At 37.7% G+C, this 72,089-nt stretch overlaps 3 protein-coding genes across 4 annotated transcripts; 1 reads left to right on the plus strand and 2 right to left on the minus strand.

The window, feature by feature from the left end:
- Positions 1-22,376: 22,376 nt before the first annotated feature.
- On the plus strand, positions 22,377-26,264 carry LOC141672706 (uncharacterized). The gene is made up of 3 exons (XM_074479353.1): positions 22,377-22,540; positions 23,820-24,110; positions 24,435-26,264. Exons 2-3 carry the CDS (start codon positions 23,864-23,866, stop codon positions 25,973-25,975), a joined length of 1,788 nt encoding a protein of 595 aa, XP_074335454.1. The 5' UTR covers positions 22,377-22,540; positions 23,820-23,863; the 3' UTR covers positions 25,976-26,264.
- Positions 26,265-28,094: 1,830 nt separating this feature from the next.
- LOC141672563 (protein BASIC PENTACYSTEINE1-like) lies at positions 28,095-29,860 on the minus strand. The gene is made up of 2 exons (XM_074479183.1): positions 29,705-29,860; positions 28,095-29,171 (listed from the first exon to the last, which is right to left on the minus strand). The coding sequence occupies exon 2, from the start codon at positions 29,163-29,165 to the stop codon at positions 28,302-28,304; it is 864 nt and encodes a 287-aa protein (XP_074335284.1). The 5' UTR covers positions 29,166-29,171; positions 29,705-29,860; the 3' UTR covers positions 28,095-28,301.
- Positions 29,861-31,035: 1,175 nt separating this feature from the next.
- Positions 31,036-36,034, minus strand: LOC141670511 (nuclear transport factor 2-like). Of its 2 annotated transcripts, none has more exons than XM_074476403.1 (10): positions 35,886-36,034; positions 35,579-35,624; positions 34,224-34,411; positions 33,675-33,987; positions 33,366-33,541; positions 33,130-33,280; positions 32,909-33,030; positions 32,739-32,801; positions 32,155-32,218; positions 31,036-31,600 (listed from the first exon to the last, which is right to left on the minus strand). In XM_074476403.1, exons 2-10 carry the CDS (start codon positions 35,583-35,585, stop codon positions 31,401-31,403), a joined length of 1,284 nt encoding a protein of 427 aa, XP_074332504.1. In that variant the 5' UTR covers positions 35,586-35,624; positions 35,886-36,034; the 3' UTR covers positions 31,036-31,400. The 2 variants fall into 2 exon arrangements, with proteins under 2 accessions (XP_074332504.1, XP_074332505.1); XM_074476404.1 differs by having other exon boundaries at positions 35,872-36,019.
- Positions 36,035-72,089: the final 36,055 nt, after the last annotated feature.

Consider the following 72,089-nt stretch of genomic DNA (forward strand, 5'->3'; position numbering starts at 1 on the left):
ACTCAGAATGCTACACTTATCAACAAGTATGGAAAAACACCATATGAGAAGGTGAAGAAAAAAAGCCAAATCTGAAGTATTTTCATGTATTTGGATGCAAGTGTTTTGTTCTTAAGAATCATCCTGAACAGCTATCCAAATTTGATCTAAAAGCTGATGAAGGAATTTTTGTTGGATATCCACTTTCCACAAAAGCCTTCAGAGTCTATATTTTAAGAACAAGGGTAGTCATGGAATCTATCAATGTCTCTTTTGATGATAAGAAGATTACCGGACTTGAAGATTTCAATGATCATGATCAGCTGAGATTCGAAAATGAAGTTTTAAATTCTGATTCTGTAAATCCTGACAGTCTAAATCCTGATACTGCAAACTCTGATGGATTAAACTCTGATGTTATTGAAACTGTGGTGAGTACGCCAAAGGAAAATGCACCTGTACAGGGGGAGCATACTGAAGATACAACCAAATCTCAAGAAGCATCAGAACCTACAACAAGCTCTTCAAGTTTTGATTCATCAAGTTCTGATGAGCCAAGTTCTGATAATTCTGGAAACTCATGTACTGATATTTCTGGAAACTCAAATTCTGAAGGATCCAACTCAGAGATCATAATTTCAGGGGAGCATCAGAAAATGTTGATGGAGACAGCATGGATCATGGGGGAGCATCCAGTTTTAGAGATAACCTTCCATCTGCAAGGAAGTGGACTAAAGCACATACACCTGATTTAATTATTGGAAATCCTGATGCAGGTGTCAGAACTAGAACAGCTACATCAAATGAATGTCTCTATCATTCTTTTCTTTCTCAGACTGAACCAAAGAAAGTGAAAGAACCTCTTCAAGATGCTGATTGGGTGTAAGCAATGCAGGAAGATTTAAATGAATTTGAAAGAAATAAAGTCTGGACCCTAGTGCCAAGACCAAAGAACGGATCTTTTATTGGTACAAAGTGGGTGTTCAGAAACAAAACTGATAGTGATGGCATAATTACAAGGAATAAAGCAAGGCTGGTTGCAAAAGGATACTCTCAACAGGAGGGAATTGATTATGATGAAATATTTGCACCAGTTGCTAGATTGGAAGCCATAAGGATATTTTTGGCTTATGCTGCTCACAAAAAGTTTACAGTCTTTCAAATGGATGTGAAAAGTGTTTTTCTTAATGGAGAATTGGAAGAGGAAGTATATGTTGAACAACCTCTAGGCTTTGTAGATCCCAAATTTCCTAATCATGTCTACAGGCTTGATAAAGCACTTTATGGCCTTAAGCAAGCTCCAAGAGCATGGTATGAGACATTAGCTTAGTTTCTTCTAGAAAGTGGATTTAACAGAGGGACTATTGACAAAACTTTATTCTACCTCAACCATGGAAAGGACTTAGTGCAAATATATGTTGATGATATCATTTTTTGTTCTACAAATGGCAGACTTTGTAAGAAGTTTTCCAAGCTGATGCAGTCAAGATATCAAATGAGTATGATGGGAGAACTTAGCTATTTTCTGGGCCTTCAAGTCAAGCAGAATGAAAATGGAACTTTTATTTGTCAATCTAAGTACACCAGAAATTTGTTGAAGAAATTTGGAATGCAAGATTGTTTAAGTGCATCCACTCCTATGGTCACTACAACAAAATTGGATAAGGATACTGGTAAATCAGTAGATATTACTGATTACAGAGGTATGATTGGCTCTCTACTCTATCTAACTGCAAGTAGACCTGATATCATGTATGCTACCTGTCTTTGTGCAAGATTTCAAGCAGATCCAAGAGAACCTCACTTAACAGTTGTGAAAAGAATTTTCAAGTACCTTAAAGGTACAACTGATCTGGGATTGTGATATCCTAGAGAATCAGACTTTAAGCTAATAGGTTACTCAGATGCAGATTTTGCAGGATATAAAATTGACAGGAAAAGCACAAGTGGAAGCTGCCAATTTCTTGGAGGCAGATTGGTTTCTTGGTTTAGCAAGAAACAGAAGTCAATTTCCACATCAACTGCAGAAGCATAATACATTGCTGCAGGAAGCTGTTGTGCACGGATTCTTTGGATGAAGAATCAGTTACTAGATTATGGGTTAGAATTTTCTAAAATCCCTATTTACTTTGATAATCAAAGTGCTATTGCTATGACAGGTACTCCAGTTCAACACTCAATGACAAAGCACATCAGCATTAGGTACCACTTCATAAGGGAACATGTGGATGAAGGTACAGTGGAATTGCATTTTGTTCCAACAGATCAACAACTAGCAGATATCTTCACAAAACCACTATGTGAAGCTACTTTTACAAGATTGGTAAATGAACTTGGAATGGTTTCAAGTTCTTTCTCTAAATCTGCCTAGTTTATGTTCTGATACATCAGACTTTATGATCAGTATTTACAGATATTACTATCTTTGTGATCTCTGTACTTGAATTGAAATTTGCTTAAGTGTTGATTGTTGTCTGATGTGAATTTCTAAACTCTGATAGTGATATGAATGTTTCTGTGACTATTCAATCTAATGAGGATAACTGTGCTAGATGCTGACCTAGTAGTCTTTAAATACTAAAGATCCCATGTTTGAAGTAATTGTTTATGTGGAAATCTTTTAACACAAGCAAATTCTGATATTGAGCTTAGTTAAGTTTACTTTGTGTATTTTATTACTAAGTCAAAAACTAGAATAATGCTTCTTATCTTTTAAGTTCTGTTGTTTGTAAATCTTATGGATGTACTAAGTGCTGATAAACCTCACTTATCAAAAGAAAAAGAAAAGAAAAGAAATAAAAATCAGGTACTCCTTTGAGATTTAGAGTTAAAATGTGGAAGGGAAGACCCAAGTGCATTGCTGGTATTAAGTAATATGCATTAAAAAAGCAAAAAAATTTCTTGATGACTTTTCATACTCTATGATTACTGGAGAAATACTCTGATAACAGCATATGTTAGGTCACACTTTCACTGTAGAGGGGGTGAATACAGTGTTTATCACAATCAAATCAAACTTCAAGAACTTATGTAACAGAAAACAAACTTTATTTAAACAATAAACTCTGTTACAATCTGGAACTGTTATCTCTCAGTGATGAACAAAATATCACGAGAGCTGCTAGAGTTATACTAAATAATATTCTCGATAATGATAACACTTTTAGTGTAAACCCTATGTCTGTGTTTATGTACTACACAGTTACAAGATATTCGCTAATTGATATGGAATATAATTCTGCTTCCTAAAATATATCAATCAGATATCTTCTATTCCAAGTATTCCATTCTTCACGGAATTCCTTCTTCATGCATATCTCTTCTTATGTTTATCTTGATCTTCTTAACTTTAATCAGCTACTGTCCTTATCTGATCGTCCTTCAGCACTTAAGTTCTGATATCTATCTCCTGATAACATAAGTACTGATATCCCTTAAGTTCTGACTTCCAGTATAAGTACTGATCAGTTAAGTACTGATTTGTTCTGTTCAAATAAGATCTGAAATCTAAACATAAAACATATTAGCCATGACATTATCAAATATATCTAACAATCTCCCCCAACTTGTAAATTAACAAAATATACAAGTTTAACAGATATTTGATGATGTCAAAAACATTAAGTACAAATGCATGAGAAATAGACAAGATAACTACAACTTACAGTCCTTAAAGTTTTTACCAATTCAACTTCTGATAACAACTTCAATCTGTATAAATATCAGAATTTAAGCAGTTGTAGATCTTCGACTTGGCTTCATCATTTTCTGATCTCTCTGATGTCAGGAGTTGTTCTGAGATAATTCTTCAACAAACATTTCTCAGCATATCTGAGTTCATCAATCATTCTCCGTTTGACATCTTTAAGCTCTGCAGTATCTTCACCAGTTTGAAATATTGCAGCTCTGAGATCATTAATCTTTGCTTTTCTCAACTCCCGATCTAGTCTTATGACATAAGCTTTATTAGACTCTAGATTGAATTCAAGCCCCTTAATACCAAGATATGTTCTGATCTGTGCAGTATTAGGCTTCATATCAACAATATCACCATTGTGATTTCTGTACTTTGGAACATATCTGCTGTCAGACTTAACAGAATAAAGTCTTTTCTGTCTCTGAATCTGTTCCTTTAAGTAGTTTGCAGCAGTCTCTGTTATTCTGTCATCCACTTGAAGTAAGAACAATACATGCTCCAATTCTTCAAAATACTTCAACGGAATGGCATTTTGTCTTATATGATAAACCCTACCATCTGTCATGAAATACAACATGATGTATTCTTTCAAGTAGGTATGGTAAACCATCTGTACAGATTCTAGTTGATTCAATCTTTCAGGAGTTGCTCCAATACCTGGTTCACACAAGGAAGTTGGATCATCAGTAGTGTTGTGTACTCTTCTTTCATCAGCACTTCCCAATCCAGTTTTATCTCTAGCTTCCTTTCCAGTAACTACTCTTGCTTCAAAACCACTTGAAGTAGTCTTCAAAGATTGAGTCTGTTTTGCTTTAGTGAATCCTGGTAGGAGTGTTTTAGATTTATTTTCTGATATCAAGTTAACTTGAGCACTGTCAGAGGTTACTTGCTTCTTCTGAATATCAGAACTTACAATTTCTTGACTCTGAACAACTTGAGCCATGTTAGAGGTTGTTTTAAGAACTTTTCTTGAAGTCAGAGCAAGATTATCTTTTCCATCAGTAATTTCTTCTTCCTCAGGAGGTACATAAGGCTTGATAGGTTCACCAACCTTTTCTTTACCCTTGGATCTTGGATCTATCTGTGGTTGTGATCTAGCCAAAGTTTCTTCAGTATGTATCCTTTCTTTGATCACAATGCCTTTAGGTTTTGGAAGTAACTTTTTACCAGAAGCTTCAGATTTAGATGTGACTTTCTCTGATTTAAGTCTGGCTTCTTCTTCCTTTAAACTTTCCAAGTCCATCCCTGGATTTTCTTGAAGAAATAACTGTCTTGACATTTCCTCATCAAGATCTAGAAGTTCATCAGAACTTATCCTTTTACCAGCAGCAGAACTTATTCTTTTCCCAGTATCAGAACTTGTTCTGTGACTAGCTTGTCTTGATGTAAACCTTCTACCTTGACTATGACCACTACCCATTCCAGAGTTTCCTTGGTCATCTTTTCCATCATCCTTTCCTTGCAGTGACTTGTTGGTTTTGCATTTGGACTTAATTACCTTCTCCCCCTTTTTGGCATCAGCAGGTAATAAAAGAGAGATAAGTAGTTCCACTGAGGTCTGGATTTCAGTAAGTTGCGATTGCTGAGAAGCTTGATTTGTCAGAATTTGATCAATCTGAGCTTGTTGCTTCTCTTGAGTTTTCTCAATATAAGCAACCCTGTCAATGGTAGGTTGGAAGAACTTTTTCTTATCAAGTTTCCAAACTTGTTCCTGTTTAATAAAGTTCTCCTGAATCTTGTGTAGCTCTGCATGAGTATTGGAATGAAGACCTTGTAGATGTTTAGTACTCAATGCAGTGACTCTAAGCTGGGTTTTAAAATCATCAGAATTTAACATTTCATCAGCTTTAGTCAAGTGCTCAGCAAGATGTAAAGCATTTGGAACACATGAAACTGAGTTCCATTCCTTAGTCCACTCCTGACCTGCAGGAGTTTCACTCCAAGGTACTGGTGCATCCCTGATAACAAACTCCTTTAGCAGTTCAGACTTAGGAAGAGTCAATGGAGGAGTATGTCCTGAAGGACCTGCTGCATCAGCATCTACAGTTGTAGCAGCTTCACCAGTATCTCCAATATTTGCAGCATCAGAACTTAAAGAATCAGTATCTTCTGATAAGACAACTGTGTGAGTAGCAATGGAGGCTTCAACATCCTCTAATTGCTGATCGGATACTAAGTTCTGATCAACAGCCATATCCTGATGCTCACCTAAAAACTGATCATCATCTTGATGCAGAGAAGGTGATAGTGATAACTCAGGAGTTTGAACAGCATCAGTAACAGGTGTTGTGGAAGGATTATTTGTTGTTGGAGCTTCTAACAAAAGTATTTCAGGCACAACCAAGTTCTGAATATCAATTTCAGCACTTGTGCCTGGATCAACAAGAGATATAGAAGGTGAATTAGCCTTGTCAGATACAGGTTCCTGAGATTGAGTTGACGGAGAAGAAGTGACTGGAGCAAATTCCTTGTCTTGCGAGATCAGAGATTCCTGATCCCCTTCCTTAGCTGCTTCCTCCTCATCATCTGAAACTGGCCTCTGTGCCCTCTGTTTCTTGTACTTCCTTGTTGATGTGGATTCCTTGGGAGTTGCAGGAACCGTCATACGTCTAAGCCTCTTGAGAAGCCTAGAACCCCCAATTGCAGAATCCTTCTGAGAAGTTGCCTTCTCAGCTTCATTTATCATAGGTTCTGAAGATGGAATCTGATCCTCAGAATCTGATTCATCTCTCAAAGTAATCCTCCGCTTCTTCTGAGATGTTTGAGGAACAGTCTTTGTTCTCTTTGGCTTAGAGGATGTAGGCTTCACAGTAGGTGCTGAAGAAGAAGGTTGAGCATTCTGTGAAGTGGAGAGATAGGATTTGAGATAAGTTCTGAGGGTAGGTTGAGTAGAATGAGAGGTAGGGACTGAGGTTGATGGATTTTGGTTATGGTGAGTCGGTTGAACATTTGAGTAAACAGATTTGTAAGTAGCTGGATCAGCATTTACCAGAATCTGTTTCACAGACTGAGGAATCTGTAATTGTCTCACCATTGATTTCTTTGTGTCAGCATTTATCAGGTCGTTAAAGTACCTTTTTACAACCTTAAAAGGTGGGGTTTGAGTGCTGACTAACTGGGGTTCAGCAGTACAATACGTATAAATAAGTTGACAGAATCTAGCAAAATAAACAACATCTCGATCCTCTGTCATCCTATCCCCAATAAAACCAATTATTCCAGTTGCAAAATCAAAATGAGTTTGATGGATAATAGCATACCCGATGTGCTGACTTAGAATTGGGATGGCATCAAAATTTGAACACTTGTTGCCAAAGGCCTTGGTGATGCAATCGAAGAAGAAACTCCATTCTCTTCTGATATTAGCCCGTTTCAATTGTCCAAGTTTCGTCAGACTCTTTTCATATCCCAATTCAGCCATTAACTCCCGAAGGGCTGAGTCCTCTGGAACTGAGAAAGTACAATCCTCTGGAAGATGTAAAGCCCTGCGTACTGTACCAGGAGTGACTACAAAAGATGAATCACCCACTTGGAAAATAATACTGGGAGTTCCACGGTTACCACCATCATCAAAAACGCCAGTCCTCCAGAACCTCAGAACTTGTTGACTTGAAAAGAATTCAGGCTGAGTTAAGGCGTACCCAACCTCACTATGTGCAAGAAGATCTTGCACAAAATGCAATTCAGATGGAGCTTCAGCATGATCAAGAATTGCAGCATAGTTGTTTGGAACGAACTTTGCTCCATCAATGATTAAATCCTTTGGTGCCATGTGAAAAAAAAATATTGAAATTCAAGTATGCCTGTTAGGTGTTTGAGATAATATCTGTATGAAAACAACGGAAATAGTAAAGTGAAAGAGAGTAAAAGTAAGAAGAGAGATAGAAGATGAAGAAATTAAAAAGATTAAAGAAATCTTCTCTCTGCTGTACTTATACAAAAAAAAATGTTACCGTTGGACACCTGTCAGACATGCAGTAATAACGGATAGTTACTGGGCTCGAGAAAACAGTAATCATGACTTACCCATTTGCCGAGTTTCAAGAAAAAAAAACTGTTCCTTTTATCAAGGGAAACAATTCAAATTTTAACCGGTTATCACTGATTGGATTGTTTTTCACTGCAACATTAATATTCTGAAAATGAATCATGTTAAAAATGACCGAGATAATTTCTATGAATAAGTGCTGACGGAGAATCAGAACTTAAATAAAAACAAAATTTAAATGGTCATCAGAATATCAATCAGGATTTATCAACACAAGATAAAATAACTCAGAGACAAAATCTTGAAGTAAAGACAGTTTTCATTAATATATCAAGTCAATACATATATGAAATAGAAATTACATCAATACAAGATTTTCCCTAAGCTTCTAATCCTAACATCAACAGCTTTAGTCCTAGCTAAGAAGCCTGACAAAGCTGAGGATGAAGAAGAACAGGAAGAAGACGAGATTAAGTCATCTTCCTCTTCCTATCTTCGACAAACAAGATAGCGAGTCGAATGATTCGTTCTTGCTGACGGATACGACGAAGGTGAAGGTCTCTTCGAACGGCCACCAGATCACGTTTGATAACCTCTGGAAATTGAATCCAGAGATTGTGAGGGATGTTGGTGATAGGGTAGGGAGTTGGAATTCCATTCAAAAAGACATGCACCCAATCAGCATCTTGAAGAGCTTCTTCCACTTTCTTTGGCTCAGACTGAGAGAGAAAAGAATTGTAAAGACATTCATTCGAAGTACCTGTTCTAGTTCTGACACCTGCCTCAGGATTTCCAATTATTAAATCAGGTGTATGTGATTTTGTCCACTTCCTTGCAGATGGAAGATTTTCTCTAGAACTGGATGCTCCCCCATGATTCATGCTGTCTTCGGTTTCATTTTCTGATGCTCCCCCTGAAACTATGCTCTCTGAGTTGGATCCTTCAGTATTTAGATTTTCAGCACTGTCAGTACTTGGCTTATCAGAACTTGACGAATCAGAATTTGAAGAGCCAGATGTATGTTCTGATGCTTCTTGAGATGTGATAATATCTTGAGTATGCTCCCCCTGCATTGGTGCATCTTCCTTTGACGTAGTCACCACAGTTTCAATAACATCAGAGTTTAATCCATCAGAATTTACAGTATCAGGACTTAGACTGTCAGGACTTGAGATATCAGAATATGAATCTTCATTTTCAAATCTCAGCTTATCATGATCAATGCAATCTTCAAGTCCAGTGATCTTCTTGTCATCAAAAGAGACATTGATAGATTCCATGACCACTTTTGTTCTCAAATTATAGACTCTGAAGGCTTTTGTAGAAAGTGGATATCCTACAAAGATTCCCTCATCAGCTTTTAGATCAAACTTGGATAGCTGTTCAGGATGAGTCTTGAGAACAAAACATTTACATCCAAATACATGAAAGTATTTGAGATTTGGCTTCTTGTTCTTCACCATCTCATATGGTGTTTTTCCATGCTTGTTAATGAGTGTTGCATTTTGAGTAAAACAAGCAGTCTGCACAGCTTCAGCCCAGAAATAGGTTGGAAGCTTTGCTTCTTCAAGCATTGTTCGTGCAGCTTCAATTAGAGTTCTATTCTTCCTTTCAACAACTCCATTTTGCTGTGGAGTTCCAGGAGCAGAAAATTCTTGCTTTATTCCATGATTTTTGCAGAACTCTTCCATTATCAAATTCTTGAATTCAGTGCCATTATCACTCCTCAAAATTTTCACAGAATCTTTGATCAATTTATCCAGATGTTTGACATGATCAATCAGAATAGATGCAGTTTCACTTTTTGTGTGCAAGAAATACACCCATGTGTATCTGGTGAACTCATCTACTATGACCAACGCATATTTCTTCTTTGCAATAGACATGACATTCACTGGACCAAATAGATCAACATGAAGTAGATAATAAGGCTCAAGAATTGATGATTCAGTCTTGCTCTTGAACGAAGATTTTCTTTGTTTAGCCTTCTGACATGAGTCACAAAGACCATCAGGAACAAACACTGATTTTGGCAGTCCTCTCACAAGATCTTTCTTGATCAGTTCATTTATCTTGTTGAAGTTTAAATGAGAGAGTTTCTTGTGCCAATTCCAGCTTTCTTCAGTTGAGGCTCTACTCACTAAACAGATTGCAGAACCATCAGAACTTGTTGAAAGCTTAGCTTCATAAATGTTACCACGCCTGAATCCCTTCAGAACAATTTTTCCTTTAGATTTACTAACTATTTCACAATGTTCTGCAAAGAAATCAACATGATAACCTCTGTCACAGATTTGACTTATACTCAGTAAGTTGTGTTTAAGTCCTGAGACTAGAGCTACATCTTTAATGATGACATTCCCAAGATTGATATTGCCATATCCCAAAGTTTTTCCAATGTTGCCATCTCCATAAGAAACACTTGGGCCAGCTTTCTCCACAAAGTCTGATAGCAGGGCCTTATTTCCAGTCATGTGTCCTGAACATCCACTGTCCAGAACTAAAATATTTTTCCTGTTGCCCTGCAATCAAAAAGACCACTAATTATTAGTTTTAAGGACCCAGACTTGCTTGGATCCTTTGGCCTTTTTAGGTTTGTTAACATTTGCAGCGGATTTAACATCAGATTTTATGTTAACAGTTTTCTTATCAGAACTTATACTAGAAGGAACAACAGAAACTTTCTTTAAAGAAGGTTTTATTTGATAATAATCATAGTACAAACTATGATATTCCTTACAAGTATAAATGGAATGCCATAAACTACCACAATGAAAACAAGGATTTTGTGGTTTGTATCTAACAGACTGACTCTTAACTCCTGACTTTGTAGATAAGGAGTTAATATTCTTATTCTTCCTGCAAAAAGAAGCCAGATGGTTAGAACTTCCACAGTTATAACATGCTTTCCTAGGAGCATCAGGAACAGATTTATAGTTATTGCTTTTATTCACACCTTCCTTTCCATTCCTGTTTTTCCTAGGTGATTTTACCTTGTTTGCATTCTTAACATCTTTCAGCTTATGCTTAAGCTGCTTCTTTGTCATTAAGCCTATGTTAACTTCAGCTGTCTTTTCCTGTTTTAGTTTGTCAGAAGTTAATTCCTTTTTAACTTCTGATTTCTCAGTTTCGGATTTTTCAGTTACAAACTTAACAGGTTTTAACTTCGGCTTTTGCTTATCAACAGGCTTAATTTCTTCAGTTCCTTTTTCATTATTTTCTTCATAACCTAAGCCCTCTTTCCAGTTTCCACTGCTCAGCAAATTTTGAGTTGCTTTGCCAGAGTTAGTCCAAGTTCTGATAATCTCTCTCTCCTTTTCTAACTCAGTTTTTAGAGATTCATTTATTTTTAGCACTTCATCCCTAACATAAAAAGCATCATCTCTATCCTTCTGAGTTTGATGAAACATGACTAACTCTTTTTCTAAGAAATTGTTTCTTTTCTTAAAAGCAAGATTTTCAGAAGTTAATCTTTCACATGTTAAAGTTTGATCTCTATAACTAACAAACATGGTTTTAAGATATCTTCTCAACTCATTAATATCATCAGTATGAAAAGCATAAGTAGTCTGAGGTACCTTTGTTTCAGCAGTTTCAGAACTGCTCTCAGAACTTGATTTTTCAGCATTTGCCATCAATGCATAGTTCTCCTCACTTTCAGAGTCTGAGGTGTCTGTCCAGCTTTTCTGCTTTGTGACAAGAGCTTTGCCTTTGTCATTCTTGGTCTTCTTGCACTCAGGAGATATGTGGCCTTTCTCACCACAATTATAACATTTAACATTAGCATAATCTCCTCTGTCAGACTTTCCTCCTTTTCCTTCAGATCTTCTGAAATTCTTCTTATCAGAACTTATGCCTTTCCTGGAAAACTTCTTTCCCTTCCTGAACTTCCTGTATGCAATCTTTGTGATTCCTTTCACCATAAGAGCACACAGCTTCATCATCTCCTCATCAGCATCAGTTTCAGGCAAGCTTTCAGAATCTGAGTCATCATCACTCTCAGAACTTGATGACTCAGTATCAGATTTTATGATAAGAGCTTTACCCTTATCTTTCTTTGAGGAAGGTGGTTTGGGGGATTCCTCTTCAACCTTGAGAGCAACTGTCCTTGACTTTCCTCCTTTTCTCTTGCTTCTTTGTTCCATCTCAAGTTCATGAGTCTTGAGCATTCCATAGATTTCATCAAGAGTTGTTTCATCAAGATTGTAGTTGTCTCTTATTGTTGTTGCCTTCAAATCCCAACATTCAGGAAGAGCTAACAGGAATTTGAGGTTTGTATCTTCAAGATCATACTCCTTATTAACCAATGACAAGTCATTCAAGAGTTTGACAAATCTTTCATACACATCAGTCAATGACTCATTAGTCCTAGAGTCAAAGTGTTCATACTCTTGAGTGAGTATTGTCTTCCTGTTCTTCTTAACTGTTTCAGTTCCTTGACACCTTGTCTCCAGTGCATCCCATATCTCCTTAGCAGTCTTGCAGTTGATTACCCTGTTTGACATTACATTATCAATGGCACTATGCAATAAGTGACGTACCTTGGCATCCTTAGCAATAGATGCTATATCTTCAGCAGTGTAATCATTCTTTTCCTTTGGTACGGTCATTGCTGCTTCACCTGGAACTACAACAGCGAGCTTGGTAGGTTTGTGAGGCCCTTCCCTGATTCTATCAAGGTATTCTGGATCTGTTGCTTCCAGAAACATGGTCATCCTTACCTTCCATATGGGATATTCAGATGGTCTCAATATGGGAACTCTGATAGTCTCATATCGACTCTGAATTGATGTCTTTGATGATTCCTCAGTTTTGGTAGGCTTAGTTGGAGTTTCTGTGTCAGACATGACTGTGTTTGGATCTTTAACTGTATGTGTGTTAACAGATAGCTCTGATACCACTTGTTAGGTCACACTTTCACTGTAGAGGGGGTGAATACAGTGTTTATCACAATCAAATCAAACTTCAAGAACTTATGTAACAGAAAACAAACTTTATTTAAACAATAAACTCTGTTACAATCTGGAACTGTTATCTCTCAGTGATGAACAAAATATCACGAGAGCTGCTAGAGTTATACTAAATAATATTCTCGATAATGATAACACTTTTAGTGTAAACCCTATGTCTGTGTTTATGTACTACACAGTTACAAGATATTCGCTAATTGATATGGAATATAATTCTGCTTCCTAAAATATATCAATCAGATATCTTCTATTCCAAGTATTCCATTCTTCACGGAATTCCTTCTTCATGCATATCTCTTCTTATGTTTATCTTGATCTTCTTAACTTTAATCAGCTACTGTCCTTATCTGATCGTCCTTCAGCACTTAAGTTCTGATATCTATCTCCTGATAACATAAGTACTGATATCCCTTAAGTTCTGACTTCCAGTATAAGTACTGATCAGTTAAGTACTGATTTGTTCTGTTCAAATAAGATCTGAAATCTAAACATAAAACATATTAGCCATGACATTATCAAATATATCTAACAGCATAAATTCTGATAAGCAGTCATGACTCACTTACACTGAGAAGCCACTGTAAAATGGAATTTCAAAAGATGCATAAAATGAGCACAAAACAGTTGAGGTGGACTCATGCATGAACTCTTTCTATAGTAGACTTCAGAATAATGACAGATTTTGAGCAAAGTTCTTAGTTATGCCTTATTTCTAAGATGTACTGAAGTGAAATAAGACTTTACTCTTTGTCTGATATTTAGCTTAATGCACACACATACACTCCATATGAATGATACAAATTACTGTGGTGATAAATGTTATTTTAGATGAACAGTTTAAGTGTCAGTTGCATAAATTCTGAGGACAAGTTATGATGGAAGTTCTGATGATTAAGTTCTGTTGAACCCATATCAGTATTTGTTTGAAGAATTACAGGAATAAACATTCACTTTTCGAGTTAAGAAGCCATATTCTGATGACTTTTAAATTATGATAATAATCAAGTTCTGATGTTGACGTGGCAGTATTTATTTACTTGGTTTAGTTTTGGTCATTACTTGAACGATCATATTTTTACAGAATATTGGTTTATGTGAGATAAATCAGTCATAATCATTATGGATTAGTGGTTAACGTGTATGTCCTGAAAAACTGCATGTGCACGGTAATTATTGCTTATTTTACATGCCCATTAACTCTTGCTCTAACCGTTTATTGACTGTTCACATGGTGCCAGGTGTTAAGTGTATCCCATGCTTCAAAAATACAACTGTTAAGTGGAGAGAGTATATATATGAGAGATAAAAGATTTTCTAATCTTTTACTTACTTTTCTATTCTAAATCTCTTTTACTTTCTCTCTCTCTCTCTCTCTCTCTCTCTCATTTTCTGAAGTTGTTTTTCTCTCAGGACTTTTCACAAACACTTTGCAAACATTCTCTTACTCACTTAATTTCTTACAGAGATGGCACCAAAAGACGTAATTTTCAATGGGGCTAAGTTTGTTCCTAATAACTTCTTTGCTATTCTTAGCAAGTCAAGAGCCCCATCAGAACTTCACTTCATTCAGGACTTTCTTACTAGTTCTGATATTGGGTACGCTCTGACCCACCCTGATGCAGTCTCTGGTACTCAAGTGCTGGAGTTCTGGAGAAGCGGAGTATATGATGATGGTGGTGCTCAAGGGTCCCCAAGTATTATTTTTTTATCATGGGAGGATGAGCATATCGTGATATTGGCCACGGTTCGACAAGCACTGCAGCTGCCTGAGAACTGTGTTTATTCTACTGTTGAGGAGCCAGTTCTTTAAAACATGATGGCCAGTCTGGGGTATGAGAGGACATTGGCAAAGCTGGGTCAGTTGAAGAGATCTTACATAAGGAGGAAATGGAGTTTCTTCTTTGACTGCATAACTAAGGCTTTTGCAAACAAATGTTCTAATTTCGATGCAATCCCCATATTCAGCCAACAAATCGGGTATGCTCTCATTAACCAAACTGATTTTGATTATGCAAGTGCTGTCTTAGGTTTCATTGGGGACAAAATGAGAGAAGACAAAAATACTGTTTACTTTGCTAGATTCTGTCAGCTTATTTATAGTTTTTTTTTGTGATGATAAGCCCCAACCAGTAGTGAATTAATTCCATCATTCAGACTAGCTAAACGAGCTTTTAATGACTTACTATTCACTGATAATAAGAAGGCTGTGTTAAGACCCCTCCAAGTTCCTTTATCTGTTAAACAAGCCTTAATAACCTATGATCCACTTAAATACATTGAACTATATCCTGATGTCCAACCATCAGAACCTCAACCATCAGCACCTACCACCTCTACACAAATACCTCAAACTTCTCAACCTCAACCCCCAGCACCTACGGTGAAGCCTTCATCTTCCAAACCCAAGAGGACTAAGATATTACCTCAGTCTCAACAGAAGAGAAGGAGAATTATTCTGAGAAATAAATCAGATATTGAGGAACATGTTCAAACATCAGAACCTGTTGTTGTAAAAGCTGAGAAGATCTCTTCTAGAAAGATACTGTAACTGGGAGTTCTAGGCCTCTCAAAAGGCTTAGAAAGTTAAATCCTGATGATAAAGCTCCTACAGTATCTCCACCCTTGAAGAAAATGAAAAAGCAAAGAGCTCACAGGGACACAATTGAGTCAGATTCAGAAGATGAGGAAGCAGCTAAGGAAGGGGGTTGGGAATCTCTGATCCCAACATAACCAATTGTTATTGAATCACTTCCTTCTGCACAACCAGAAACTGCTCAAGACAGAGTGCCTATACCTCTTGTGTCACCTATAATTGAACAAGTACATACTGAAGACCCAGGTACAAGTGCTGAAATTTGATATTTATAACTTGATTGTGCCTGAGGTTCTGTACTTGGAAGCTCCAGCAACTCAATTCACTCCACCAACAACACCAATTCAAGATGTTGATTTCAATGAAGATATTCCAACTACACCAATTAAGAATCTGGATGATGAAAATCAGACTTTAGGTGGGTATCAAGATTTGACTGTTGATCAGAACTTAGCTGCAGATCAGAATTTAGAGGATGATGTTGAAACCTCGATTGCCTCACATACTGCTATTCTATCAGAGGATGCTGAAACTGCTAGATCTATAAGTTCTGATACTGATAATGCTGAAACTACTGGTGAAGCTGCTGCTAATTTAGATGCTGATGCAGCTGGTCCATCAGGACATGCACCTCACCAAACAGTTAATAAAGCTGATTTAGTCAAGAAGTTTGTTAGAGGAGAAGCAACAATATCTTGGAGTGAAACTCCTAGAGGAAAGGAGTGGACTAAGGAATGGAACACAGTTAGTTTTGTTCCTTCTGAAAAGATTCTTGCTGAGCATCTGGCAAAAGTTGATGAAATGCTGATAAATGATGATTTTAAGGGACAGCTGAGAGTTACTGCATTGAGTACTAGGCACCTTCGAGGTCAACACTCAACAACTCATGCCAAGGTAAATAAAATTCAAGAAACCTTGATCCAGCAAGATATGAATGTGAACTTGAAAAGAACATATTTTCAAGCCAGCCTTTGACAGAATTGCCTACATTGAGAAAACTCAGGAGAAGCAACAAACTCAAATTGATAAAATTTTAAAGAATCAAGCTTCTCAGCAAACTCAACTCAATGAAATCCAATCCTTAGTGGAATTGCTTGTCTCTCTTCTTTTACCTGCTGATGCCAAAAAGGGGGAGAAAGTGATTAAGTACAAATGCAAATCTATTCAGACACTGAAAGGAAAGGATGATGGAAATGATGACCAGGGAAACTCTGATAAGGGTAGAGGTCAAGGTCAAGGCAAAGGATTTTCATCAAGTAAAGCTAGAATTACAAGTCAAGGAACAAGTTCTGATACTGAGAGAAGAATAAGTTCTGATACTGGTAAAAGGATAAGTTCTGCTGATCATCTGGAACTTGATGAAGAAATTTCAAAGAAATTATTTCTTAAAGAAAATCCAGGAATGGACTTTGAGATTCTAATGGAAGAAGAAGCTAGACTTAAAGCAGAAAAAGTCAACTTTAAATCTAAAGCTTCTGAAGATGAAAAGAAACTTCCAAAGCTTAAGGGCAAGTGGAAGTAGATTCAAGGTCCAAGGGCAAAGAAAAAGTTGATGAACTTGTAAAGGTTTATATGCCAGTCATGGATGAAGAAATAATTGATGAAGAATATGCTAGTCTTACTCTGATGACAAAGAAAATTTCTCAAACAACCTCTGACATGGCTCATGTTGTTCAGAGTCAAGACTTAGTAAACTCTGATATGATAGTGAAGCAAGCAACCTCTGACATAACTCAAGTTGGCTTGATATCAGAAGATAAGGAAAAGGAAACCTCTAACATTGCTCATGTTAAACCTTCAAAGATACTCCTACCAAGATTCACCAAAGCTCAACAGACTCAACCTTTGAATACTGCAACAAGTGGTTTTGAAGCAAGAGTTGTTACAGGAAAGGAAGCAAGAGATAAATCTGGATTGGGTAGTTCTGATGAATGAAGAGTACATAACACTACAAATGATCCAACTTCCTTAAGTGAACCAGGAGTAGGAGCAACTCCTGAAAGATTGAATCAACTTGAATCTGTACAAATGGTTTACCATTCTGTTTTGAAAGAACATATCTTGTTATATTTTATGACAGATGGAAGGGTATTCCATATCAGGCAAAATGCTATTCCATTGAAGTATTTTGAAGAACTGGAACATGTTCTATTCCTACTTCAAGTGAAAAATAGATTAACAGATGGTGCTGTAGGTTATTTAAAGTCACAAATTCAAAGACAAAAGAAACTTTACTCTGTAAAGTCTGACAGCCCATATTGTCCCAAGTACAGAGATCACAAAGGTGATATTGTTGAAATGAAGCCTAACACTGCTAAGATCATAACTACTTTTTTGGGTTATAAGGCTGTGGAATTCAATCTAGAGTCTGACAAGGCATATCTGATCAGACTGGATCAGGACATAAGGAAAGCTAAAATAAATGATCTCAGGGCTGCTATTTTTCAAACTAGTAAAGATACAGCTGAATTGAAAAATGCTAAAAGGAGGATGATTAATGAACTTGAATATGCTGAGAGATGTCTTTTGAAGAACTATCTCAGAACAACTCCTGACATCAAAGAGATCAGAAATTGAAGCCAAGTCGAAGATCTACAACTGCTTAAATTCTGAAGTATATACAGACTGAAGCTGATATCAGATCTTAAGGATGGTAAAGCTGAAAGGACTATAAGTTGTATCTAGTCAAATTCTCATGCATTTGTACTTAATGTTTTTGACATCATCAAATATCTGTTGAACTTGTATATTATGCTAATTTACAAGTTGGGGAGATTGTTAGATATATTTGTGATGTCATGTCTAATATGATTTGTGTTTAGTTTTCAGATCTTACTTAAACAGGACAAATCAGTACTTAACTGGAAATCAGTACTTATACTGAAGTCAGAACTTAAGATATCAGAACTTAAGATATCAGAACTTAAGTTATCAGAACTTAAGATATCAGAAGATATTTATCAGGAGATAATATCAGGACTTAAGGAGACGTTCAGATAAGGTAGGCGACTGATTGAAAGGAAAGAAGATCAAGACAAACACAAGAAGAAATATGCATGAAGAAGGAATTCTATGACAAATAGAATACTTGGAAGAAAAGATAACTGATTGATATATTTTGGGAAGCAGAATTATATTCGATATCAATTAGAACATTATCTTGTAACTGTGTAGTATATAAACACAGACATAGGGTTCACACTATATGTGTTATCATTATCGAAGTTATTATTCATTGTAACCCTAGCAGCTCTCGTGATAATTTGTTCATCACTGAGAGAGGACAGTTCCATATTGTAACAGAGTTTATTGTGTTGAATAAAATATGTGTTCTGTTACGTGTGTTCTTTAATTCGATTTGATTGTAGTAAACACTGTATTCAACCCCCTTCTACAGTGTGTGTGACCTAACATTCTGATATCTTAAGTTCTGACTTCAGTATAAGTACTGATTTCCAATTAAGTCCTGATTTTTCCTGTTAGTCAAGATCTGAAAAACTAAACACAAATCACTATTAGACATGACATCACAAATATATCTAACAAAGGATGATGAAAGTGATGACTAGGGAAACTCTGAAAAGAGCAGAGGTCAAAGAAAAGTTCAAGGAAAATCTTCTATTCAGAACAAGTCAAGTTCTGATGCTGTGAATGCTCAAAGACTGAAGTCAAGTGGTGATAAGCAAAGTCTGATGTCAAGTTCTGATATTCTGATTTAGTCAGGATCTGAAGACTCTCAGAGGTTTTTGCAAACTCTGAAGTTAAAGGGGAAGCAGACTACTGTTTATTATAAAGATCCTAAAATCCAGACACTTGATGAGGAGATAGCAAGAAGATTATTTCTGAAATACAATCCAGGAATAGATTTAGAAACTCTCAAGGAGGAAGAAGCTAGATTTGCTGCTGAAAAGACAAATCATAAGTCTAAAGCTTCTGATGCAAAGAAACCTCAAATACCTAAGGAGAAAGGCATTGTGATCAAGGAGAAATCAATCACTGAGGCATCTAAAGCCAAAACAAGATCACAAATTGAGATTGATTCTAAATTAAAAGGAAAAGAAAAGGTTGGTGAACCTTTAAAGAAAAAGAAAAATTCTTCCATTCCAGTCTATCAAACTACATTACATGATGATGATTTGATAGAAGATGAAACTGTTCAAATTCTGAAAAGAAGAAAGATAAGTGAAGATTCTAAAACAACCTCTGACACTGCTCAAGTTGTTGTTCAGAATAAAAGACAACAAGCTACAAAAGAAACAACAAATTATGATCAAGCTATCAAGACATCTACTGATGACAATGCTCAAGTTGATTTGAATAAATTGACAATTGCGGATAAGAAGAAGCTGTTATGGAAGAAAGCTACTCCAGTTAAACTAAAATCCAATCTCATGATGAGTCAACTTGCTACATTTGGGTTGAGATCCAAGCAACCTAGAGATACAGCTGGATTAGATTCTGACGAAGAGAAGATTCAAACAGGAGTAGAGGTTACTCTAAAAGATCCTTTCATATTGACAGACAAGCCATATGAACAAATCAAACAAAGATACCTTGACAAGGTGTTGTCTGCTCAAGTTGTGATAGATGCTCATGATAAGGAGAATCTAAAAGAGCAATTGATCTTATTTCTCAATGATGGAAGGACTTATAGATTAGTTGATTCTGATGTATTAAAGAAGTCTATCAGAGAACTTCAACATATTCATTATCTTCTGGAAGTAAAATCCGATTTTACAAGAAGATGGTCATAATATATTTTGAAGGCTATAAGAGATCTATTTAGAATCTCTGGTACAAAGACTTCTCAATACAGTCCAATGATTACTGAAGATGATGGAAGCGAAATTCCTATGCTGAAGAATTCTGCTAAGGTGGAAGTTATTTTGAAAGGAAAATACTTATGTTATAATGAAAACTCTTCACATCCTAAGGTTATCAGACTTGGTGATGGACTTGAAAGAACATCCATTCAAGCTCTCAGAACAACCATTTATCAAATTGGTGATAGTAAAGAAGAAGAACTGATGCAGGTCAAAGCACAGTTAGCTGAAGTTCTGAAGAAAGCTGAAGATAATCTGATAAGAGATTTTGTTAAGAATCATTATGGATTCAGATTGATTCAGTGATGCTGGTAAAGATGGATGTTTTGTAAGTTGTAATTATTTGTTTAGTCAAACTCTTATTGCATTTGAAGTTAAATGTTTTTGACATCATCAAATTTATTAACTTGTACATTCTTGCATAATTTACAAGTTGGGGGAGATTGTTGAATATATTTGAGATGTCATGTCTAATATGTTTCATGTTTAGTTCTCAGATCTTAATAAATAGGAAATATCTGTTCTTACTGGAATCAGGACTTACTAGAAGTCAAAACTTAAGGATATCAGAACTCAGATTATCAGAAGATAATATTAGAAGATGGATATCAGAACTTAAGTACTGGAGGACTTACAGTTAAGGAAGGAAGCTGATTTACAGGAAAGAAGATTGAGACTAATACAAGAAGAAGATATGCAAGGAAAGAGTTCGAGGACTAGAAGAATTATAAGATATCTGGTTGATATATTTTAGGAGACAGAATTATATTCCATATCAACTAGAAGTTATCTTGTAACTGTGTGTCTATATAAACACAGACATAGGTTTACTATATAAGAGTTACGATCATCGAGAAGATCATATATTGTAACCTAGCAGCTCTCGTGATATTTGTTCATCACTGAGAGAGAACAGTTTCATTGTAACAGAGTTTGTTATATTGAATACATCTGTTTTCTGTTATTTGTGTTTTAAATCGATTTGATTGTATTCTACACTGTATTCAACCCCCTTCTACAGTGTTGTGTGACCTAACATATATATTTCAAAAAGTTTTAAAAAACTTTTTTTTATCTGCAACCTCACAACCTCAAATACAACTCAACTTAAAAAATTCATAATTGATTATTCCGATCTGCAATCCTAGCAACCACTCATACAACGATATTTTAACAAAATTAACAAAAAACAAATACATAAACCACGTATACAAAGATATTTCAACAAAGACAACAAAAAAAAAGAAATATATTAACAACTAATTCAACAACCAAAGTCCACAATATAAAAATCAATATTTACAAATAAATTGATAAAGTTGCTATATTTGTATATCTATATATGTGTATTTATGTCCATATATACTATCTTCACTACCAAATCTCAATAGTCGAATATAATACTCACCGCTTTTTTTTTCTTTCATCGCAATCGAGTGATTTAACAACTCGTCGAACTACGACGTAGATATCATCGTTCGTTGGATATACAAAAGTATATATATATATATATTTGCATATATATATATATAAGATGAAAGAAGATAGAAAAAAGTAGCAAAATTAAAAAGGATTATTGAGGAGAGTACTTGTGCAAAATAAAAGAGAAGGGAGAAGAAGTGGGGGTGTCTTACTTGTGCAATTTTTTTTAAAAAAAATAAACAAAAACGAAATCAAAGTGTACGATTGTATTTTTGTAAATAGTATTAAAATAGTATAAAGAAGAAATTTTCTATAAAAATTGTACTTTAATTTAGTAATATATTGTAACACCCAAATTTCATATTGAGAAGATTTGATAATTATTTCCGGTTAATAAGTTAAAGTACTAATACAAAGTGCACCAACATGATCTTTTAGGGGTTTTGTTGGGATTATTATTTATCCAAGTTAGTTGTATTTGGGCGAGTAAGTTTTGATTTATTTCGAACTCGATCGGAATCAGAATTTGACCCCATTTTCGATAAGAACTATAGGAAAGAGTGTTTATAACATCTTATATTGACAACAATGAGAGTTGTTGGGATCTTTATAAATATAATCAACGATTTGTGGTGGGTTATTTAGTCCGATCCCGATATGTATTATTTGTGGGTTTGTATGTTATATAAACTTAATATATTTAATTAGCTTTTACGATTTGATTTTGATTTAACATAAAATTAAAAATTGACTGAAATCAGACCTACGAAATATACTTCAATTTTATTTTTTTAATATTTTTATAATAATAATAATAATTATTATTATTATTGTTTCGTCGAAATTGGGAGAAAAGTTCCGATCACATCTTTTGTGCTTTAAGGAACAGTTTCTGAAACAAAATCCAAGACATACTTTTTCCTTTCTTTGGATGTTGGGTTCCGCAGAAATTGATTGCAGTTTTGTGTAAATATATGGTAAAAAGTTCTGTGTTAAAGCCAATTGAAGAATATTGATCAAGACACATCACATTCTAGTCAAGAATGTCCTCTTACCTCCCAATCCCAGGTAAAAAATTTGATACGGGAAGAAAATAAATTCAATGTACCAATTGAATCTCATATGTTTGTCATCTTTTCTGGCTAGCTTCTGTTCAAATTGCATGCAATTTGCTTTATATGCATCATGGATATTTATTTGTTCTTGTTCCATTTTAATGGCTTTTCATAAATGCATGTCAAATTTGGTATTGACACGTGCATAGAAATTGGAAACTGATAGATCATCAATATATACAAATGTTATTAATCTGGAAGTTCATGATCCTTCACATCTCAAAGGGGTAGTCAATCTGTCGCAGACCACTATACTTTTTAAGGTAGTGTAATAATGCATATATTGTGAACTTTCTTTGCGGACACTTCTGATGTCATGCATTCGACTTACTTTATAGGGTAGTGTCATGCCGAAGCAAGGGCGGATTCATGTATTGGCCAACGGGGACATGTGCCCCGTACAATCTAAAATTAGTGATTTTTTATTAGAATTTTAAGGTATAATAATGTATATTTTATAAAGTGCCTCACTAATAAATTTGAAATGCACTTATATTGTTAGTAAATCTTTCATAATTTCAACCATATTTAGTTTTATTTATACTTATATTGATAATAAATTGAAGATTAAATGGTTGAAATACTAATCTTTAACATTTAAATATAAAAAAATTCGAAAAATCTAGTGAAAATGACAAAAAAATTGAATTTTAACCTCTAGCCCGTAACATAGTACTTAAGTACATGGGTCCAGGGAACTCTGGCTCTGGATCCGCCATTGGCCGGAAGTCCTCTTTCTTGAGGTGGGAGTACATTTAAGGTCTGCGACTCTGCGTACATTTTTCCATTTTAAACCCTACTTGCGGAATTTAGTGGGTATGTTTAATTTGGTTTAGTTTAATCTCCACTGCAGCACTTTCAATTATTTGGACTTCATCTTTTAATACGGTCAAATAATTTTAATATGGTCAAATAAACGAATTCAAATTTCCTCGCTCACCTGTACAAGAACTCGAATTGACTATATCTATTGAACGAGTACTAAAGGCAGATACAGAAGGATGCACTACTTATTCATAGTCTTGTTTGTTTATATGTTTAAATCTTTCAAATAAATAGGTTAACCTTTTCTTTTACATTTTCCAAATTGCATTTGTATGTCTAACGATGACATAATGGTGTTGATGATGGTAGTGTCTAGTCTATCAATAGCAGCTCTGGGTTAAAATACATGTGAATCAAGGTTTTGTTCTTCTTAATTTTAAAATAGAACCTTATGTTATCATTTTCAGATTTTGAGGTTGTTGGCTTAGCCGGACTGCTGTGTGGAGCATAGATGGCTAGTCGTCTATGGAAAGATTCACTCAAGTTCTTGCATTGTCGTAAGAATCTTGAAAAGGATCATGTGAAATGGATCACACTAAATAACTCGTTATCCCTAAATTGTCCTCAATCCTTACAGTGTGATTGGAGGTTTCCGAAAACATGTATCGAGCCCAAAACACTGCAATTTAAAGCTTTACTACCATCATCATATCCAAAATTTGGATCCCTATGGTATGCAGAACCGCAGCGACTAAGACGTAAGTGTTCATTTTGATGGAAACAAAATTGGGGGGGGGGGGGGGCATGAACATTGTTATTGTAACACAACTCTTCATTGTGAATCTTTGGTTTATTTGTGTCTTACCCAATATAAATAAATCAAAAGAAGAAGATGCTTCTTGTTTCTTTGTCTCAAATGTGATTTCTTATTTCATAGTAATTCATGTCTCGATTTATTTTTTGCTGAATTTGTTTGGTTTGCAAGCATCTCTGTAGCTTTTGAAACGAATATATAAGAAATGACATGCTATTTCAGTGCACTATAATTTCCAGTCAAGTTAAGATTTGTCTGTTTACTACAGAGATGGAAGATATTGTTAAAAACATCTTGAAGCTTGCTAAGAGTTTGAAACATGGCAACAATGAAATACTCCTAAAGAAAAATTCTGAACTTATACAACTTGTTGAAGAGTTTCACAAACAGTACCAATCACTTCACTTCTTTGACAAAGATACAAAGGAAAAGGGAAAGCAGGATTTTACTAACGAGGACAAGGCTTCTTCTTTTTCATATTCTGATAGTGAAGAATCGGAAATATATTATAGTCCGAAGACGAGTATCTTCAGTAGTGGTCACTCCTCCTTCAATAGAGATTCCATTGCTTCTGAAGCAGGAAGTCCGCTTACAGAAGAAATAGGCGAAGTGGTAAAAGAAGCTTTTTACGTTGAACCAGTTTCATTATCTAGCAAGGTGGAGAAATCAGATGTAGATGGGCTAATTAGCGAATTCAACTTACTAAGAGAAGAGCTGGAGGAAAAAGAGGATGAAGTTCTGTATCTTACTAAAGCACGCCATGTTCGTGAGATTCAGACATCGGAAAAGATAAAAGAGCTAGATTGGCAGGTGGATACTTTGGAAAGTCAGCTAGAAATTCTAAAGACTCAGAATCAAGACCTTAAAGATATCAATATGATAAAAGATAATGAATTTAAAAGAATTTGCGAGGAAAATTTAATATTAAAAGATAGAATATTTGAACTTGAACAGATAATTGAAGATAAAGGAGATGAGATATTTTCTGCTTTGAAGAATTTCAACAATAATGAGAAGCTTTTGATGGATTCCTTAAGCTTTCAGGAAGGAAAACTTGAATTGTTGTTATCTCAAACCGGTAAGGGATCAGATGAGATACTTGTTTTGCAGCAAGAACTAGAGAAAAAATCTCATGAAATGTCAGAATTCCACAAGCTGGCGGATGGTTTGAAAGAGGAACTAGAGTATAAGAATGCAGATGAGCAGAATATGGCCAGAGAGATGAATAGTTTGAGGATCCAAATACATGATTTGGAAATGCAGCTGAATTCTTTAGGGGAGCCAAAAGGTATTAATGAAGTAAAACAGTTAATATCTCAAAATGAGCAGCTGTATGACAAAATATTCTTATTAGAAGCCGAACTTAAAGAGAAGGAAGATGAGATTTCCACCCTCCAAGAAATATTTGAAACTGATCATGGTGATATTAAATTGCAGCAAGTATGTGATTTTTTACAGACTGAGAAGGAAACGGAAACACACTTGGAGAGGGAGAAGGAAATGTACAGGATGCACGTGGACCACAGACAAGTAAAAGGGATTGTAGATACCGATTCAACAGAAGATATAAATGACAAGGAAGAAGAAATTCTTGGGACGAAGGAAAAAATCAAAAAACTAGAGAACAAAGTGGGAGATTTGGAAAGAATAGTTATAGAGAATGAAGAAGATGTGCAAGTTTTAAAGGAGGAGAAAAGGGAGGCAATACGGCAGTTATGTGTGTGGCAAGATTACCATTTCAACCGTTATGACTTGCTCAAGAAAGCATTTTCTGAGTTGATTGCAAGAAATCAGGTCAGGGCGCGCTAGAACAGTTCTATCTTTTGCTCTTTAAATATTCCTTTAGATACCAATTCTTTTTTAATTTGAAATTTTCTTTTCTTTATGACTCTTTGTCCAGAGTATATTTTTGTTGCGTCCAAATGCTAGCTTTAGATTGTTATATTACCAGATCAAGATTGAGGCCTTGAAACCACTTGGTCCTAAGTTTGATTTTCATGCATGTTTGTGTGATGTAATGAAGTTGTATGCTTATAAACCCGTTTTTTTTTTCTTTATTTGTATATCATCACTAATTTGGAAGACTTGCTTTATAATTTTTTAAATATTCGTATATTGAGTTATTCACATCTGCTGGTAATAGGGTACCGGAATCAATAGACTATCAGTGGCCACTATATAATTTCTCATGAGATGAGAGCCTTATCATCTGTATATTACTCTGGTTAAGTGTCTTTCTACATTTTACCTATTAGTTTCTATCAGATATTGTGTAAATTGCTAGATATCATATTACATATTATGGGTTCGATTCAAATCCTGGAAACAACTCTCCAGTAGTTGCTGCTTAAGGATGACATTATCAAAACCAACATTCTACTTTCTATAAGGATGACATTATTTGTTACCAACTGGTGAATAAAGTTTGTGGACAACCCCGTTCATACAATTTTCTCTGATATCGTTGTAGCATGATCCATGTTGAAAAGTATTAAACGATGTGATTTAACAAGTGTCAAACTAAAAGATCAGCATTTCATGTTGATAAGTATTAATCGATATGATTTGATAAGTTTCAATATAACACTATATGGTGGCAGTTCTGGATTTTAAGTCGCTTTTGTATAAAAGTTGTCAATTTTGTGTTTTAAAACTCAATAAAATTTGATAATATTAAATTTATTAACCTATGCTAATATTTTAAAAAAAATCCCCCGATCATCGAAAAATGTTAAATGCATCAAATTTATAGTGTGTATTAAGCGTGAGATTAGTTATACTTACTGCGCTAGGGTTACGTGTTTTTTCCAACAAACTTAACAATTACACTTACGCCGCAAACTTATCATAGGGCTAGTTACACTTACGGCGCTAAGTTTAGGTTTTTAGTGTATTTTGTCTTAGCGCGTTAAATAGCCACAATAAATTTGTTATAAAAAACGTTGGTTTGGACCGAAATCCAATCTAAAAAAACCATTTCTGGTCATGTGTTCCTAATCGACTCGTATTCATATCATCTTCTATATTCTGAATCCGTAAATAGCTAGTGTCGATAATCAGTTCGATTCAGACCATGTCAGACATTTTCACCATAATTAAGCTACGATTTCCACTAGTGTCATTAATCTTAAAAGACAACCATACACACTTCAATATTGACTAAATTCGGACAAGGGATTTTACTGCATAGATTATGGATATAGAAGACTGGTTGGAACTTGGAAGCTAAATTTTTTAAGGATTTCATCCTAGCAGAAAGTTTGGACTACAAAAGTAGCCATATGTATCCGAACACAGTGTGACCTATAGCGGAATAGTAGAATTATTTTCAGGGGGAACCTTGGCCTAAAAGAATTCTTTATACAGAGTATTAGGATGAAACAATAGCATTCTATACCAGCACACAACTGTTCTTCCAAAGGAGGAGCTCAAGTCAAGACACCGTTCTCACATTTTTCCTAATTACATCTCTAACCTAGATGCACTAACGCCGCTAAGATAAGTAAGTCTTCAGAGAAGGATAATTTCTATGCAAGAAATTATTTTGTTTAAGATTAAAATTTTAAAATCCATAACACACATCAAAGATGGTTCGTTTGAAACCGTGTTCCTCTTTTTCTACCCTCTGTTTTAAGAACCTCTCAGTGAATGTTCCTCAAGTTCAAGAGCTAAATTATGTCTTTCTTTCTTATGTGAAAATTTACATGCAGAAAGAGGTCTTAATAATAACTAAACTTCTGAGTGCTTTTCATTTAAATAGTTTCCTCTTAGGCTGCATTAGTTAGATTATGAAGAGCACAATTCCTAAAGGCTTTTAAAATTTTTGAGAATCATAACCGCAAGTAGACTAGAGCATAAACATAAAACTTGTGATTTCTAAAAAGGAAATTTCTCACATTACATCTAATTAATAAATGAATAGCCAAACTTCAAGTCAAAGCGGCAGGAAACTGCCTTCTCTAGCATAAAATGAAATGGAAAATTAACAAATGTTATGGGAACCTCGGTGTTTAATTATCAGAACAACAAGAATCATGACTATGAAGTACAACGCTAACCTCTTAAACAGGCAACGGATATATACAGCTTAAAGACAAGGTACCATGGAGTTACAGTTCTCAATGTGTGAATCAATCTACCTTATTGTAACAAACTTATTAGTACCATGTTTTGCCCAATGTGACTTCAAGTCAATTGCATTAGAAAAGTTATAACCTTCAGAAGCAAGTTTCTCCAAGACCTTCTTGAATGCACCCTGACTCATCTTCCTTCCAGCAATCCTGGATCCGCGACGCTTGGTGCTCATTGGAAGAGGATATGTTGAAATGGTAGTGGTGCAACAAGCAGATTGCCAACCTCCACAGCCCCATCGATAACACTGCTGCGGATTTCCTGTGCAAGAGCAAACAGGTGGCGGAATCCCTGAAATGTCCATATCAATCCCATTAATCACTACTTCCACACTCTTCTTTACCGCCTTCGGCTTCTGAGTGGAGGATTTCCCATCCTCATTTGATACAGATGGACCCTTCTTTGGCTTCTTCGCTCTTGGGGCTTTCGGAGTAACAGGACCTGGTCGTTTCTTTGTAAGACCACTGCTATCACCCTTTCTAATATCCGGTTTTACATCTTCAGTCAACCCCTGATCCTTTGACAAGGAATCCATTGGCTGCATAATCTGCATTGTATGGTGACTAGAATGAGCCTCAGGATGAACACCAAAACTCGAGTTTCCAGGAAGAACGTGCATAAGCCGATCTCTTTGTATCCAACTATCCCTCATCATATAATTCATAGGTACAGGAGCCTCAGAAACCACACAATTGCGAGGATTGTAAGCCCCGTTGGAATTAACCATCACTGGATCACGGGATGACAGGAAAGGTTTCGTGTCCCTGTGATCACCTCCAATTGGTGACATTAATTGAAGACCAAGATGTTCCTTAAACGAAGGCTCGTAATAACCCCAATTCCGCATATTCAACCCATCATCATCCATCGAAAACTACATAACACCACAACCACCACCATAAAGATTACATTTTTAGCATTGTACCATCTCAATTAACCATACCAAAATCATATAAATAATCAAAAACAAATCCCCAAAATTTCATTTAATTGAATTCATAGAATCCACATAATAAACATACGAAATTCAAGAACAATTGTCAATTTTATGGGTTGAATACAGATCCAATAAAAAAAAGATACAAATACAAGATCCATGAAATACAATCAAAATGCAGAACATTACAGGCATCGATTAATCTAATTTCGATCGGATCACAAAAATTAATGAATAAAAATTTGATCTTTATGTGTAAATTGTATAATAAGTGCATCATTTAATTATCTGCAATACAAATGTGTGTATGTGTGACAGAGGTGACAAATTATAATTTACAGATCTGAGAGAGAAGAGAGAGAGGGAGAAAGGACAAATATACATACACAAAGATATATGAGATAGAGGGAGAGAGACGGGAGGGAGAGAGACGGGAGAGAGAGAGACGGGAGAGAGAGAGAGAGACTTACTTGTGGGAGTAAAACAGATGTTTTAGGGTTTTGATCTTGAGAGAGAGAGGGAGAGAGAGGAGAGAGGAGAGAGATAAGAAAGGAAAGAAAAAAGAAGAGAGAGAAATAAGAAAGAGATAAGAGGAGAGAGATGTAGAGAGAGAGACCCGAGTCCCCTTGTTTTATGTGTTCATTTCATTTATTTTATTATTTTATTATTATTATTATGTAAATGGAAATGGAAACAAATCTATGCACACAAGTCACAACCCACTCTTTTCTCTTGGGCCCATTGCTGTATAGAGAATTCACCTTCAGTTGACCCAAAATAAATATTTAGTTCTTTTCTTTATTTTAGTGCTTAATTAATTTTTGAAAAGTTTTTAGTGCTTAATTTTAGTTACTGAATTAAGAATTTTTATACTTGTATAATTGTATTTATGCAATCATTTTAATTGAGATTTCGGTATTTTAAATATGTTATTTACATTTGTGATTAAGTCAATAAAAGGTTTCGCAGTAATTTAGTTCTTCCCTTATTCAAAGAAAATCCCTTAAAAATCATGATAAGGGATGTTCGTGATTTTACTTGGTAAAAATTTCATCCAATCATATTAATTTTTCTAATAAAAGTTTTATTGTTTTAAATTAAAAAAATCACATGAAACTTAAGTTTTTACCGTAAATTTGAAAAATATGAAGTAAAACATGTAGTACACAAATAAAAACCACCTTAAAACCTCTATGCATTTAAAAGATAGGTAATGATATATACCAGAGATCTCGGATACCAAATTTATTCAAAAACGTCACGTGATATTTATTTATATGTAAAGTTATATATATATATATATATATATTCAGTAGAGGATCATTTCATTTAAGAGATATTAACCTATAATATAATAACAACTCATGATTCAGGAATGGGAAAATTTAAAACAACTTTTAAAAGATTTAGTATTTCTCTTGAAGAATACATATTTCTACGCTTTTCAAATCAAGCAATAAAAAAGGAAGGATTGTGCAGCCAATATCTTGATTCTTTCCCTTTACAGAATTCTTTAGATAAGTGATTGGTATGATTGATATCTGAATGACTTTACTTAGCAAAAGAAGACATCTTGAATGACCTTTTAAACCTGTACATTTTACTCTGAGTGTTTCCAAATTAGTAATGGTTTTACTAAATCCCAAATGTAAAAACTCCCGAATTTGTCACAAAATTCTGGCAACTTACAAAAAAAATGTTGCAACATTATAATAAACATTTTTACCTGTTTTCATTTGATTAGACACCTAGGACTCCAAAGGGATGATTATGTGTCAAGTAATAGACACCTCAATAGAAATTATCCAATCACCTTGTATTACAGTTGCTCTAAATTAGAGCTGACATTCATTGTTCCTACTGTTACTGAACAGGTACATCAATCTCTAACGTTTCACAACTCACCACAAACAAGTTGCCAAAAATAAAAACTACAACTTTGAGCCTTCTACAAGGCCAAAACATCCGAGGACAATAACATGAACCAACTTTGTGTTGTCTGCTGTCTGATCATAAGTTTAATCCTATAGAAGAGAAGGGTATTGGGTATAGTTCTACTACATATATGTAACTTCTATGCTATGCTCCACAGTTCGTTTCCCACATACTGGATACCCTTTGTAAACCAAAAACACAAAGTCAGTAAGGTACACAAAGTCCTCAGTGCTAAACACGGATTGTTGATCCGCTGTTACGCTTTGTGGCGGTTGAGGAGCCACCACGCACATGATCTTGCGTTGAGCTTCTCCAGTTCGGCCCATGAGGTTCCCCGTCTCTGCCTCCATGGCCTTCCCCATCACGGCTCCGAGCATTGTCATTTCGATAGCCACTTCTCCCATATATTGACCGTCCTTGACTGTTGGCACCTGCATCGAAAATTAAAAATTACATCTTTTAACACGAGCTTCAGGAAACTGTTGGCCCATAATTCATATTTATTTATATGTTGCAACTTGGGGGCTAGCTGCAGGGGCACAGAGTGTGCACCTGTTCTTTAATTGGGCTAAAGTACGTGTGTAATCCAAAAATTAAATCAAACTTTGGCCCAAGTACAATGCACAGCCTACTTCGTACATGTTCTGGGTGATACCTTAGAACACGTAAATTGTATGAATGTTCTGAACAAAAATAAAAGGCATATGCAGCAATATTATATGTAAGTGCTACACTAGTCATTAAGTATCATTACTTTTTATAATAATTTTAAGTTGTAAGATACATCCTATATAGATGTTGCACTGGAAGTCTTTCAAGTCTTATAGCATCGAGAATGGAAATTACTGTCATTTATCTCTTCACAACTAACAGAAACACACCCATGAGTCATGATGTAACACAAGAAAGCAATGTTCTATTTTATCATTCAGACAAGAATTATAAAATACTGTAAATATTTGTAGCATAATATAATTTTAATTACCTTGATTAAAGGATCTTTTGTACTGAACTTCAAATTTCCAGCCACCGATCCAAATTCCACCAGCCTGGATATTAAACATATCCGCGATTCAGCTTAGAAAGGTGCACGGAGTATAAAGGTAAGAGAGCAAACATGTAGAATAAATAGTCTTATATTGATAAAGTTCAGATAAGTTGAACATGTAATTAATCAACTGAAAAATTGTTGATCTCAATAAGTTTATGCTTCAAACGTAACATCAAATAATAATCAATGCTTGACGTAGATTTCAAAAAATGACAAATTTATTCACTCTATCAATAAGTGAGCCAGATCTGGTGTACGATAAGGGATTCGCCTTTTCAATTGATTCCTACTGATCGGATAAAAAAAAAATCTTTAATGCATATTCAACTCCAGGGATTAATCGAAAAAAAATATATATTGGCTCTACCTCCTATACTAGACAAATTATGCACTAGACCTGTTATATCAACATAGTGTATTAACATTTCAACTGGATACATCAGCTATTAATATTACAGTGAGAAAACGATAATCAAGAAATAGAATTAAATAATCGAATTATATATAGAGTACAGTACCTCTACAACACTGCGGGCAGATTTAGCTGATTCAAATTCCACAAAAGCAAAACGATATCCGTCCTGAACAAAGCATTCAGTTAAAAGCTTATTAATATCCGTTATCAACTAAGTGTATTACTTCGAAATTAGAATGTGACAATGTATTAACATGAATATGATCAGCCAACCTCTGGATATTCTCTAATTTGCAAGCTATTTGGTCTAACAACACCAAACTTTTTCACCTCAGCTAGAAGGGTTTCTTTTGTCATATTTGGAGGCAAATCCTTGATATGAATCCCTTTAGGTGCTGCGTATATAGAAAATGTAAAGGGCACTAACACTTTTTCACAATGACTTACAATCATAAACACACTCCCTTGAAAAGGTTAGTAACCACTCAAAGTACCTTCTGCAGTCAAACCATTTTTCATGTCTGGAGCGTCATTGATAGGAAATGAGGCTGCTTTGGAAAGGGCAGGCAGGCCAGCTTTTGTTAAATCTGCTACATGAGGCGAAGACACCTGGACATGGGCCGATAGAGGACCTTCTCTAGTCAACTTCAATCATAAAAGAAAATAATTAATATAATAGTAATTTAAAAAATAGAGTTCAAAGGATTGAAAATATAAAGTATTTACTCACAACTGATGCATAAGATACTTTCTTCAAGGTATCTTCAGGAATCTGAACTGGAAGTTCCATTTTCTTCCTTGGACTAGAAGGATTGCAGCTTCTTTTAAAGGTTTCAAAAGCCTCTTTAGGAGTTGGATCAAGAACGACTAGTGTCGCTTGCTCATCATTGAGAACATCAACGACTTCTGAAATAAAATATAGAGATTGAGCATCACAACAAGGTAATAAAAATATATCAAAAACAAAGAAACACCTAAACATATTTAGCAAAAAAGAAAGAAAAAGAAACACCTAAACAGATAAAAAAAGTGAACATACCAGAATTTTGGGGAGATAAAACGGTTGGTGATCTGGGTACGGCCTGAGGAACCTCTGGAGGATCAGACAATAATGCCTTAGGTTCTACCACATCCAAAATATGAAGAATGTCATTGTGAACATAAAAACCTCCGGTTTCTTGTGGAACCAGAATATAGGTTTGTGCAAATTTTCTCTTAATATTCTCCTTATCAGTTAAAGTTCCAGTTACTCCAACAATTATTGATCCCATCACAGATTCTTGGGCATGCACAACTTCCACAATAGGATCACACCCCTTGTAAATGTAGGACTTTACTGCATCATTAATTCCCTGAAACAAAATATTAATTTTTAACTGAACAAAGTACAAACCTTGAATTAATAAGAGCACAATTAAGTGTCAAACTACGAAGACAAGTTTACAAAATTCTATGCATGAAAGGTGCACAAAATATATCATGTAAATTTAGGACCAAAAGAGAATTTGGACTGGAATTATAACTGATTGTATGCAAATGCTGAAACAAGTATTTCATTACTATTTCAAAAGTATTCGGATGAACACACCTCCATTGTGGTTGCTGACACCATCGTACCATCGGATCCTGGATGAGCCATGATGCTACAATCTTTGTAAAACTTGTGGAGATTTTCAGGAGATACCCGAAGAATGTGGTAATATTGGAGCACAAATGCATCTGCTACTTGTTGAGCAGACAATGTCGGATATCCCGGAGCAGCTTCTTCTTTCATATCTGCAAATATGTTAACAAGAGCGTCATATAAAAATATTTTATAAAGATTATTTACATCCATCCGTTTTATATAGAGTAAGGTAGTAAAATATATAAGGATAAAAGGATAACACCGTTTATAAACCTAAAACATTATGAAGAAAGATACGCTTCGGCAACTTGCTTCATAAGGGGAAATGTCATGCAATTAATGTAATTGTCCATATATAACACATATATAACACTTTCAATTACAAATAAAATGGTACAGCATTACGTGAGTATCACTTCTAACAGAAGCAGAGACACACATGCACGTTTATACAGTTGCATTCATATAAAAACCAGCTTAATCACTTATACACAACTAACAAAAACATAACAAGAATGACAAAAAAAAACAATAAGATCACAATCAATGAGCCAAAAAACAGTTTCAAAAAAGAGCAGATTAGAAGCGGATGAATCAGGTTCAGCAAATCCGATTTCTAAAAGACGTAGCCACCCCATACACATTAATACGGTTATGTGCATATAAAAACACGTCGGCTTAATCACTTAGTCATATTCAACACATTTTACATAATCAAAACCAGAATCGCAAGAAAATTAAACAATAAAATCACAATCAATCAACCAAATAAGAAATAAAAAATGAGCATATAAGCACAACAGGATGAATCAGGTTAAGGAAGTCTGATTTCTAAAATCGCAGACACACACATGCACATTTATACGGTTACGTGCATATAAAAACTTAACCTCTTGGTCATAGACTCATATTCAACTCAATTTACAAATATACTGGAATAGCAAGAAAAAACAAACAGTAAATTCACAACCAATCAAACAAAAAACAAAACGAAAAATGAGCAGATTAACGAAACAGGATGAATCAAGTTTAAAAAAATTCTTTTTTCAATTTTTTGCTAGACTGCAGCAAATTTATAAGCAGATAAATGAAATCTCAGCACCAATACCATACTAAAAAACAGTAATCAAAACCAACAGAGACTTGTATAGTCAATAAACCAGGTTTTCATATCAACATCATGCACACAAACCATACAACATAGCGAAAAAACACTGAACATTTAATTTGCAATAGATCTTCATCAAAAACCCTTGATACAATCAAATCAACAACAAATCATCAAATCTCGTAAGAAAAAAAATCGAAACACATACCAGCCATGATCTAGCACTTCTTCAAACAGTCCAAAACTGAAAACCCCTGAAATCAAATCACAAAAGGCAAAAAAAAACCCTTGATCAGAAGATAAAAACAGTAAAAATGCACGTCAAGAATCAAAACTCCACAAAAAAATAAAAAAAACCCATCAATCAAGAAACAAAAAGGGCCAATCTTTCACAAAAATCACCAAAAAAAACAAGATTCACAAGGCTGATACATCGATATAGACATAGATACACAACTAAATGAAAAATTTATCAAGTAAAAAGTGTGACAAGAAATGTACCAAGACAAACTTACAACAATTGAGACCAAGACCGGCAAGAGCAGCAAATAAGAAAACTTAGGACTATGTTTTTTTTGCTGTCCTCGTATTTATACTTGTACTAGGACTAGGGACCATGTGTGTACCCCGGTGTGAGCCCAGATAGGGATTGTTGGGAGGGAATATTTCGTATTTTTATGACAGGTCTGCATTAGAATAAATAAATGGTCTAGATTGTTGGGGCGCATGAAAATTAGTGTAGGTGTCATGTATTGGATTATAACTCTTTTGAAATGAGGATATTGAGGGTTCATTGCCATTTTATTATATGTTGACTTTTTGGGATAGTTTATCTATCTGTAGAGGCTGACAGCGGTCAGCATCCTTGGACCGTGTTTGGCAATCTTTTTCGAGTTTATTGTTTTTACGGGACAACTTTTAAAATAGTTATCAATGGGATATTTTAAAAAAATTCCTAATTTTTTTTATTAAGTTAAGATTTATAACAAATATATATGCTAAAGTATTTAAATATGTTTTTAAAATATTTAGAATTGTTAACCATGTATATAAATTTATACAATTAAATAAATTTTGAAAAAATAGGTTAAACAAGTAAATAGGTTTTAAAAATGTATTTTTATAAAATCGTTATTTTCTGAATTAGAATAGGTTTTTAAAGCAAGTATAAAATAAATATATCCATTACTCGTCCAGTCATTATTTGTTTATTGGATTCTTAAAATAACTAACCAAGCCTTAGAGATTGGTTCTCCATTTGTAATAGGTTTTTGTAGTTAGCATGTTAAAATAGATAAATTATTTTTCAAAATTATTAGAGGTGTTAAAATTGATTTTAAGAAAAAAAAAGTAGATGCTAAACTGTTTAAGTTATTAAGTTTAAAAATAAATAGGCATGTATATCGGTATAAGTTAATATAATTTTTAAAAATCTCGTACACCAGCTCAAGTACATATATTTTAAAATAAACAGACATGTTCAAATAAATATAGTTATTTGTGTCTCGTAAAGCCACCTAGGAGGATGAGACAATTATTTGTTATAATGTTTTGACCAGGCTTTAGGCCATAAAGTAATTTCTATAATTTTCAATATTTTTTCGCAAAATACAAAATAAGAAGTTAAAAAGCACATTTGTTCAATTTTGGAAACGGTATAAGTGAATAAACTATTTCTATTTAGGATAACCTAACATGGTGAGTCGTAAAAATTCCACAGTTTTAGGGTTTTTATAATACATATTGAGAAAGAAAATTAAGAGTTGAGATAACTAAATTCTTTCTCGATCGAGCAAAGTTTTCTGAAAATAGTATCTCAATCTCTTCTAGGTTATGTTATGAATGTTTGTTTATTATCAAAAGGATTGTGCGATGCTATAGAGAAGTTTATATGCAAATTATGCTGAAAATCCTATGATAAAAAACGAGAAAGGAATTTGTTATAGGGATAATTTCGTATAACAGTGTTTTGGAGGTTGATGGTCAGAACAAGGATTAAGAATGGTGTTTGAAGGCGGAGGAAGGTTGCATATGGTGGTGGCTGACCTCGTATGTTGACTTCTCAAGAAAAAATAGGGTTTTTGTTATTCTCTATCGAGTGTCGACTCATGTCTCATACAAGTGCCTACGTACCCTATTTATAGGGATCAAACCTCACGTAGTTTTTGGGGAACAAGTCACGTAGGCTAGGGTTAGGGTTCTTCGACCCGTGCAGCCCAAGCCCATGATAAAGTCAGACCTTCAGCCAATTAGTCACGTAAATCTCGACCGACTCCACACGCTTCCTACAATATCGCGGCATCTTCGCATTTCTTCCTGTGATTGCAGGAATACCCCGAGTCGGCCCCAAAATTTACGAGCAACTCATTCATCTATGAGTCACTTTCCATATTACACACAAAGTCCTCACATGCGGGCCAGCCTGGTCGCCTCGGCTCGCACCGCCTCTTCTCTAAATCAATAAATAAGATATCTCCTTTATTTTGCACAAGATATGGTCTCATGAGCCCATCTCGCATATAGGCACCTGAGCCCAACTCACACGTCACGAGCCCAGCCCGTATATGGGAGCCCAGCTCACACATGGGGGCCCGGCTCGCATATGAGAGCTTAACCCACACATGAGAGCTCAGCCCGCATGTGCTAGCCCCACTCACATATGAATCCACAATTCTGGCCCACATGTGTGAGCCCAATTCTCCAATGCACCCACAGGGACCTGTTTTTGGACCCATGACTGAAAGCGGGCATAACAACTACCCCCAAAATTTCTGGTCGCATCTTAAGGCTAGGAATTTTCCAACATTAGCTTTTCTTATCTTGCGAGTGCGAGCTCACGAGGTTGCATCTGGCCGCCTCGCATGCCTTCCAACGGTCATGAGTTTTGAACCCATGACAGCTGTAGGACAGTTGGTGTAGGGATCCATGTCATCCTCTGAGATGATGACACGTGTCGCTTCCTCTTTCTCTCTCCTACCCCTCATAAATATGTGGAACTTCAACTTCATTTTTTTCACTTTGCCAAGAACACTAACAAATTGTTGTCCATTTTGCTCAAGAATCTACCACGGCCAAAACAATCATCACCACAAGAACCGTCTACCGGCGACGATATTCTCCGGCAATAGACTCATCAGGATCATATTTTGAATCATCTATAGGTACCCCTTTGATCCAAAAACATGCATTCTCATTCTTGTTTGTTCATATGCACCATGCGAGCACACACCACCTGCTCAATGCGAGCTCACACACAATCACTAACTACGATGCGAGCTCGTCTGGCTCGCATAAACATTTAGGCGCGACCCCGTGTGTGATGTGAGGACACTTAGGTGCGACCCTATATTATTATTATTATTATTATTATTATTATTATTATTATTATTATTATTATTATTATTATTATTATTAATTTTTATATATTTTAGGGCCACACACTAACTTCTACCATCTCTTACAGATATTGAGTGCGTCTTTTGCTCGCTCCTACGGGTCGTCTCGTTCATCCTCCAGCCCAGCTCGTTCTTCAGCTACTCCATCTCCTTTGAACCAATATCCACCTGAGTAGAGGGGCTCAAAGGACTTCCAACGCGAGCTCATCTCTCCCTTTGGCCTCCTCAGCCAACCTATTTCTCCCAGCTCTGCTATCACCCCCAAGGGGCCCTAAACATTGCTCGAGTTGAGAACTTGATGCGAGCTAGTGGTTCCAGCTCGCTAAACCTCCATCTTGACCCCAACCCTGAAGATTACACCAGGGAGACTAATATTTATGATTGCAGAAATAGATCTGTGGATATTTTCAAGATTCCTGCATCACTTGAAGTAGAAGAACTTTTAAGACGCGAGCCCACTCCTATTGACAAAGAGCGAGCATAGGAGATCCTAAAGGAAATGGCCCGGGAGAGAGAGGCTCGCCTTAAGCAAAATGCAGCTAATGACCTCGACCCTATTTGTCTTGATTCTGAATCCACTGACAGCGATTTGGGCATCGCTTACTATGACAGCAATAAAGGGAAAAATCCCGTTACCGCAGAATATCCCATCATAGGGCTCGAGGGTGAAGAAGACGGCTCGCATTGGTCTTATGATTCCCCTAGGAGTGAGGAGGTGGCAGATGTGACAAGCCAAGTCAACATCTGCAACTACAACTATGTTCTTGCGGCTTCTCCTGAACCGTATGTGCCTCCTTCTCAGCCCGATCTAGAGGGTGAAATCATTTTTAAGAGCTCGACCTCGGCCCAAGAGGAGACAAAAGTCCTTGCCTGCCGTGACCTCACATCTTCCCTTACCCAGAAGCACCTAGATGAGCTTATCGAGCAGTTCCATCTCGAGGGTCACGTTATCCTGCCTAGGCCGCACATGCGATGCTATAGGTTCAACTACCCTGAGAATGGGGGCAGGGTGCCTTGCATGGTCCTTTCCACCTTCCTTCTCAGGTTAGGGATTTATTCACCTCTCCACCCTTTCATAAGAGATGTGTGCGAGTACTACCAGCTCGCACCATTACAAATCAACCAGAATGGATACCGGGCCGCCATTACTCTGTACATAATGTACCACAAGTGTGGGTACCCCCATCTAACCGCAAGGCAAATAGGTTACTTTATCAACTTGAAGCACTCGCCAAACGACTTTGGGTATTTCTATCTCTCTGTCTGGCCATGCTACAACAAGAAGAACCTTATCCATAATGGGCCCAGTAACTCAGGGAAGTGGAAGAGCCCATACTTCTACATTCATGAAATACCCCGAGTCCAAACTCACTTTTACTATAATCCATGTGAGTTTCCTCTGGACGCACTTCCCTTAATTTCTTTATAATGTTCCATTTTACTAACCTAATTTTTTATCACCAGCCACCCTGCCTCAAACTGTCCTTCAAGGGAAAGAAAAAATAAAAGTGGACAACCTCCTTAATCTCCTCTTGCGGGCAGAGATATCCGTAAACTCATTACGACCTCGAACCTGGTCGCGTGTGGGTTCTTGAAGGAAGGAGTGAGGCTGACTCCTCAAAAGAAGAAATCAAAAAAGAGAACCAGAAAAGTTAAGGATACCGGGCTCGCACATGCGAGCTCTCATGTTCGTGTTTTATATTTTTAGCACGCGTCCCACTTCATGTTGCACTTTTTATTTCCTGCATCTCCTATTTGCTCGCATATCTCTTTAAATTGTTAGCGTTAAACTTTTCTCATGCTCACATCTTTCTGTAACTAATATTGTTATGGATAAAAAACTAAGGTTATTATTTGCTGTATTTATTACTAAGGTTCGGGAGCTCAAGGCCTTTAATGGCTGCTCTCGTGTTTCGTAGCTTAACTCTGCCTTTACGAGATGTCTACGTATCTCTGTGAATTAGAGAATCAAGCCAAAAAACGTAGTTCTGATTTATGGGGTGAGGCCCCTTATATAGATGCTGGTGGTCCTTGAATTGGACTTGATATAGGAGACTTGGTGGGCAAGTCTCATAATTAGAATGGACTTTGGAGTCCTAAATAGTAGGAAACTGATTCCTTATCCTTTCAGGTCCCTTTGAGACTGATCTACAAGGATTTATATCCTTATCGGGACTCTTCTCAATAGCTGATTTTTCCCTTATTAATTAATTACGAAATTAATTAATATTCAGGGTTTTTGGGCCTTCTTTGTTCCATCAGGCCTGATCTGGTCCATCGGGCCCGATCAATGTGTTGACCATTTTGGTCTGAATGTCATACATCTTCTTATTGGGCCTTGCAGCCCAACCATTTATAGTTACTATAATATTATATAATCAGGATTTATTTATCCCTATCATTTGCCCCCCAACTTTTGGGAAACCGTATAAGATTTCGCGAAAGTTAAGTTCATTTATTCCCTTACAAGGTATCGTTTTGCGTAAAGTGTGGAGCGACCTACACGTTTATAACGATTTGCCTTGTACGCGGCTCCAGGGTTTGTTAAAAACTTCCCTCTTTATTTCCTTACCTTCTCCCTATTTTTAGGAATTTTCTGGTATTTTTTTCAGGAATTTTCCCTTTTTCCGGGTTTTTTCCAAATTTTCTGCAATTTTCCACAATTTTTTTCAAATTTCCAGCCCCTTTTTCGACCAGGATCCTAGTCGAAATTTCGACCTGGATCCTAGTCGAATTTTGGGCCAGCCTTGCAATCCTGGTCGAAGGACTTCGACTAGGATCCACGACCTGGATTCGACCAGGATCCTAGTCGAACCTTCGAGCTGGATCTAGGTCGAAAATTTGTCCTCATTGTGATTCCTGGTCGTAAGGTTTCGACTAGGATTCACGACCTGGAATTCGACCAGGATCCTAGTCGAACCTTCGACCTGGATCTAGGTCGAAAATTTTGTGCTTATTTGCTTCCTGGTCGTTAGATTTCGACTAGGAATCACCACCTGGACTTCGACCAGGATCCTAGTCAATTCTTCGTCCTGGATTTAAGTCCAGGTTTCTGTACCCCATACTTGAAAAATGTTTTGTTTGATTCGACCTTATTCCTGGTCCATGTTTTGACCTCAATCCAGTTCTGTTATACCCGTAATTTTCGGGTGTCTGTTCGAAGGATTTCGAGCAGAATTCACGACCTGAAATTCGACCTGAATTCTGATCTTTTATACCCGTTCTTTTCGGGTGCCTGCTCGAAAGATTTCGAGCATGATTCACGACTTGAAATTTGACCTGAATCCTGGTCTTTTAGGACTTCCATCTAATCCATTTTTGATTGGGCCTCAGTTTGGGCCTAGCCTTCTTTTTTGGGCCTTTATTAGGGCATTGTATTTTTCCAAATCCTAATTGGATTTGGGCCTTCTTAATTCTTACTGGGCTTCTCCCAAATCCCAATTTGATTTGGGCCTTTTAACTCTTATTGGGCCTCTCGAATTTGGGTCTTTCAACTTTTATTGGGCCTCTTATTGATCTGGGCTTAATATACCAAAATACCCTATTTAGAATTCTCTAGAATTCCTTGGAATATTCTGGAACGTTCCTTTTTCTGGGCTTTTTTCTTTGGGCCTCTATCCTTACTGGGTTTTTGTCCCTTCAACTTCACTTTTCCTCCTATATAAAGGAGTGAGGAGAGTCTACTGCTCCTCACTTTCTCATTTCTAATTTCTTCTTCTTTCTTCTTCTGCTAAGAATCTTAGAGCAATAACAGTAAGTCGGAGTATCAAAGCCTTTTTAGGAGCATTTCTTCAGGTAAAATTTCTCCCTTTACTCCTTGTGCTTATTTTTGCATAGTGTGCGCTTTTAAAATTATCTCTTTATGTGCCCTTTTTTCAGATGGCTGATAAGAAAATGACTCGTTTGGCCAAGATGAAAGTGGCTAGAAAGTCCAATGAATTCCCTATTCAATCAAGGTACACTTCCTTGATTGACATGATCAACACCTGAGGGGACGAGTACCCGTCTGATGCGCATCTGGACGCGCACGACCATATTAGTGCCTTGCGGGACCCAAAAGAGATGAAAAAGTTGAGCAGCTATTTCAAGATCAAGGAACCTTTCAAACTGGTTCTTGCAGGTCCGGCCGGTAGGGCTGCCAGTGGAAGATTGACGCATTATGCATCTACAGGGATACTTTAAGGGAAGGTATCAGACTCCCCTTCCACCCGTTCATTCCTCTTTTGCTAGCTGATGTGGGCATCAGCCCTTGCCAACTCCCCCTAATTCTTGGAGGCTCAATCTGTGCTATCTGTCTCAATGCGCCAAACACAATGTCCCCACTTCTGTTGCTGTCTTCAAAAAGATTTTTCAGTTCAAGAACAGCCCTGATAAGAATCCGGGTTGGGTTTCTTTAAACCAGCGCCCTACTATTCCCCACATTGTGAACGGGAAGTCCATCCCTGACAACAACTTGGGGTGGAAGAAAGATTTTTTGTTCGTCGTTTGGGAGGGTGGCAATTGGGGCACCCTATTTCGATCGTCTTTTGGGCTTGCCGTTGATGGGAGCCCAAACGATATAACTTTGTCTGAGGCGGAGGCTAGAGCTTTCAGCCTCCTAACGCAAGATAATGGGACTTCCCATTCTTGGGATCTTATCAGGGAGACCGTTCTTGTAGAACGTGGCCTTTCTCCCGTCCCCAAGAAAAGTAAGTTTCCTTCCCTGTACATCTCTTTTTATTTCCTTCATTTTCTATTTTGCTGATTCCTCAACTTACTTATCTCATTTGTTGCAGTGGCTGAGAAAATTGAGGAGGCTACAAAGCCTAAAGACCTGGAGACAACCAGGATGAAGCGTGCTGGAAAGGTCTTTAAAGACCCGCGCCTTGGGGATCGCTTTCCGGAGTTCCTACTCCAAGCAGTGGAAGCAGGCGAAGAAGGCCCCAGCCAAGTTTTACACACCAAGCAGAAGCCAAGGTCTTACTTTCAACCTGCTTGGGGAATCCGGGGCAAGGATTCAATTGTTGGTAGCACAGCGCTTGCCAAGGAATGGTCTAAGCATTCTATCTCCCCGGTCGACTATCAAGACTTTGTCCTTCAACAGGACTTAGAGGGGAACGAGCTTTTTGGAGCTCAGGCTTTGGCGACGGTACGTCTTTTTCCTTTGCCCTTCATAGTTGCCTTTCCGATTTTCTCGTCTCATACTTTTGCTGTGTTTCTTGTAGGCGAACGCCCATTTTCAGGGGGCGATTCACCAAGCTAAGGCTTGGAAGGTTGGCCTGGAGGATGCGAACAAGAAGTTGGAGGAGGCCAACCAAAGAATAGAGGCCCTTGAAGCCCAACTTGCCTCTTCCACTTCTGACCTGGAAACGGCCCGGGCTGAAAATGTTATCCTGAAGGCTCAAAAGGATAAAGGCTTTGACGGCTGGATGGACACTCAGGAGTTTAAGGACTTAATGGTAGAGCATGATTCCCTCCTACACCCAGTTAGCTATAAGAAAGGCTGGGATGCTGCTGTGGAGGCCATTCAGGATGAATTCCCAGAAGTCTTCGAGCAGTCCTCCTTTCCTTGCCCTGTGCGAGTTCCAGAACTTGGGGGTGTTACAGACAAGCTCGCTGACCTGATCAAGGACGGCCTGTCGGGGAGCCAAGGCCAAAAGAGGAAGGAGCTTGAGTCCAGCTCCGGAGAGGAGGAAGCTTCTTCTGAAGAGGAGTCTGAGCCCAAAGAAGGTCAGGGTGGAAGAGCCTCCAAGGGCAGCGCCTCAGCAACCAGCGTCTCCCGCAGCATCCAAAGCGCCCGAAGGCAGTTCTGATGGAACCTCTACGGGGACTTCCGATGGGACGACTGAGACATCCGAGGAGACTTCGGATAGCGGTTCCGAAGAATCCCAGCCTTCCAAGGCCTAAGTTTTTTTTATGTATTTCTCCTTTATTAGACAATATTTGAACTTCGTTTGTATCAGAACTTGTTACCCTTCGGGGTTATTTCATATGTTGCTTTTCTTATTCACACCTTTCTCCTTTATCTAATACTTAACATGCATTTAAACTTGAACTAATTGGCCCTTTGAATTGTGCAACGTGCACTCTTATAAAAGAATCCTTGAAGTCTTCCTTTTTTAAACGATCAAAGCATGATTTTTTGTTAAAACCACACAAGGTATTATCACAACTTAAACATCCATGGGTTGAAATAATTTCAAACCCATTAATAAGAAGTCTAGTTTTCCAAAACCTTACATAGTATGGGTTCGACCCTTAACAATAATGACTCGACAATGTAAATTCTACTGGAATATAAAATCCTACGCAAGCAAAGCTTCAAGGTGCTTTTCAACCTACTTGTCATCCTGACAAGTGAGAATCGTATTCAGTTGCGCTACACATAGTAAACCTTCAGGTTTTGTGCATGCCAAGTTCTCGGGACTTCAAAACCATCCATTGTCTCCAGCTTGTAGGTTCCTCTAACTTGAACACTCTTGACTTTGTATGGCCTTTCCCAATTCGGGGCAAGCTTCCCTTTCTGTCCTACACCAGAAGCTTCTATCTTCCTCAAGACTAGGTCACCTTGTTTGAAAAACCTCTCTTTAACCCTTAGGTTATAGTAGAATAAAGCCTTTTTCTGATATTCCACTATCTTCACATGTGCCTCATCTCGTACTTCATCAATTAGATCCAGGGCTAACCTTTGCTCTTCTTTATTTTCCTCAGCATTGAAGGCTTAAATCCTGGGGAAAGAATGTGATATCTCTATGGGAACAACTGCTTCTGCACCATATGCTAACATGAAAGGAGTTGCTCCAGTCGTGACTCTACAGGTAGTCCTATAGGCCCATAATATGGGGATTATTTCATCCACCCAGTTATTCTTTGATTTCTCGATCCTCTTCTTTAGTCCATCTAGGATTTTTCGATTGGCCACTTCCGCTTGCCCATTGGCTTGCGGGTGAGCCACAGACGTGAATCGTAACTCAATTTCATTTTTCTCGCAATACTTCTTGAATTCCTCGTTGTTGAACTGTGTTCCATTGTCAGTGACTAGGATGCGGGGAATTCCATACCGGGACATTATACTTTCCCACAGAAATTGTGCGACCTGCTTAATTATAATCTTGGCCAAGGGTTTGGCTGCAATCCACTTGGTGAAATAATCAATGGCCACAATCAAAAACTTCCTTTGTGTCGTGGCCATGGGGAAAGGCCCTACTATATCCATCCCCCACATAGCAAAAGGAATGGGCGAGTTGATAGAAGTCAGCATCTCGGGGGGTTGTCTAACAACTGGTGCGTGCTTCTGACAACAGTCACATTTTTTCACATATTCTTTGGCATCGGCCATCATTTCTGGCCAATAAAAGCCTAAACGGGTTATTTTATGAGCCAAGGCCCTGCCCCCAAGTGTTGCCCACATATGCCTTCATGTACTTCTTCAAGAGCCAAGCGAGCCTCATCAGGCCTGAGACATCTTAAGTAGGGAACCACGAAAGATCTTTTATACAGAATTCCATCTATTAAAGAGTATCTTAGTGCTCAAACAACCAATTTTCGTGCTTCAGTAGCATCGTTTGGTAACCAGCCGGTTTGAATGTGAGCCTTAATGGGATCAATCCATGACGTCCCTAGGCCTATAGGAGCCACAAGCTTAACATCAATACTCCGTGTTTTCAAAATGCGATAGTATACACTCCCTGAACTTTCTTCTATCTCAGATGAAGCAAACTTTGATAATGCATCTGCCTTAGCATTTTCCTCCCTTGGAATGTGCTCAACATGACATTCGTTAAATTGGGTCATCACAACCCTTACTAGGCGGACATACTTAGCCATTGTATCATCCCTTGCCTCAAATTCTCCCTTTACCTGGGATATGATCAGCTTCGAGTCTCCACGGACGTTTAAGTTTTTGACTCTAAGTGTCCCAGCTAGGCCAAGACCAGCTATCAGAGCTTCATATTCTGCCTCATTGTTTGTGGTTAGGAAGTCCAGCTTCATAGCATACTCAATTAAGGACCCATCAGGGCTTTGTAAGACCAAACCTGCTCCACTTGAATTCGTTTTTGATGCTCCATCAAAATAGAGAACTCAATATTCTTTCTCCTTATCATCCTTCTCTTTGTGCCCATTATCAACTTCCTTGTCTTGAGGTATGGTATCTTCCTGCCCCCGACTTCTTGGTTGGGTATGGTACATTCCACCACGAAGTCAGCTAGTGCCTGGGCTTTTATTGCCGTTCATGGCTTATACTTGAGATCGAACTCTCCAAGCTCTATTGCCCACTTAATCAATCTCCCACTTGCCTTGGGACTGTGAATGATATTTCTCAGGGGTTGATTCGTTAGCACCTCAATCTGATGAGCCTGAAAGTAAGGACGCAGCTTTCTCGAAGCCATTACCAAGGCTAGAGCAAATTTCTCGATAGTTGAATAATTTAACTCAGCACCATACAGAATTTTGCTGACATAGTATACGGGTTTCTGGACTTTCAGTTCCTCCTTAACTAACACAGCGCTCAAGGCACTCTCTGAAACAGCCAAGTACAAGAATAAAACTTCATTCAAAGCTGGCTTGGCCAACAACGGGGCCTGTGCCATATATTTCTTCAATTCTTCGAAAGCCTTCTGGTTTTCCTCACTCCATACAAAGTCCTTAATATTTTTTAGAGACTTAAAGAATGATAGGCACTTGTCTCCTGACTTCGAGATGAATCGTCCCAGCGCAGCAACCCTTCTTGTGAGCTTCTGAACATCCTTGACAGTTTTTGGTGGTTCCATGTCCAGGATTGCCTTTATTTTATCGGGGTTAGCCTCGATCCCTCTCTTGGAGACCATTAATCCCAAAAAATTTTCAGACCCTACTCCGAAAGCACACTTTGTAGGATTCAACATCATCTTGTGGTACCTCAGGACCTCAAAAGCTTCCCTCAAATGGGTTATATGATCAGTCTTTACTAGACTCTTGACTAACATGTCATCAACATAGACTTCCATAGTCTTACCAATAAGATTCTTAAAAATTTTATTTACCAACCTTTGATAGGTGGCTCCTACATTCTTAAGACCAAATGCCATAACAAGATAACAATAAACACCAAAGTCAGTGATGAATGATACCTTTGGAATGTCATCCTCGTGCATCTTAATCTGATTGTATCCGCTAAATCCATCCATGAAGCTCAGCATCTCATGCCCAGCAGTGACATCAATCAAAGTATCAATTCTTGGCAACGGAAAATAGTCTTTAGGACACGCATCATTCAGATCAGTGAAGTCTATACACATCCTCCATTTTCCATTAGCCTTCTTCACCATTACAGGGTTTTCCAACCACTCTGGAAATTGGATCTCCTCAATGAAACCAGCCTCCAAGAGCTTCTCCACTTCCTGTTTTATAGCTTCTTGCCTTTCTGGAGCAAAACTTCTTTTCTTTTGTTTTACCGTCTTCCGATTTGGGTCTACATTCAGCTTGTGAGTAATCAGTTCCGGGTCTATTCCAGGAATATCAGTTGCTGACCATGCAAAAACATCACTATTTTCTTGCAAAAAATTCACCAACTTCCCTCTAAGGGGCTCCTTTAATGTGGCTCCAATGAAAGTCATCCTCTCAGGATTCTCGGGGTCTAAAGGAATCGAAACCAAGTCTTCTGCTGGCTTTCCCCTTTTCTCATCATTTTCTCAGATATCCAGATCTTCAATGGGAAGAACCTGCCCCACAACTCCATCTGCCCTCAAAGAGGCCACATAACAGCTTCTTGCCATTTTTTGATCTCCTCTTTCTTCTCCAATCCCATCTCGAGTCGGAAATTTTATAACTGAATGATAAGAAGAAGGGACTACCTTAAAGGCATGTATCCCTGTTCTTCCCATGATAGCATTGTAGGTCGAACTAGCCTTCACCACCACAAAGTCCAACATCTGAGTTGCTTGCCTTGGTTCCTGTCCTATGGTTGTTGGCAACTTGATTATTCCTTCTACGGGGCATTCCACTCCTGCGAATCCATATATCGGCATGTCGCTTGGGGTCAATTGGGAGTCATTATACCACATCCTTAAAAAGGTGTCATGGAGCAAAATATCCACTGAAGCACCATTATCCACAAGGACCCTTCTTACCGGGCTGTTCCCTATTATCGGGGTTATGACCAACGGGTCGTCATGGGGAAATTTCACACCCTCCAGATCAGAATCATCAAAAGACATTGTTACTCCTGTCCTAGCCCTCTTCGGGGCTTCCCCAACAATATACATAACTTCTCGAGCATACACTTTCCTGGAGTTCTTGGATAACCCTGCAACAGTTGGTTCTCCAAAAATTGTGTTGATCACCGGCCCTTGTGGGCGCGGTCCTCTGAAGATTGAATTTATCACCGGTCCCCTAGGTTGGGGATTTCGCCCCTGATCTTCTTGATCTCTCCTTCGGTCATCAAAGTTCCTTCTCACGTTGTTGTTTCTATCCCCTCATTCTCCAGTATATTTGTTCAATCTTCCTTTTCGAATCAGAAACTCAATTTCGTCTTTCAATTGCCTGCACTCATCGGTGTCATGACCAACATCTTTGTGAAATTTGCAATACTTGCTCTTATCTAGCTTGGCGGGATCAACCTTCAAGGGCTTAGGCCAACGAATATCTCTATCTTTCTCGATCTCCATCAAGATCTGGCTTCTAGGAGCATTCAGCTTAGCGTATTCAGTAAACTTTTGCCCAGGTCCTCCCTTCTTGGGGGTTGAATCAGAGTTTTGTTCGGTTCTAGGATATTTGTCCTTAGCAATATACTCCAGATCAGTTTTCCGCTTCTTGACTCCAGTGGGCTCATTACTTACTACGGTCTTCCTCATGCTTTCTTCAACCTTGATATACTTCCCTGCCCTATCCTGGAGCTGCAACATGCTTTCGGGGGGACGTTTGGCCAAGGACATCTCAAAAAACTCATCCCTAGTTCCTTGTTGCAGTGCTATCATGGCTACCTTATCATCAAGGTCTGGGACTTTTAAAGCCTCCTTTGTGAAACGATTCAGGTAATCTCTCAAGGATTCCTTTGTTCCCTGCACAATGCTCATAAGAGATGCTGAACTTTTCTCATGAACTCTCCCACTGATAAATTGCTTAATAAAAGCCTGACTTAACTCTCTGAACGACCCAATAGAGTTTGGGGGCAAGCGACTATACCACCTTTGAGCCATACCCGACAGGGTTTGAGGGAAGGCCCGACACTTAATAGCGTCATTCACGGGTTGCAGCAGCAGTGCATTAGAGAATGTCCTAACATGATTAGCGGGATCTCCCGTGCCATCATAGGCTTTGATAGTTGGCATATTGAACTTCCTTGAGATATGGGCATTTATTATCTCTTCAGTGAAGGGCGGAGTAGGATCATCAGGATCTCCAAGGGGAAGAAGATTGCTTGGATCAGCCGTTGGGACAACAACCTTTCTCCGTACCGGACCATCCAGGTCTATGACAGGAGGAGGATTTCTCCCTCTAGGAGGTACTGGGGGTCTGGTGGTCTGGTGCGCCTCCAAGTCGCGCCTCAGCCTTTGAATCTCAGCCTCATGAGCCCTGATTCTTTCCTACACTTCTTGGGGATTCGTCCCTTGGGTGCTTTGAGGACGTTGGCCTCCATCAGCCATCGGCTATTTGCCAGCACGTCTCCTTCTTGGGGCTACTTCATCATCCGAAGATTCGGAGTCTCTCTCAGTATAAGGACCAGAAAACTCCTGATCCTCAGGGATAGGAGCCAAACCTCGTATGTAGGGGGCGATGCCCCTCGTGCTTCACTCTGCCCAGCATGTCCGCTTCCTCCAACCTCAGGGTAAAGGGGCATCCCATAAGGGGGGTTAGTAGTAACAACAGTTGAATATTCATACCCGATGGGTCGAGAATTCACAGGTGCATATACTTTTTGAACTTGAGGATTCGTACCTTGAGTAGCTGATGGGATCGTCCTTTGTTGCTGAGATTCAGTTGCTCCTATCCGGGCTTCCCCCCCTTGGGTAGGTGCATAAGTCGAGTGAGGAGGTATCTCCACGGTGGACGAAATCACTTGAGTTGTCCCCGATGGTGTTCCTTCCTCCAGAGCTCTAACTGTTCTCCGTGTTCTCGCCATGGTTGTTGTTGTGCTTTCCCACAGACGGCGCCAAATGTTACGGATAAAAAACTAAGGTTATTATTTGCTGTATTTATTACTAAGGTTCGGGAGCTCAAGGCCTTTAATGGCTGCTCTCGTGTTTCATAGCTTAACTCTGCATTTACGAGATGCCTACGTATCTCTGTGAATTAGAGAATCAAGCCAAAAAACGTAGTTCTGATTTGTGGGGTGAGGCCCCTTATATAGATGCTGGTGGTCCTTGAATTGGACTTGATATAGGAGACTTGGTGGGCAAGTCTCATAATTAGAATGGACTTTGGAGTCCTAAATAGTAGGAAACTGATTCCTTATCCTTTCAGGTCCCTTTGAGGCTAATCTACAAGGATTTATATCCTTATCGGGACTCTTCTCAATAGCTGATTTTTCCCTTATTAATTAATTACGAAATTAATTAATATTCAGGGTTTTTGGGCCTTCTTTGTTCCATTAGGCCTGATCTGGTCCATCGGGCCCGATCAATGTGTTGACCATTTTGGTCTGAATGTCATACATCTTCTTATTGGGCCTTGCATCCCAAACCATTTATAATTACTGTAATATTATGTAATTAGGATTTATTTATCCCTATCAAATATATTGTTTGTTGTTCATTTTCAGAAATGGTCATCTCGCCCATTCCCTTCATGGCAGAGGCTGAGAAGACTGCGGCCTCAGGCCCAATTCAGCCCACTGCTATGGCCACAATGGCTCACTCATAAGTGGCCCCCAGCTCGCATGACTACCCTCATAGAGCACCTTAAAAGTGGAGGGCCCTCTCATCGGCTGAAAAGGCATCGTGGCCCTAAGGACGGGAAAACTAGAGAGCCTGACCCGAAAGGAGCTGCTCCATCTGATGCCCCTCTCCCTACTTCTTTCTCCGACAGTGCGATTGTTTCCATATTTGGCCGGATCGCTCAGGCCAATTTCAGCGACCAGGATATGAAAAATTGGACCTCTACTTCTCTCGAGGCCAATAATGATGCACTGACTAGGGTCGCTGCCGAAGTGTACTTCCTCCAGCTGTCTAGGACTCGAGAAATTCGAGCCATCAGCTAGGCTAACTTAAATCTAGATGCCAAGGTGAAGTCCCTTCGAGGCAAGGTCAATGAGCACGGGCAGGAGAAGGTTAAGCTTGTAAACAATTATAACCAAAAGATGTTTGACCTATCTTCTGCTCACGAGAAGGCGCTAAGGGACCAGAAGGAAGCCCATGACCTGGCTGTGGATGAGTGGAAGAAGGAGAAAAAGGCCCTCTAGGAGAAGGTGGTGGAGTTGGAGGAGTCACTTTCTGCCCTGACTACGAGCCGGGAGGCCGCCCTCGCGGATTCTAGGAACCTGGGGGCTAAAAACTTCATGAAGATTTTCATTAGCAAGGTTCCTGACTTTGATTGGGGTGCTCTAAGCGCAAGTGCGGTTAGGCATGCTGAAAAGCTGAAGTTGGAGATGGAGAGGGATGCACAAATTGTAGAGGAGGCTTGTGTAGCAGCTGAGTAGGCCCGGCTCGCAGCTGAGCAGGCCCTGAAGGAGGCGGAGGCCAACAAGTCTTAGTTTAATTTAATTTGATAAACTTTTTGATGGGACAACGGGCACCCCATTTGCCTCGCGATTTATAGTATCTTTCCCTCGGGCATCAACTCTGAATTACAGTTGTTGTAAAAGTTTCCAAGTATTCTATGCTCACACTTACTTTTGTCGTGCTAGGTGATTTCCCTTGTTAATTTTCTTTATTTTATGTAAGTTTAATGTGCCTATACTGACCTAGGGTTATTATAGCACTGTCCGCGTAAGGCAGGTGTTATACCTTGACAGCGAGCCAAGCCTACCAGCTCGCATCATCTTTCTGTCTCTTGTTTATACTTTTATGTGCCCGCTTTTACTTTTCATGTAAAATAAGTAAAATTAATGATAATTTTAAGTAAAACAGGCTCACATCGCTGCTCACTCATAATTGTTGCATGTATACATGCGTTAGCGAGCCGGGCCTATGGGCTCACATCTCGTTCTTGTATTTTTTCTTCGCATAATGCGAGCCATATAATTCAAGTCAGATTTGCTCGCATCCTTCTTCCCTTGTTAGAAATCACCTTTTAATGTGATGAACTTTTACCACTACTGGTCTAGAGTTATCGCAACCCCGACCGCGCATGGTGAACTCGTTTATTTGATAGAGGGCCGAGCTCATCGGCTCGCATCCTCAATCCAAGGATACAGGCTCACATCGCGGCTATCCTTAAACTTTAAGTCTGTTCTAAACTCACATGACATGCTTATAGGTGATCTTGTGGGCACCTCTTTCTACTTTCATTGTTTTATCCTCATCTTTAACAATCCGTTTTGTGCTCACTATTTCCAAGCGGGCCGAGGCCCAGCTCGGTTTATAGACCTTGTTGTAAAGCGGGACGAGGCCCGACTTGACTTATGATTTTAACATGTTAATGAAGCAACTGTTTTGTCCTCGCATGGGCTCCCAAGGATGGGCTCCCCTGCTGGTATTTTAATCTATTATTAGATGTCAAAATATCAAGGCAACAAATAAATATCAATCATTCATTCATAGATAACGAAGAGTGAAAAGATTACATGTTTGTGGTCTTAGGGAGGAACCTATATGGCACTACCCCCTAAGACTTAGGAATATTTTAAGATAATACTAAGTCTGAAAAGAATAATATTACTAATAATACTTGCGGAGATGTTCCGCATTCCAGGCTCTCGGGATCAACTTGTCTTGCATATCATTGAGGTGGTAGGTTCCCTCTCAAAGCACTGATTTTATCTTGTAGGGCCTTCCCAATTTGCCCCAAAGACTCCGTGGCTCACTACCTTGGTGTTTGGCATGACCCGACGCATAACCAAATCTCCCACCTTAAAAGTTCGGGCTCAAACCTTGCTGTTGTAGTGCCTTGTTGTCCTCTGTTGATATGTTGTTATCTTGGTCTGAGCATCCTCTCGAGTCTCTTCAATCATGTCCAAGTAGAGTCATGATTGACCTCATTTGTCTCTAAGTCATAATTATCCCTTCGAAAAGATCCTTCCCCTACTTCAACCGGAAACATGGCCTCACACCCATATACCAAAGAGAAGGGGTCTCCCTAGTTGTAGTCCTAGGGGTCATGTTGTAAGACCACAGGACCTGTGTGAGCTCCTCTAGCCATGTTCCTTTCTTCTACTCAAGCTTTGTCTTCAAGGTGTGCTTAATGATTTTATTAACAGCCTCCATCTGCCCATTGCTTTGGGGGTGACAAACTACACTAAAACTCTTCTGAATTCCCAGTTGCTCACAGAACTCCCATATCTCCTTGCTATCGAACTGCTTCCCGTCATCATATACCAACTTTTAAGGGATTTCATAGCGGCATACAATGGTTCTGTTCACAAATTCCTTGAGCTTCTTTGCCGTGATGGTGTCCAAAGGCTCGGCCTATGCCCATTTGGTGAAGTAATTCACCGCAACAACTGCATATTTGACACCCCCTTTGCCTTTGGGAGTTCTCCAATCAGATCTATTCCCTACATAGCAAAGGGTCAAGGGCTCATGAGGGATGTGAGAGGAACCACATGGATGTTGTAATAATTGGCATACCACTGTCACTTATCACAAGCTTGAGAAAAATTCAAAGGCATCTTTTTTCAGTATTGGCCAATAGTAACCCTGACGAAGGACTTTTGAGCTAGGGAACTACCCCCAGAGTAATTGCCACAAATTCCCTCATGCACAACCCTTAAGATATAGTTGCATTCGTCTCCGTCTATGTAGTTAAAGAGGGGCACGCTAAACCCTCTTCTGTATAGGATCTCGTCATATATCACATAGCGGGATGCCTTATACTTTATTCTTTTTGCCTTATTCTTTTCATCTGGAAGTGATCCTTCCTTTATGTAAGCTAAGATAGGTGTCATTCATGTGGGGGCGAGGTCGCTACCAATGTTTCCCACCTCGTGTTCGGGCACACTAGGCTGCCTCTGTATATCAAGGGGCACGACCCTAACAGAGTGGCCTCACGGCGTGAGCCAAGCTTAGCCAGCTCGTCCGCGCCTTCATTCCTCCTGTACGGAATCAGTTCCAGCCTCACCTCGTTAAACCATGTAATTATCCTCTGTACACACTTTAGGTAAAGCTCCGTTCTTGGCCCCTTAGCTCGCTACCCCCCGTTTATCTGATAGACCACAATCATGGAGTCGCTGAACATATTTAAATTCTTCACCTTCATTTACAAAGCTAGATTGAGACCGTTGATCAGGGCCTTATACTCAGCATCATTATTGGTCGCACGGAAGGCGAGATGGGTCGCACGTCTGATCTTGTGCCCCTTAGGGCTGATCAACTCAATTCTGTCTCCAGCCCCTTCTCCGTTGGAGGTTCCATCTACAAATAGGCTCCACCATGGGGCACAGTTCTGCTGCCTTTGCTCACTCTCCTCTTCCCTTAAGATGACAATGAGGGCCCCCTGGTCCTCCTTATATGGGGGAAACTCTAGGATAAAATTAGCCAAGGCCTGACCCTTGATCATGGTCCTAGGCTTATAATCCACCTCGAACTGGCCAAGCTCTATTGTCCATTTTAACATTCGACCCGAAGCCTCGGGCTTGTGCATCACCTGCCTGAGGGGATAAGAGGTTCTTACCTCTATTTTATGGACCTAAAAATAAGGTCAAAGCTTTCGGGATGCCAAGATTAGAGCATATGTTAACTTATCGAGATTCACATATCGGGTCTCTGCGTCGGCCAATCTCTTACTCACATAATATACCAGGAGCTGCACACTATCTTCTTTCTGGACCAATACAGCACTGACTGCAAAGTCTGAGACGGCCAAGTAAAGGACCATAGTTTCTCCTGCCTTTGGGTTAGACAACATCAGGGGACTGTTGAGGTGCTTTTTTATGTTTTGAAAGGCCTCCTCACATTTTTTTGTCCACTCAAAATTCTTCCCCACTCCTTTAATCGCTTTGAAGAACTTTTGGCATTTATCGGAGGACTTTGAGACGAAGCGATTTAAGGCAGCCACTCACCCCGTTAAGCTTTGGACATCCTTCACCCGTCATGAGGATCTCATCTCAACCACTGGGGGCATTCTCGGGTCTAAGTTTTCCCGAGCCTCACTAGTTTCTCCCAATTCCGTGATTGTCAAACCTTCTGTGTCCTCGAGCTCGGGCTGGTGAGCTCGAACCAGATTTACCAAGCGTTCAGAAGTCATGGTGACCGTGCGAGTGATTCCATTGGGTAGATCTATGGTTGTTGTTGTTGTTGTTTCTTCACGTGCCCACTTCCCTATCTTGGTACTTTTAGTGACTTATTCCGGGCTCTCTTCATCACTTGCCTCTTCTACTATCTGTTAGGGCGAAAACACGCGCTAAAATTACGCGCAAGTATACACGTTCGCAAATAGTATAAGATATAAATCAGATTTGTTCTCACAGGGACTGGTTTAGATTAATTTTAGATTATGCACCTATGCAACAATGTATGGTTATCGTTCAATGCTAAGACAAGTAACAAATTGAGATTTGATTTAACTAAGAGATTACTAAATAACATTAACTAAGAGAATTAGGATTGAATTACTTATATCAGAATAAACATGGGATTCTAACTTCATTAAATACTTCATTCAAATTCATTTTTCTTAACCGTAGCATGCAATGATGATGACAAATAATCAGATAACAGAACTAGTAAACGCCAACTTTCGTTGTACGAATACCCTACTACCAGAAATCCACAAAAGAGATAGAAGCGGAATAGGTCAAAACGTCAGTCAAGCTCCCAGTGTCCACCAATGCTTGGTGAACATTCACCATCCCAATCTTCATTTTTATGAGCAGGGCATCAGTGTGAGTGTAATGCACCCATTTGGCATCGTTCTCTCTAAACACAATGTCATCAGCCTCCCTTACAAAGAGCTCTGAGGGCCTTTGGCTCAAATTGTTGACGTTGGTGAGGGGCTTATCCTTAGCTTCCCGGGCATACCTGTCCATCGCTTTCCGGCTCTCTCTTTCGATATGAGACCCACCTAGAATTATAAGTATGTTGTTGGCTCGAGGCACTCTCTCCTTCTCTTCTGGGGGTGGAGGGGGGACTGTATGATAGTCTATGGTCGGCTAGAATTATATGGATATCCGAGCGTTGATCTCGTTCATCTGGTCGGCTAGCCCCTCAAGATACATCATGACCGCCTGCCCCATCCACGGTTTCGGTTGGTGGCGGTGGTGCCTGATTCTCTGGGGATGTGTGCTCGACCCCATTTTGGTCCTTCTTCTTGCCCCCGCTTCCTAATGTCACCATTATTTTGCCTTATTTAGTCATCTTTTCTCCCTAAGATGAATCACCCATCCTTCTAGCGCCAAATGTTATAGGGAGAATTCCGTATAACGGTGTTTTGGAGGTTGATGGTCAGAACAAGGATCAAGAATGGTGTTTAAAGGAAGAGGAAGGTTGTATATGGTGGTGGCTGAGCTCGTATGTTGTCTCCTCAAGAAAGAATAGGGTTTTTGTTGTTCTCTATCGAGTGTCGACTCATGTCTCCTACAAGTGCCTACGTACCCTATTTATAGGGATCAAGCCTCACATAGTTTTTGGGGAACAAGTAACATAGGCTAGGGTTAGGGTTCTTCGACCCGTGCAACCCAAGCTCATGATAAAGTCAGGCTTTAGCCAATTAATCACGTAAATCTTGACCGGCTCCACATGCTTCCTACAATCTCACGGCATCTCCGCATTTCTTCCCGTGATTGCAGGAATACCCCGTGTCGGCCCTGAAATTTATGAGCAACTTAGTCATCTATGAGTCACTTTCCATATTACACACAAAGTCCTCACATGCGGGTCAGCCTGGCCGCCTTGGCCCGCACCGCCTCTTCTCTAAATCAATAAATAAGATATCTCCTTTATTTAGCACAAGATATGGGCTTATGGGCCCAGCTCGCATATAGAAACCTGAGCCCAGCGCACACGTCACGAGCTTAGCCCGCATATGGGAGCCTAACTCGCACATGAGAGCTCAGTTCACACATAGCGTCTTGTCTTGCCGGAGAAGACGTTCTCGGAATCCTCACACTACCATCTCCTCCAGATTTACTCTACTAAACACCAAGAACCTAACCATGCAATTTCTTTTAACAAATAACCCCTGAATTGGCCGGAATAACTCAAAGAAAACTCGTCCGATGGCGAGTTCTTCTTTTCTCCAGCCAGCTCGATTCCGGTATCGTCTGTAGACGAGACAACCACCAATCAATTCCTTTTTTCAAGCTCTACACATCCATACCAACCAATCAATCTAATAACCCCTATATCAAAAAGCCCTAATTTCAATTGAAAACATTCATACGACTTATAAACCCTAATGTCATAATTCGAAGATTAAACTCAAATTTGAGCATGTTATTGAACTCCAAATGACTATTATGACATACCAAAATGATCATAATCAAATTATCTATGACATGCAAGCATTAAATCACACAAAAAACATCAAAATAAAAAATCCATAATTTAATCCAAAATAAAAAATTCATAATTTAATCCAAAATAATTCGAAAATAAAAAAATATAGAAAATTACCGGATGATTATGCAGTATTATGGATTACAGGACTTGATTGTACTCTTCAATACCTTCGATTTGGTTACTCGAACTCTAAAATCGGATATCGCTAACGCCTTGAAATTTAGGTTTGATTACAAAGAACTATTATGAATATATGGATTTTCTCTCAAAATTATATATTTAACTGTTTGCAAATGATTATCGGTGCAAAATAAAATACGGTAAGGGCTATTTATATTTATGGAATATTGGTACCCCATTGGATCATATCGGATATAAAATATAATGTTTATTTGATATAACAGATACAATTCGGTACCAGTTTTAGGATAATTATCCAAAATTAAGCATTTTGTAAATACAGACTTGGTCTCAGCGCTTTGGTTACATGAATTACAAGAAGATAATATAATAGTTTAATCAAAATATACCGTTTCTCAAAAGTATGGATTTTATTGATTTACCGAAACGAATATTGTATCAAAAATTTTGCGCTGGGACCCTAGTTCTGGGTTGAGGCTGTGCAAACTGCTTGCTTTACACACAATGCAACATTAATCAACAAGCATGTAAAAACACCATTTGAGATGGTGAAGGGAAAGAAGCCAAATTTGAAGTTCTTTCATATTTTTGGTTGTAAGTGTTTTGTTCTCAAAACTCATCCGGAGCAGCTGACCAAGTTTTATCTGAAAGCTGATGAAGGAATTTTTGTGGGTTATCCGTTGACCATAAAAGCCTTCAGAGTTTACAATCTGAGAACAAGAACAGTCATGAAATCTATACATGTATATTTTAATTACAAGAAGATAACAGGTCTAGAAGATGCAGATGATCATGATATGTTGAGATTTGAAAATGAAGTACCTTATGCTGAACTTTTAAGTCCTAACTCTGGTACAATAAGTCCTGATATCACTCAAAGCTCTAAGGCTCCACAAAACAGTGGGAATACTTTCAACACTGAAGCATATGTTGAGGGGGAGCAACATAACTAAAATCCAGAGACTACTATAAGTGATTCAACTCAAGGAATATCAGTAGAAAGATCATCAGATTCATCTTCTTCAAATTCTAATGAGTCAAATACTGATAACAATGGGAACACTGATTCAGGGGGAGCATCAGGAAACAATAGTGGTACTAATCAAAGAAATAACAGAGAGTTCATGGATCAAGGGGGAGGTTCGTCTTCAATGAGTCAACTTCCATCTGCAAGAAAATGGTCTAAGTCACACACACCTGACTTAATCATTGGAAACCCTGACAATGGTGTAAGAACAAGAAAAGCCACTCAGAATGAATGTCTCTACCATTCTTTTCTATCTCAAACTGAACCTATGAAGGTTGAAGAAGCTCTACAAGATGCTGACTGGGTTACAGCAATACAAGAAGAACTCAATGAATTTAAAAGGAACAAAGTCTGGACTCTTGTGCCAAGACCAAAGAACGGATCTATAGTTGGCACAAAGTGGGTGTTCAGAAACAAAACTAACAGTGAGGGCATTGTTACAAGAAATAAAGCAAGACTGGTTGCAAAAGGGTTACTCAAAACAAGAAGGCATTGATTATGATAAGACATTTGCTCCAATTGCAAGGCTTAAGGCAATTAGAATCTTTCTTGCCTATGCTGCTCACAAGAAGTTTAAGATGTTCCAAATGGATGTGAAGAGTGCATTCTTAAATGGAGAACTCGAAGAGGAAGTTTATGTCGAACAGCCTCCAGGGCTCATTGATCTAAAGTATCCAGATCATGTCTACTTACTGGATAAAGCACTCTATGGACTAAAGCAATCTCCAAGGTCCTGGTATGAAACACTTGCTCTATTTCTGCTAGAGAGTGGTTTCACAAGAGGTACAATTGATAAAACTCTCTTTTATAAATACCATGGTAAAGACTTATTATTAGTACAAATGTATGTCGATGATATCATTTTTGGATCTACTAAAGATAAACTCTGTGAGAGATTTGTAAAGCTAATGCAGTCCAGGTATCAAATGAGTATGATGGGAGAACTGAGTTACTTTCTGGGGTTAAAAGTTAAACAGACTGATGAAGGAATCTTCATAAATCAATCCAAATATACCAGGAATCTACTCAAAAGATTTGGAATACAGGGCTGCTCAACTGCATCAACTCTCATGGCCACTGCAACCAAGTTAGATTTAGATACTGGTTCTCCAGTAGATATAACTAACTACAGAGGTATGATTGGCTCACTCCTATATATCTGACTGTTAGTAGACCTGATATCATGTATGCTACCTGTCTCCGTGCAAGGTTCCAAGCTGATCCTAGAAAACCTCATATATTAGCTGTGAAAAGAATTTTTAAGTATCTCAAAGGCACCATGAATCTGGGGTTATGGTATCCTAGAGATTTATACTTTAAGCTAATTGGATATTCAGATGCTGATTTTGCAGGATACAAAATAGACAGGAAAAACACTTTTGGAAGCTACCAATTTATTGGTGGCAGATTGGTTTCTTGGTATAGCAAGAAACAAAAGTTAATTTGCACATCAACTGCAGAAGCAGAATACATTGCTGCAGGAAGTTATTGTGCTCAGATTCTATGGATGAAGAATCAACTACTGAATTATGGGTTAGAGTATTCTTCTTGTTCCTATACATTGTGATAATCAAAGTACTATTTCAATGACAGGAAATCCAGTGCAGTATTCAATGACCAAGCACATCAGTATCAGATACCATTTCATAAGGGAACATGTGGAAGCTGGTACAGTGGAATTGGTCTTTGTTCCAACAGATCAGCAAGTAGCAGATATATTCACCAAGCCTCTCTGTGAAGCTACTTTCACAAGATTGGTTAATGAATTGGGAATGATATCAGGATAATTCTCAAACTCTGATAATTAAGACTGCTGATATTTTTGAAGCATAGTATCCTATTATTTGTTAGTACTTGTTAGATACTGATTCTTGTGCTAAATGTTGATGCCATGATAACATGCAAATTGTGCTAAATGATCTTATGTGAAAATTGCATGTTGAACTACCGATTATGCATACATACTCTGTTATTAGTTAAACTTGCTTTGACTAATAGTTTATGTCAGTAGTTGATAAATCTTGATAGTTGTGATTACATACTGATAATGATCAAACTTTGATTAGCTATTTTTATGAAGATATTGCTTTAATCAGCATTGTAATTACAGGGTTGAAGTTAGTCACTGATGGGAACTTTTTCATGGTTATAGATGTTTACACGTTGATTAAGGATTTGAAACACGTTCGTTTAATTCACAACTTTATTCTCGATAACTGCGCATACAGTAACACACATCTACATGATTGTTTTTACAGGCAATCAATTATTGATACGTGTCCCATTAAACTGAATTGTGACTAAATTAGTGGAGAAAAGTGTTGTATAAAATTAATTTTTGATTTTAGATAATGCTTTACTTATTTTCATTATTTTCTCTCTACTACTTACCCTTCTCAAACTCGTAAACTCAGAAACCCTAAATATTATTCATAAATCTTTCTTGATAAATTAACCATGATTTCACCTGCTGCTTCTAAATTATTTGATTATGGTGGTGCAAATTTGCGACTACCAATTATTCAGCTATCCTGACTAACAACAGTGTGAAAGTTGATTTTCACATTTTTCAGGACTTTCTTAGATCCAGTGAGATTGGGTTTGCTCTCACAGCTCCACCCACAATCTCTGATGACCAGGTGCTTGTTATCTGGAGGACTGGAGTATTTGATGATGGAGGAGCTAATGGATCTCCAAGCCTTGTATTTGAATTTGACAATACAAAAAGGATTGTAACTCCTCAAACTGTAAGGGATGCATTACAATTGCCTACTTATACCTCCTACATAAGTCTGATAGGTGATACTAAGATGAGGAGATTCTTTATTGAGATTGGCTATGATAAGGATTTGAAGAACCTTGGTCAATTAAAAAAGGAATGGGCTAAGGAAGGAATGAAATTTCTTCTTTGATTGCATCACAAAGGCATTCAACAACAATTCTTCAAATTTTGATGCCTTGACCATTATGACAAAGAAGATAGGGTACTCTCTAATTCATGGTTCACATTATGATTATGGTCGAGTAGTTCTGTCTTTTATTGGTGATAGGATAAATGCTGATAGAAATATAGTATATTATGCTAGATTTTGTCAGTTGATTTTTAATGCTTATTTTCCTGATACCCCTATCCCCTCTAATCAAATAGTGTTAGTGTTTAAGTTGACAAAAGGGATTTTTCCGACTTAATTTCACAAGATAAAAAGCGGTTGAATTTAGCTCCTTTGAGGTTACTACTAGTTGCAAGAAACTTAATTCAGCAAGGCTTCCTGAGACTTATGGTTTGCTTAACAGTCAGAGTGCTAAGTTGCAGGCAATCACCATTGGAAACCCTTCTGTAGCTCACCTCAGCACAAGAACTCAAACACAAATTCAACCACCAAAACAATCTCAAGGAGAAGCCACCTCAGGTGTCTCTCAAAAGACACTTGTTGTAAAAAGAAAGAAAGTATTGCTGAAAGAGCTACAAATCCTGTTGTAGCTAAGCCAAAAGATGAAGCATCTCAAGTTCCTCATTTTTCAAAACCTTCAGAAATTGTAAAGAGGAAACTTGTACTTGCTGGATTAGAATCAGATTCAGATGAGAATAATGCTACCTTATCTTCCAGATTTCCAAACCTTTAATCTTATTTTTCTCCAAGACCAATTGTTCCGACAACTGCAAAAGACACAGCTCCAGCTTAAACAGGAAATTGCTGAGGAGACACAAAGTGCATCAAATCAAAATTCTAACATCCAGTCTACTGCTGAAGCACTTGTAAAACTGTCTGAAATTCCAGTCATGCAATATCACAAGAGAGCGAGGGAAGTCTCTCATGAGCAAGTAGAAGCTAGTGTCAAGAGGTTGCAAGGGAAAGGACTTTTCCCTGGATCAAGCACACAAGAACCTGCACCTCAAAGTGGTGCATCATATATTGAAAAGCAAGAGTCTCTGATTGAAACTACTCAGGAGTCTATTACTGCAATTGTGGAGAAGAGTACACAAGAACCTGATTGTCAAAGTCATCCAACAACTCCTGATTCTCAAGCTACACAAGAACCATTGCATCAAAGTTGCAATGCAAGCCTTACTCCGCTGCAGTAACTCTTATTATAGATTCTAAAGGCAAAGTTCATCCGTCTCAATTCTCTACTGATATTTTATCAGTACCACAACTGAATGTTTGCACGGAATCTGCATCTTCATACTCACAAGGTATATATACTGTTATTACTTTATCTGCATTTATTCAAAATACTGATTCATTCTTTTTAACATTTATTTTTCATGATATAAATCCTGTTGGTATGATTACATCTAGACCTTATTTAAGGACTACCTCTAGATGTATGACCACAGATCACCCTTCTTTAGCCACCTCTTATTTCTGTAGGACAATCTTTCTGAGCCTTTTTCTATGGGATGTGTGAAAATATTGAGAGAAAAATAGAATTTAAGAGAGGCAGGACCCTTCCTAGAAAAATGAGAGGTAGATGAGAGATAAAATTTAGTAATCCTTGTGAGGAAGCTCTGACTATTAAAAGTCATGAGATGTATGGTGTGAGGAGTAGTGAGACTACTTTAAAAGAATAGGGAGATTAAGTTTTAACTGCTATATATTTGCAGGTGCTCAGAATACTAAAGAAACAGATGATGCACAATAATATGTTGAATCTTAAGAAAACTCTGATGTACCAAGGGCTGTTAATCTCCCTGCAAGTCTAAGTATTGATACTTTCTTGCAGTCCATACATTTTACTATATCACCACATGAGACAATCCCTGTTTTTGTTGAAAAAAAGTCCATTTACTCTACTTTACCATCACCTGAGAAAATCCCTGTTATTGCTGAAGTTGTGGTAGCACAACAGTCCATTCATAAAGTTTCATCCATTTCAGAATCACCACATCATGTTACAGGAACTCAGGTTCTGGAAGTTAATCTCGAAGCTCCAATTCATTTATCTAAAACACTTAAAGATGCGGAGTTAACTGCTGGAGGTGTGGAAGCTTCTGAAGCTACTGGATCACATACTGCACCAATTTCTAAGTCTATTCTACATGCTGAAGCTGGTGATGAAGTTCAACAATTAGTGCAAAATCTAGTTGCTATTGAAGAATCTAATGATGGTGAAGAAGCTAATGTTTCTAATACTATTATAGATCCTGAGGATGATCTTTTCTTCCCTGAAGATATGCCTATGCATGTGAGACAACAGAAACCAAAAGAGTTAGATGCTAAGAAGAAGCATGATTATTTTGATAATCTCTGGAATGCTTATTGGAAAGATTATACATAGCCTATTTCCAGAACACAAGCTGTTGCACATCTGGAAACAGCATAACAGAGGATTAAAGATCCTGATATGCTGAATCATCTAAAAGTATCAACTTTAGTTGTTAGATCCTTACATACAGCTCATGAAGCAACTACTACTCAAATCAATCAGATTAAAGAATCATTGATTGCTCATCAGGAAATTCAGAAACAAATTGCACCAATAGTTTCTAGACAAACTGCAATTGAAGCCAGTCAAGCTAGATTGGAAGTTAAACAAGCTCAAATGTCTGATCAACTTATAAAAGTACAAAATTCAATGGAGCTGATTCTTTTTCTACTGCTTGGTGATGATGCCAAAAAGGAGGAGAATTTTTTTAAATCTAAATACAAATGAAGCAGCTGAGATTGATAAGTATCTAAATACAAATGTAAGCAACTGACATTGATAAGTACTGATGATGAAAATCTTGATGGAGGTAATAAGGGGGGGACAGAAGGAAAGTGAAAGGAGAAGAGGTGAAGAGCTAGTTGGAATTAGTGGTTCATCAAAAGCAATCACTAGATTTCAATCTAGACAAAGTGGAGAAAGTAAGAGGAATGAAAAAAGAGTAGAAGATTTGATTGTGACTACAAATATGCAAAAATCATCACAAGTCACAATCGTTGCTAATGAAGATCAAGGTATTTTGGAGATAGAAGATGGTGTTGAAGCAAATCAATATCTTCAGACTCTGAAAGTTAAAGGAAGAAAGATAACTCTGTTCTACAAGGATCCAAAGGTTCAATTATTTGACTCTGAGGTGAGTAGAAGAATATTTGCAAAAGAAAATCCTGGAGTTGATCTTGAACAGCTAAGGTAAATGGAGGAAGACTTCGAAAATTCCATAAAGACAGCAAATGTTGATATTGCTGTTGTTTCCCAAGTACCTTATAAAGATGATCCTTCTAACAGACCATCCAGAGGTGTAGTTATAAAGGAAATTAGTCAGGCAGAAGATTAAATCACAAGTTACTGTAACTGCTGACATGAAGCTTAAAGGAAAAGAGAAGATATGAGAGAAGTCAAAGATTTTCAAAGTCTAAAGCCAAAGCCGTTGCAAAGAAGAAAACAGTATCTAAGGAAACTAAATCTCAAATACTGATAGATCCAATCTGTTGTGCAAGACATGCCTGTACTATAACAAGACTAAGTCAATTTGATAACCCTAAGTAAGTTGTATTATAATCTATATTTGCATTGTGTATTGTAACACTTAAGTCTGTAAAAATGTTCAAGGGCAGACTGGATCTTTTTCTGTAAACAATATCAAGCCTAAGAATTCTATCTGGAAGAAGATCAAGAAGATCATGCCTCAGAAGAATTATGAAGAAGCTTAGAGTTGAATAAATCTGTTTTGGAAAAAATATTCTAAGTCAAGATCTCTACAAGTCACAAATTAAGTGTTATAGAGAAGTCATTCGAGAACTCCAGAATGACTTATCGACAAGTCAAGAAAAGCTACTAGAGAACTCAGAGATATCGACAAGCCAATTTGAAGACATGAAGAATGAAGATATCGACAAGTCATTTTTTCACTAGAGAACTCAGAGTTATCGATAATTCAATTTGTCACTAGAGAACTCAGAGTTACCGATAAGTCAATTTATCACTAGAGAACTCAGAGTTATCGATAAGCCAAATTGTCACTAGAGAACTGAGAGTTATCGGTAAGCCAAAGTAAAGACATGAAAATGATAGATCTCGATAAGCCAAATTCTCCTATAGAGAACTCAGAGACTTCGATAAGTCAAAACATCTGTAGAGTGATTAGAGATCCTGATAAGCCAATATACTTATCGAGATGTCAAGTTCTCTATATACCAAACTGGAGATCTCGAGGTAAAACTCAAAGTACAAAGTGCAGACCAGTTAAATATCCTAGATTATCAATCAACAAATAATCTAATTAGTTGAATTGACCAGTCTACAAAAGTAGCTTGAAGAGTACAAGATCAAAGGCCAAGATTAACTGGCAAAGTAAAGTCACAGGCGTGCAAGATTAGCAAAGATACATTAAGCCAGAAATAGAAAGATCTTGTTATCCAAAAATAGGGTTTAGTACATGCTGTTGCATGCTGTGTAATAACCAGTGTTTGCTGTTCTATAAAGTAAACACTGGATGCTTCGTTAAAAAAAGAAGAATTAAGATAAAGAAATCTTGTATTCTCTCAAGGAAGAATTAAGCTCTTTATCAACAAAGAGCCTAGAAATTTTGTAGCAAAATATTCTTAATTTTAATATAAAATTAAGTGAGTTTTAAAAGATTTGTGTTCACTTTTTTATCTGTCTAAATTCAATACTAACACTTTTTACTACAAGATTTTAATTTACTTTATTCACCATTATGAACATTTTAAGAAAAGCAGAAAAACACAAAAACACATTCACCCGCCTCTGTGTGTGATTTATTATCTAACAAGTGGTATCAGAGCAAAATTTGAAAGTAAACAGGTTCAAGATCTTGGAAGAATGAATAAACAAAAAATCAGTAGATCAAAATTCCTACTTTTGTTAAAACTAACTACACTCTATGGAAGAAAAAAATGTTGCTGTTTATCAGGATGGCCAATCCATTATATATTCAGATTCTCAAGAATGGGCCTTTCACTCCTATGGTAAGAGTTGAGGAATCTACAGATGGAGACATGGTCATTCCAGCTCATTATGCTCCTAATGAACCTTTAGCGTACACTGAGCCTAAGAAAGAAAAAGTTTCCCTAGATAGTGGCTTGCAGCCGATCTTAATAGAGTCACTTGATAAGGTAATATACAATAACACTGTCAACTGTGACACTGCTAAGAAGATCTGGGAGAAGATAGAGATACTTTGTGAAGGAACAGAGAAAGTTATATCAAATCAAAGAAGGATACTGATTTCACAGTATGAGGGTTTCATGGCTAAGCCAAAAGGAAAGTATCACTGATGTGTTTGAAAGGTTTAACAAGCTGATTAATGACTTGCAGCTGCATGATAAATATTATGAAGCTGAAGAAGTGAACTTGAAGTTTTTGCTCACACTCTCTGATCAATTGGAACAGAAAATTTCAGCAATCAGAGAAGGGAGAGACTTGAGCAGAATAACTCTGGAAGTTTTATATGGAATCTTAAAACATATGAATTGGAAATGATTCAAAGAAAGTCATTAAGAGCTGGTCAAGGGCATGTTGTAGATGGTTCAAGTGCTCTAATTGTCAATGAAAGCCAGATCTCGAATGATGAGCCAAGATCCCAGACTCCAGTTGCCTCAACAAGTGAGCAAAGAAACAATGATTCACAGGAGCAAGTCATACTGGAATTGGAAGAAGATGAGTTCTACACCTTGGATGAACTTGATGAGCTAGACCAGTCAATGGCCTATCTGGAAAGAAAGTTCTCTAACATTAGAGTAAAGAAGCCAAGATTTTTCAAGGGAAAATGACAATCATTCAACAAAGACAGCAACTGGAAAGGAAAAGGGAAGTACATAACTGATAGCAAAAATGGCTACAAAACTGGAACTATTGACAGATCAAAGATAAGGTGCTATAACTGTGATGAGCTAGGCCATTTTGCTAAAGAATACAGGAAACCCAAGAAAGCAAAGAAAGACAAAGATTATCTTGAACTCGAAGCAAAGTATGAAGCTCTTCTGAAGAAATAGCAAAACAAAGCCTATATTACAGAGGGAAAGAGTTGGGATGATTCTAAAAACACAAGTACCAACTCCTACCACCATTGATTTAAATGTGAGTAAATATAAGGAAACTGTAGAAAAGATGATCATAGGAATGTTTCACATTCTTACAAGTATGGTTGCTGCTAATGAAGAGGTTAGCGGACTGACAAAGATAAATGAGAAACTTGAAAATAAGAAACAAGAAACTGAGTTGTTGCAGGTAGAGCTTGAAGTTGTGAAACAAGAGAATGTATATCTGAAGAACAAGCTCAAGTGTGCAAATGAGATTGAAGTTGTGTTAAGCGAGAAGTTAGAAAAGAATGAAGTCAAGTTGAAAATCTTTCAGAAATGCATCTGAGTTGGTTGGACAATACCATGAGAAGAACAAGCCATGTGCAAATATTGCTATTAGTCTTGATTATGATGCCTTGAACAACAAGAAGAAAGCTGTAGGTGAAAAAGGGAAAGCAAATGATAATGAAGATGTTCCAGCTATGCTTAAAAAGGTTGGTTAACCTATGTTCAAAGCATGTGAAGTAGATTTCAGTGAAGAAGAGTTGATCATAAAGCAAGAAATTGCTGATAAAGAAAATGAGAAGAAAAATACAGAAACAACTCAAACTTCCAAAGGTGAAAAGAAGCTCATGTATAACCAAGACTCCAAAACACCAGTCAAGGAAACAAAAACTGAAGATACAAGAAAGAAGAAGAAGAATAGAAATGGGAAGATTGGGATAAACAAAAACATCAATTTTGCTTATGTTGCAGATGCTCCAAGAAAGAAATATGAAAAGTGTGGCTTTGTGAATCACCTAACTCACCTTTGTAAAAAGGTTTTTAGCAAGCCAGTTGAAGGAGCCTGCAAGTATAATGAAGCCAAGGCCAATGATCCCTATTCATTTTGTGATAAGTTTGACTGCATTCCCTGTAACTTAAAAGTAATGAAAAGTTTCCACAAGTTGAGAATAGATCTCAAAGTAGTCAGTATTGGATCTACAACTGCAAGGGAAAATGCACAAACATCTATGAATGCTATTTTTTCAGAGACTTCTAACTCTACTTCTGTTAAATTAGTTAACAAGAAGAAAGTACCCAACACTGCTCGGGTTGCTAAACACACTTAAACTCATTGTGTGCAGGGTAAAATGAAGAAGGTCATATGGATCATAGACAGTGGATGTTTCATACATATGACAAGTGATAAGGCCCTACTATCATAATTTGAGGAGAAGGCTAGCTCTTTGATGACCTTTGGAGACAACAACAAAGGATTCCCAATGGGATACGGCAAGATTATTTTTAGAAATATTGTCATTGATGATGTAGCATTGGTAACTGGCCTTGAAGTAAATCTTCTCAGTGTTAGCTAGTTTGAAGACAAAGATTTTAAAGTTCTATTTGACAAAGAAGAATGTGTTAGGAATATGAGTATTAGTTTAATGATAAGTTAAACAAAACACTTAATTAAAAATCTTGTGTTTGTAGCCTCAACGGATAAGACCATTATGGCTATCCGTTGATGGAGTAGCTTTACTTAGAAATAAGTTTAGTATTGTTGCTCATTTCAGTTTCTATATTTAAGTTATAATTCTTAGATGTTGTGGGAAATTATAAATCATGTCGACTACTAGTGGATATACAAATAGGAGGGCTAATTGTAAATATTTCATGCCTTGTAATTTTGTATAAATGAAGTAGTATCAACTGATAAATTAAAGGCCTTCAACGGATGAGAAACAAAGCTTCAACGGATGAGAAACAAAGCTTCAACGGATGTCTCTAAAGCTTCAACGGATAACATTCATCAACGGATGAGTGCATCAACGGATAAAGCTTCAACTGCTAGTGCATCAACGGATAAAGCTTCAACTGATAAAGCATCAATGGATAAAGCTTCAACTGATAAAGCATCAACGGATAAAGCCATCAACAAATGAAAGCTTCAATGGATGCTAAGTTCAATAGCAGTTGACAGTGACAATTGATAAGCTGACAGAGGCACATGGGTTGACAGAGATAATTGGAATGTGGTAGCCTCTTGGAGGAATCAAGAAAATGCAGCATTTCCATTCTGGTGCAAACAAGGAAGTATTCAAAGATTCATAGTTTATCCTAGATTGCATTGGATAGAAAAATGTAGAAGAAACATGTGAAGAACCTTTTTAATTGTATTTGTACTTTTGTCTTCACTTGTAATCTTGGTGATATATAAACCAAGTTGCAGCTAGTAATTAGAGTGTGAATTTTCCAGAGCTGTTTAGAAAAACATAGAGAGAAAATCATCTAGTTTGTACTAGGAAGCGGCTGTGATCAATTCTTTTGAATCACAGATTTTCTAAAATACACATCTCTGGTGGAACAACAAATCCACCAGAAAAGTTTTTAAAGCCTTTGTGTTCTTTACATTTTTGTTTTGAATATATATCTGTCTGCACTTGCTCAAAGCAATTCACACACAACTGTTCATCAAAACACTTAGCCTTTGAAACTGCTCAAAACTTGAAAAAGTTTTGAGATTTACATTCAACCCCCCTTTTGTAAATCTCATTGTTAGTTCCTTAGGAATAACAATTGGCATCAGAGCAAGCTCTTAACTTACAAAGAGTTTAAAGATCTATTATACTAACATCATGAGTAAGAAGGATATTGGTGTAAAGATTCCAATCCTGGAAAGAGATAATTATCATCACTGGAAAGTGAAGATGCATCTACATCTTCTCTCTCAAGATGAAAGCTACATCAACTGCATTGAAAATGGTCCTCACATCCCTCACAAGGTAGCCACAGCTGCAACTGCCACAGTTGCTGTTAGATAGTCTATTCCCGAGCCAAAAGCAGAATGGACTGATGAAGATATTGAAGAGGTTCACAAGGACAAGAAAGCCATGAACATTCTGTTTAATGGCCTAGATCAAGATATGTTTGATAATGTCATTAACAGCCAAACTGCTAAGGAAATTTGGGATACTGTGCAACTTATCTGTGAAGGTACTGAACAAGTTAGAGAAAACAAAATGCAGCTTCTCATTCAACAGTATGAATATTTTCATTTTGAAGAAGGAGAATCACTGAATGATACCTTCAATAGATTTCAGAAACTGTTGAATGGATTGAAGCTGTATGGCAGAGTGTACCAAGTCAAGGATTCCAACTTAAAATTTCTGAGGTCTCTACCAAAGGAATGGAAGCCTATGACTATTTCATTAAGGAATTCTCAAGATTATAAGGACTTCACACTTGAAAGATTATATGGAATTTTGAAGACCTATGAACTTGAGATGGAGCAAGATGAGCTGTTGGAAAAGGGAAAGAGAAAAGGTGGATCAGTTGCACTTGTAGCTGACAATGAGAAGACTGAAGCAGGGAATGAAGAAAAGATAATGCCAAGTCTCAAAATTGGCACAAGCAAATCAGAATCAAGCAAGGGAAAGGAGCAAGTAGCTGAGGTTGAAGATAGTTCCAGTCAAGATGACTCTGATGATGTTGATAAACATCTGACTTTTTTGTCCAGGAGGTTTGCAAAGATGAAATTCAAGAAAAAATGCTAGATTCACTAAGCCAAACAAGAACATGGTGGACAAATCTAAGTTCAAATGTTATAATTGTGGCATAAGTGGACACTTTGCAAATGAGTGTAGAAATCCAACCT

The sequence above is a fragment of the Apium graveolens genome, chromosome 7 (assembly GCF_009905375.1).
Source record: "Apium graveolens cultivar Ventura chromosome 7, ASM990537v1, whole genome shotgun sequence".
NCBI classification, from domain to species: Eukaryota; Viridiplantae; Streptophyta; class Magnoliopsida; order Apiales; family Apiaceae; genus Apium; species Apium graveolens.

Bases quoted from the DNA above. Each gene is read 5' to 3' on its own strand.
- LOC141672706 (XM_074479353.1), top strand. From the start codon at position 23,864: ATGGCTAGTCGTCTATGGAAAGATTCACTCAAGTTCTTGCATTGTCGT. The intron at 24,111-24,434 runs GTAAGTGTTCAT...TGTTTACTACAG, and splicing joins AGAACCGCAGCGACTAAGAC to AGATGGAAGATATTGTTAAA.
- LOC141672563 (XM_074479183.1), bottom strand. From the start codon at position 29,165: ATGGATGATGATGGGTTGAATATGCGGAATTGGGGTTATTACGAGCCT.
- LOC141670511 (XM_074476403.1), bottom strand. The intron at 32,802-32,908 runs GTTGGCTGATCA...TGCTTTGTTCAG, and splicing joins AAATTAGAGAATATCCAGAG to GACGGATATCGTTTTGCTTT. The intron at 32,219-32,738 runs GTACTGTACTCT...TTTAATATCCAG, and splicing joins CTGCCCGCAGTGTTGTAGAG to GCTGGTGGAATTTGGATCGG.